Genomic DNA, 71,013 nt, shown 5'->3' with positions numbered 1-71,013 from the left:
AACACAGTCCAGGCCCTATCATGTACAGTCCGATGGATGAAGACATTGGTAAATCTTTTTGGAGTGGATCTTTATCAATTTATTAATTTGATTCAAACCCTTGGTCTCATCCACAAGTAATACTGAAGGCATTGGTTGATGATGTTTTAAAATATCCTCAAATTATACAGGTGTGAGAGCATTTCAGGGAGTTCAGGGAAAATCTGTCCGAACTCATCAGTCAGAGAGAATACTTCATACTGTCTTAGGGACTCTAGATCCAAGGCCAGCGATCTACTGTAGTAGTAGCAATATCATTGGTTAGATTACAATATAATGCATAATGGTATAATTAAGCAATAAAACATGGTGGGTTGTGGTATATGGCCGCTATGCCACGGCTAAGGGCTGTTCTTAAGCACGACCCAACGCAGAGTGCCTGGATACAGCCTTTACCCGTGGTATATTGGCCATATATCACAAACCCCAGAGGTGCCTTATTGCTATTATAAACTGGTTACCAACGTAATTAGAGCAGTAAAAATAAATGGTTTTGTCATACTCATGGTATATGGTCTGATATACCACGGCTGTCAGCCAATCAATATTCAGGGCTCGAACCACCCAGTTTATAATGCATAATGTTAGAAATCATGTTGCACACAATTATAATTATAGTATGGTAGTAACTATAAAATCTTATCAATCTTGTCGTCATCAAACAATCTACGGCCATTATTCTGCAGTAGTCTCTTAACATCTTTTTTTTCTTTACAATGTGATGCAGATGGCAATATAATGCATACTGTAGCTATAATTAGATTTAGTTGATATTATAATGTAATTATATTTTACTGTATCATTTATGATAATTTATGTTTATCCCTTTGTCTGAATATTTTTGTGAAAAATAAATACAGACTTTCATTATTGTAAAATCATCATCATCATTGACTGGGTTTTAATTTTTTTCATTTTTGTATGTACATTTATCTTACATAATACCTTTCCGATAAAATAGCAACATGACAGTATTCTACCTCCATGTGTTCTGGAGCATGTCTATTTTACAGTTAATTGTTTTCATGTTTGAGTTTTGACCTAATCTCTTAAAACATCCTGACTCTTTACTCCACTCTGCTATTCTCTGGTGCGTTCAGCAGGATGCAACATTTTGAGACATTTGTTTTAAAACATTTGGTGTGGATATGTTCAGTCATTATGGTCGGGCTATTGTAACCAACCTGGTCTAAAAACATTTTGTATTATTCTGTATGTAAATCTGGACACTCAATTTAGTATGATATGTAAAGTTTTGTGTGGTATGTGTTAATTTGTGGATGTCCATCACATCAATTCAAATGATATGTTACAACTTTGCAAAACGTACTATATGTTATGAATTCTTAAAACATATGATATACAGTACCAGTCAAAAGTTTGGACACACCTACTCATTCAAGAGTTTTTCTTTATTCTTCACTATTATTATACAATTTAGAAAATAGTTAACAAAAATAATAATAAATTGAATGAGTAGGTGTGTCCAAACTTTTGACAGGTACTATATGTTACGAATTCTAGCTAGGTGGCTAGATTGGTGGGCAGGCTGACCGGACCTGCCTATATACCTGGCCGGCCGGACCGACCTGGCTAACGTTAGCTAGCTGGCTAATGTTAGCTTGGCTAGGTTTTAGGATTAAGGTTAGGTTTAAAGTTAACCCCTTAAGGTTAGCGTTAGAGGAAGGGTTAGCTAAAAGGGTTAGGAGAAGGGTTAACTAACATGCTAAGTAGCTAAAATGTAGTAAGCAGTTGAAAAGTTGCTAATTAGTCAAAATGATACATTTGTCCCTGATGAGATTCAAACTCACAACCTTTTGTGTTATACGTCCACCCATCCACCCCAAACAACCACCCTTTTTTAGTTTTTGACTTAAGCAACCACCTGTCTTATGTAACCATACCAAAAGTATCATATGACACGAATTTGAGTGTACCTGATTTATGTTTACTATGTTATGTCTAGTCTATGAGACCAGACCAGTTGGAACAGCCTTCTGGAGGACCTGAGGGCCTCAGAGACAGTAGACATTTTTAAGAGAGAGCTCAAGACACACCTTTCTATCCGTCATTTACTTAGGGTGATTTTATTGTGCTATTTTAATCAACCTGATATAATTGTATTTGTTTTATTCAATTTATCTTATTTATTTTACTTTCATCAGTCTCTCTGGTTTCACTGTTGTTTTAATGCCCTATTATGATTTTAATATGTTCAGTTTCATTTTACCATTTTAATTTGGTCTAGCTCAGGTATTCCCAAACTGGGGTACGCGCAATGCCGTTGGGGTTACGCCAAATAAAAATGTGATTCACATTTAAAATATATATTTTTTTCTTCACATTTTCAAACAGTCCATTTATATTTTCCAATGGGGCTATACATTTGAGTGAGGTTTATTTCTCGCCTGAGTAGCCTCGATTCACTGCCAAAAATACAATTTAACCATCTAGTGTTCAGCGAAATAACAACACAATGTCAAATACACGTAGCCTAGTCCAATAATTAACATCCAATCACATTAACCGTTACACTCTCGCAGGAATTCCACTAACTGTCCGTATGTAGCCAAACGTAGCTGCTGCTCATGTTGGTATCTGTACTGACGGCACAAAAACCATGACAGGGAGACATAGTGGATTGGTAACGGGTGACATAGTGGATTGGTAATGCGCGTGCAAGCAGTTGCTTCCGACACCACTTGGGTACACTGCAGCATCCACCGAGAGGCTCTTGCTGCCAAGGGAATGCCTGACAGCTTGAAAGACGTTTTGGACACTACAGTGAAAATGATTAACTTTGTTAAAGCAAGGCCCCTGAACTCTTGCGTATTTTCTGCACTATGCAATGATATGGGCACTGACCATGTAACACTTTTACAACATACAGAAGTACACTGGTTATCAAGGGGCAAAGTATTGACACATTTTTTGAATTGAGAGACGAGCTTAATGTTTTCTTTACTGACCATCATTTTCACTTTTCTGACCGCCTGCATGATGACGAGTTTCTCACACGACTGGCCTATCTGGGTGATGTTTATTCTCATCTGAATGATCTGAATCTAGGATTACAGGGACTCTCCACAACTATATTCAATGTGTGGGACAAAATTGAGGCTATGGTTAAGAAGTTGGAGCTCTTCTCTGTCTGCATTGACAAGGACAACACACAGGTCTTTCCATCATTGTATGATTTTTTGTGTGCAAATTAACTCAAGCTTATAGACAATGTCAAATGTGATAACAGCGAAGCACCCAAGTGAGTTGAGTGCGCAAATATGCAGGTACTTTACCGAAACGGATGACACAAACAACTGGATTCATTATCCCTTTCATGCCCTGTCTCCAGTCCACTTACCAATATCTGAACAAGAGAGCCTCATCGAAATTAAAACAGGCGGTTCTGTGAAAATTGAATTTAATCAGAAGCCACTGACAGATTTCTGGATTGGGCTGCACTCAGAGTATCCTGCCTTGGCAAATCGCTCTGTTAAGACACTCATGCCCTTTGCAACCAGTACCTATGTGAGAGGAGATTCTCGGCCCTCACTAGCATGAAAACTAAATAAAGGCACAGACTGTGTGTAGAAAATTATTTAAGACTGAGACTCTCTCCAATACAACCCAACATTGCAGAGTTATATGCATCCTTTCAAGCATATCCTTCTCAATAACCTGTGGTGAGTTATTCACAATTTTCAATGAACAAATAAGGTTTTATATGTAAGATGGTTAAATAAAGAGCAAAATTATTGATTATTATTATATTATTATTTGTGCCCTGGTCCTATAAGAGCTCTTTGTCACTTCCCACAAGCCGGGTTGTGACAAAAACTCACACTCATTCTTATGTTTAATAAATGTATTGTATAGTGTGTGTGGCAGGCTTACAAATTATGGCAAAAAAACAACATTTGAGAGTGCGCTGACCCTGGTGCAGCTGGAGGTTGAATGTTTGAAGGGGTACGGGACTATAAGAAGTTTAGGAACCACTGGTCTAGATCATCTATCTTTGTCATTTTTATTTATTTAGTATTCTACTTTTTGTTCGGTAGGGCCGGCAAGGTAGGTCTGGCCGGGCCTGCCAGGTACGAAAGGTCGGCCGGCCAGGTCCGTAGGTCCGGCAGGCTGACCGGATCTACCATCCAGGTATGTAGGTCCGGCTGGCCAGGTAGGTCCGGATAGGTTCGGCCGGTTGGATCGGCCGGTCAGGTAGGTAGGTAGATAGGTCCGGCCAGCAAAGTAGATAGAACCAGCCGGCTTGGGAGGTATGTCCCGATAGGGTAGGCCAGCCACTAGGAAGGTCCTGATAGGGTCGGCCAGCCGGCCAGATGCGTCCGTCCGGCCAGATGAGTCCAGTCGGCCGGCCAGAAAGGACCAGTCGGTCGGCCAGCCAGATGAGACCAGTCACAATCATCTGTTACTTTTTCAGCGTGCGCGTGAGTTTTTCTGTGATGGAAAGCTGGCTGCTGGTGAGGGGGAGTGGTGTATCCAGGGAGAAATCTAATCTTCTGAAATGTAATTTGTCGTCTTGTGCTTCCATCTGTTGAAATTATTTAGCAATTGCAGTTCCTACATGTTTTTAACAATGTGTTGATCAGATCAAGAAGGTTCTATACCTATGGTCACTAAATAAAGGGTATATCCTTACTGAAATAGTGATTACTCAGAATTGCAAAATATTTGCTCGTTCATTTTACCACTTACAACCATAAAATAACAATTTATATCATAACAATGAACAATGAAACCGACCGGCCATGGCATAAACATTATTTCTTTACTTGGATAACATTATCTGCCAAAATAACACCCCCTTAACATATAAACACATGGACACTGCACACAGACACTGAAAATTAGCTTTTTTAAATAAATATGGTAGCTCTCAAACGAGCCTTTGCTTTGCTGAGCACCTCATTTTCAGGAGTGTGCTGCCTGCCATCAGAGGAGTCTGCCTGTCTGCCATGTCATCGGAGTAGTAGATCTGTGAATAATAAGTATTGCCACGCTTTCACATAGGGGCCTAGTTCAAACTACAATTTTAAACACAGAAAGGCAAATGGTTGCAGATAAATCATAAGTTGGTTAAATAAAAGACTTTCAGACTACCATTGTTTGGGGAAAATAGGAACATGTCTGTCTATTTCGCCAAATATCTCAAAATGTTTTGATGTTCTTGACCATCACAATGTGTATGTATATATATATATATATATTGTAATGACCTGACAAGATCATAAATGAACAATTGTCCAGACAGAGGCTTGAGTTTGCGAATTGACGGTTTATTAAACCAACTTTGCACAGGCTACTGTTTGGGCCGTAGCACACGCCAAACAAATGACAGATAACCCACAAGCCAATCGTGACCTTCTCTTGTGAAGCCCAGACGAAAAAGAGAGAGAACAAAGGCTAAACCTGGTCTTAACTTCCAATGCTCCATCCCCCTGCCCAACCCCCCTCCACGCCACTCCGCCAACCGCCAGGATGCCCGGCATCAGAACATTCCAGGCATTCCCGTGATTGGCAGATAGCAGGTTGATTGGCATGTCGGACCCCGCGAACACTGGGTACTGGTCAGTACAACACAACCACCTACTACCCTAACACATAACACACTGACTGTCTGTGCGGGTCGCTACACAGCCCCCCCACCACAAAGTCCCTCGTCCCCGAGGGAACAAACAAAGTCTCTGAAGCGACCCGGAGGTCTCCTTTGCCTGCGTGGCCGTGATGGTCGCAGAGTGCCCCTCTGGGAACCAGGGGATGAAGGCAGGGATATGGGGGACAAGGAAGCGGGAACGGGTAATACAGTCCGTGGCTCTGGGGAACCACGCGGTGACACAGGGGGGGAGGGCTGTCTGGAGCCTTGTCTGCGGCACCTGGGGGTGGGTGCCTGGAGAATGTCATTGCCAGAGAGGGGAATTGTGGGGGTTCCTGGGGTTTGGGGAGAAGAGGCCCCTCTGTATGGGGCTAACCTGTCCCGGTGCAGTGCCACCTTTCTCCCCCTGGGAGGAAGCTGCACCCGGTAAACAACCTCCCCTAACCTCTCCAGGACACTGCAGGGTCCCACCCAGTGACTGTCCAACTTGGGGCATCTGCCTTTTTTCCTTAGCGGGCTGTAGACCCAGACCAGCTCCCACAGCAACAAAGTGCCTTCCCCGGGAGTGCACGTCATAGTTCCTCTTCTGCCTCACACCTGCATTCACCAGCTGCTCTCTGGCGAAGGTGTGGGCTGTCTCCAGGCGGTCCTGGAGTCTCCGGGCATACTCCGGCCCCGGGGGAACCTGAGGGCTATCCAGGGGCCGACCAAACGCCATCTCCGCAGGGGTGCGGATCTCTCTCCCCAGCATGAGGAGGGCAGGCGTGCAGGAGGTGGAGTCTTGGACAGCGGAGCGGCATGCCATGAGGACCATAGGCAGGTGCTTGTCCCAGTCACGCTGGTGTTTGGAAGAGACGATGGCCAGCTGCTGTCCAAGCGTTTTGTTGAAGCGCTCCACAAGGCCATCACTTTGAGGATGGAGAGGAGTAGTGCGGGTCTTGTGCATACCCAGCCTCTCACACATGGTGGCGAACACACGGGACTCAAAGTTTCTGCCCTGGTCGCTGTGGATGGACTCTGCCGCTCCAAACCTGCTGAACATCCCCGCTGTCAGGGCGTCGACGATGGTCTCTGCCTCCTGGTCAGGCAGAGCATAGGCCTCGGGCCATTTTGTGAAATAGTCCATGGCCGTGAGCACCCAGCGGTTTCCACTGTCTGTGGTGGGGAACGGCCCAACTACATCCACTCCCACCCTCTCCATGGGAGCCCCCACTGGGAACTGTTGGAGCTGAGCGTGAGAGCGGCCTGGGGGGCCCTTTCTCGCTGTGCAGTTGTCACAGCGGCGACAAAAGTCCTCCACATCCCTCTTGTGCTGCCCCCAGTAGAAGCCCTGACGGAGACGGCGCAGTGTTTTTGTGACCCCAAAGTGTCCAGTCCCCACCCCCCCATGAGTACTCTGGAGCACAGCCTCCCGCAATGCTTTTGGGACAACCACCTGCCACCTCTCCTCTCCCGTAGCTGACTCCTTCCATGCCCGCTGTAGCACGCCATCAGCCAGCCGCAGTCTCTCAAACTTTGACCATAACCCTTTGGTCGCGAGTGAGAGCGCTGTCACCTCTTCCAATGGTGGCCTCACCTGTGCCTCTACCCACTGTAGCACTGGCTGTAGGTCTGAGTCCCGTCCCTGCTGCTGCCGCCATTCAGCCACGTCGACAGTCTGCAGCTCACAGCAGACAGGCCCGCTCGCCCGACACACTGTGGCACAGACCCCCTCCTCTGCACACAGCTCTCTCTCCCGTCCCTCTCTCCGTTCACAGTGGCGGCAGCCGTCTGCAGTACAGGGCCGACGGGACATGGCGTCGGCGTTGGAGTGGCGTGCCCCTGCCCTGTGCACCACCGTGAAGTCATACGGCTGAAGCTCCTCCAACCAGCGTGCCACCTGCCCCTCTGGCTCTCTGAAAGACATGAGCCACTGAAGAGCAGAGTGGTCAGTCCTTACAGTAAAGGGCAGACCCCCCAGGTAGTACTTGAAGTGTTTGACGGAAGCCACAACAGCCAAGAGCTCCCGCCGGGTGACACAGTAGCGGCGCTCATGTTTGTCAAATGTTTTGCTGAAGTACGCCACCACTCTCTCCCCCTCTGGCCCCACCTGGGCCAGCACCCCACCCATGCCCACATTGCTCGCGTCTGTGTCCAGGATAAAGGGCAAGGTGAGGTCAGGGGGGGCGAGCACGGGGGCCTCGATCAGTGCACGTTTGAGGGTGTTGAACGCCTCCTCACACTCCACTGTCCAAGTGAAAGCCTTGTCCTTCGGCAGCAGGCGGTTCAGTGGAGCAGCAACGCTTGAGAAGCCCCGTACAAACCTCCTGTAGTACGAGGCCAGGCCCAGGAAGCTCTTCAGCTGACGCTGGTCGGTAGGGGTGGGCCAGTCTCTGACAGCCCCTACCTTGTCCTCCATGGTGCTGATCCCCTCCTTCCCCACTCGGTGGCCTAAGAAGGACACCTCTCTCCTCATGAAGTGGCACTTCTCGGGGTGGAGCTTCAGACCTGCGGCAGCCACCCTCTCCAGCACACGCCGTAGCGCCCCCAGGGCTGACTGGAAGGAGCTGCCATGGGCCAGGATGTCATCGAGGTATACCAGACACTGCTGTCGGGGGATGCCATCCAGCACCCTGTCCATCAAACGCTCAAAAGTAGCTGGAGAGTTGCACAGGCCAAAGCACAGGACCTTGAACTGCCAGTGTCCTCTGTTAGTGGAGAACGCAGTTTTGGCTCTGGCCTCTGGGGAGAGGGGCACCTGCCAGTAGCCACTGCGGAGGTCTAGTGAGGAGAACCAGGAGGACCCCCTAACCAGGTCCAGCGACTCATCCATACGTGGTATGGGGTATGAGTCCTTCCTGGTTACCTCATTCAGCCGCCTGTAGTCCGCACAGAACCTCAGCTTGCCCCCCTTCTTCGGAACCATGACGACTGGCGCCGCCCAGGGACTGTCTGAGGGCTCAATGAAGTCTGCCCGCTGCATCTCCAACACAGCCTTGTCTGCCGCCTCCTGGCGTGCCAGCGGGATACGGCGGGGACGCATCTTGATGGGTCGAGCATCACCTGTGTCGATCTCATGCTGCACCAGATGAGTCTGACCCACCTCTTCCTCACTCAGCGCAAAGCTGTCCCTGAATTCAAAACAGCAACTGCCACAACCGTTCCTGCTGCTCGGGGTCAAGACCAACACAGTTCCTCCCCCATATCTCCCTCACTGCAGACAGTGTCCTCTCCTCTCCCATCTGGGGTAGCTGGGCTGGGGGGGCGCGGCCCGGGCTCACAGAGGGCTGTGTCATGGAGGTAGCTGGGGGAATGTAACACACCGCCGTAGGTGACAGGGGGGCTGGGGAAAAGTCACACACAGCTGTGGGGGAGGGGGGGGCAGCCATGAGTCTCTGATGCTTTAACTGTTGGAGTAAAGGGTTTGTTGGGTTGAGTGAATGTGACATTAGGGGGGGCCATGGTGACTTCCGGCCCTCCCTGGAAGCTCAGTGTGCCCCTATTTAGGTCTAACTGGCAGCCTGTGCTCCTAAGAAAGTCCAACCCCAGGATACAAGGGCCTGCACAGCCGCCACCCACACAGGATGACGCACAGTCCTGCCCCCTACTGTCAGAGTCATTATTCCCTTCCCTCTCATGGGTGCCAGCTCACCTGTGACTGTGCGGAGCTGCACAGTTGTAGGCTCACACTGAGTCCAACCTGGCACAATATCTGGCCTCACCAGGGTTACTGTGGACCCAGTGTCCACCAGGGCGGAGCAGGGCACCCCCTCCACAGTGACAGGGACATGACAAAAGTCCCCAACACAGGTCCGGCCCACCACAACAACAGGCTCCATCCGCTTGCTCTCGTCTGCTTCTGGGGGAAGTGGAGCCTTGCTTCCCCGTCTGTGCCGGTGGGCTCCTCCTGAAGAAGATGGTGGTTGGGATAGAAAGCCAGGGGTCCGCACTACCCGGTCTATGCGGACCCCGAGCCGTTTCCCTGAGCTCTGGGGGACATGGGGAAATTTTGGCGCAGATGGCCTGGCTGGCCACAACCCCAGCAGACCCTGGGACCAGGGCGTGTGTTTCGTGCCGCCTGTAGCGACACAGCACGAATGAGTTCTGTCATTTCAGCCACCCATGCAGGTTTTTCCGGCTCCGGGCTGCTCTGCACCCCAGCTCGCACAGAGGGTCTGTCTCCCTGCACCCCCACCAAAGCCCCAGCCCACACCAGCTCCCTCTCCAAAGCCATCTCCAAGGCTATCTGCAATGACTCAGGATGAGCCAGCTGGGTCTGTATGCGCAGCTCCGTAGGAGAGAGCGCCTGTATGAACTGGTCCCGTGCTAGCTCGCTCTGCACGGAGGGGGGCATGTGAGCATATGCCCGCCGAGAGAGGCTCTCAATGTCATTAGCTAGCACCCGTAGAGGCTCTCCAGGCTGCCTGCGTCTATTACTCAGTTCGGAGCGCAGTAGCCCGGGCTGTACACACTGTCCATAGCGCCTCCTCAGTGCTCCCACTAAAGCACCATAATCATGTCTGTCCTCGGGGCTAATCAATATCAAACAGGCCAGAGCTTCATCCGTGAGGCATAATGCCAACTGCAGTGCCCTTTCTTCATCCGACCACCCCCTAAAATGAGCTAACAGTTCAAACTGAGCATGAAAAGCTTCCCAATCCGCCTTACCGGAATACTTCGGGGTCTTAACAGATACGGACGCAGCCGGGAACTGGGCGTCGCCATGTTTGTTTACATCCTGAGCCCCAGATTCCTCGTCCCGCCGCGTCGACGTCACCACTTCGGTCCGCCCACCAGAATCCGCGCGAAACACAGTCGACGAGGCGCTCATGCCCGCTTCAGCCGCCATCCCTCTAACGTCCTCCCTCAAGCGGCCTCTGCGCTCCGACGCCCTGGCGATCTCCTCAGCCAGAACCTCCGACGTCCATGCACACGCACCTCCTTGGCCATAATCGTCCCCTACCTCCACCTTCACTTTCGGATTCCCTCGAAGGGTTGCTACGGTAACTAGCCACAGAAGTCAGCTAGCTAGCTGGCTAACTTTTATCAACGTTTTTACTTCTGACACCAATGTAATGACCTGACAAGATCATAAATGAACAATTGTCCAGACAGAGGCTTGAGTTTGCGAATTGACGGTTTATTAAACCAACTTTGCACAGGCTACTGTTTGGGCCGTAGCACACGCCAAATAAATGACAGATAACCCACAAGCCAATCGTGACCTTCTCTTGTGAAGCCCAGACGAAAAAGAGAGAGAACAAAGGCTAAACCTGGTCTTAACTTCCAATGCTCCATCCCCCTGCCCAACCCCCCTCCACGCCACTCCGCCAACCGCCAGGATGCCCGGCATCAGAACATTCCAGGCATTCCCGTGATTGGCAGATAGCAGGTTGATTGGCATGTCGGACCCCGCGAACACTGGGTACTGGTCAGTACAACACAACCACCTACTACCCTAACACATAACACACTGACTGTCTGTGCGGGTCGCTACAATATATACACACATTGTGATGTTTAAATAAAGAGCAAAATTATTGTTTATTATTATTATATTATTATTTGTGCCCTCGTCCTATAAGAGCTCTTTGTCACTTCCCACGAGCCTTGTTGTGACAAAAACTCACACTCATTCTTATGTTTAATAAATGTATCGTATATATATATATTTTTTTGTTTCTCCCCCAAATCGGGCACCATTTTAATCTGGATAATCTTAATCTTAATTTTTCTAATGACATAAAATTGGGCAGCGTACTCTGCTGTCATCAATCGGTAGACCCGAAATAGAAATTCCTCATTAGCAGAAATAAGGAGAAGCCCCTGACTGGAGTGTGTAGTTCGAGTGCGGACTCAATGTGGGCCAAACCCTTCCAGTCTCATTCAAGGCCACCCAAATTGAGGTTCATGTCGAAGGTATTAACATCAACGAAAGCAAATCTTAATCGAACCTAACCTACATGGATACAAATGTAAACCATGGAAGTAAGTGAGACTGTCATTATGCATAATGTACTTTGTAATATTAATGTTATACCAGTGCAGTGGTATATTTTTATATAACCAACCGATGTTAGCATAGCACTAATTAGCACGTGAGCTAGCTAATTAGCAATAGCACCCTTTTGCACGTGAGCTAGCTAATTGCTTACAATGAGGGAATCTTATTTGGACAAATTTGCCTACTTGAGCAGTAAGCCTAGGTTTACAGTTATGTAATCGATTTGATCGTTGATTTTCTGTGTTTCTTCAATGTATGCCTTGTTGTGTATGGCTGGCTCTAAATGTGTATCGTTGATGCCGACGGGCATTCCCTAAGTTACACATAGCGAGTCTACACAGCCTACACATAGTGTATATACAATAATGAAATTAAATGCCTATTGCTTATTTTATGTCTATACCTATTTTCTTTGATGTATAGAGACACGTTAGTGTGTTATTGGAGGGCGAGAGTCCCAACATGTAAAAATGTGGCAGCAGTCAACTTCATCACTGCCCCTTCTGCACATGTAAGGCTGAACAATATATGGTCAACAACCACATCAAAGGTCATGCTTCAGTGGGGCACAGAGGTACTAATTCTTTCTTTGTTGATTGAATATATTTGACGTTCACATTTTTTGATTTGCCCTATTTTTTTCAGTTACATCAGTGTATTTAATTACATTTTATAACTTGTTACTTTACTGTTATTCCTCTCTTTCACAAGCTAGGGATATATTCTTTCTAGATCCCCTCCATGGCACTGGCTGGAGATATGAGTCGCACCCAACCATTCAGTTTAAAAAAAAATCTATGGCTCTGTTTTATTTAAAGTAAAATGTAATATGTAAAATATATATGTACTTACATACATGTATGATACGTTACTTCCCATTCGGTGCATTAAACAGATGGAAACAGAACCATAGATATCTGTCCCACTGATAATGTTCTCTTTGAACCCATTATGACCCCCCCAAAAAATTGGAGTTCGAGCCTCTTGGCTAATTCAGTTCCAACTGTGTTCAAAACTGTTATGCATGCTGGAGTATAAAAACCTGTTGAATTGTACTTTTTCTTTACTTTCACATACGCTGTGTTCACAGAAACAGTGCTCAAATCTTGTCCCCTAGACCTTGGAGGACTTTTGGTGTAGATGATGGTTAGATATTTCTTTAAATTATTCCACTGAACTGTACCATTTGATTGTCATTCCTTTACAGAAAATTGTACCTTGTTCACACCACAGGATCTACCAAAGCAAGGTTTCTCAAACAACTGTGGGCTGTTTGTTTTGATGGTAAGATGCTGACTGTTCAGTATATTATATTAGTCCTATTTTCTCTTATAACATATGAAAGGTTATTATTATTTCTGTGCTGGCAGCATGGTAAGCACACTATTGTTATTGCTCATACTTTTCTTGTTTATTATTCTTGACACTTTTTGGGACCTATTTCCTACAGTTTTTACATTAAATACACAATTCATACATCAAACTCCTGCAGTGCTGGATGCTGATGTGACATGCTGTGACTTTTTGGCGGGGGATGTCTTCGACATACTGAAATGTATTCCTGGGGGGATGGTATTATTATTATTTACCATTATCATTATTATTGTTGTTATCATAACTATCAAACTTAACAACCTACTCTTTCTTCTTATGGATGGGGGGCAGTATTGAGTAGCTTGAATGAATAAGGTGCCCAGAGTAAACTGCCTACTACTCAGGCCCAGAAGCTAAGATATGCATATTATTAGTAGATTTGGATAGAAAACACTCTGAAGTTTCTAAAACTGTTTGAATGATGACTGTGAGTATAACAGAACTCATATGGCAGGCAAAAACCTGAGAAAAAATTCAACCAGGAAGTGGGAAATCTGAGGTTTGTAGTTTTTCAACTCTTTGCCTATCCAAGATACAGTGTAAATTTGGTCCGATTGCACTTCCTAAGGCTTCCACTAGATGTCAACAGTCTTTAGAACCTTGTTTGAGGCTTCTACTGTGAAGGGGGAGAGAATGAGAGCTGTTTCAACCAGAGGTCTGGCAGAGTGCCATGCGTGGGCCTGTGAGAGTTAGCTGCATTCCATTGCATTTCTAAAGACAAAGGAATTCTCCGGTTGAAACATTATTGAAGATTTATGTTAAAAACATCCTAAAGATTGATTCTATACATCGTTTGACATGTTTCTACGAACTGTAACGGAACTTTTAGACTTTTCGTCTGGACCTAGTGCTCGCGCCTCATGAATTTGGATTTGTGAACTAAACGCGCGAACAAAAAGGAGGTATTTGGACATAAATGATGGACTTTATCGAACAAAACAAACATTTATTGTTGAACTGTGATTCCTGGGAGTGCATTCTGATGAAGATCATCAAAGGTAAGTGAATATTTATAATGCTATTTCTGACTTCTATTGACTCCACAACATGGCGGGTACCTGTATGGCTTGTTTTTGTGTCTGAGCGCTGTACTCACATTATTGCAAGGTGTGCTTTTTCCGTAAAGTTTTTTTGAAATCTGACACAGCGGTTGCATTAAGGAGAAGTGGATCTATAATTCCATGTATAACACTTGTATTTTCATCAACATTTATTATGAGTATTTCTGTAAATTGATGTGGCTCTCTGCAAAATCACTGGATGTTTTGGAAGCAAAACATTACTGAACGTAACGCGCCAATGTAAACTGAGATTTTTGGATATAAATATGAACTTTATTGAACAAAACATACATGTATTGTGTAACATGAAGTCCTATGAGTGTCATCTGATGAAGATCATCAAAGGTTAGTGATTCATTTTATCTCTTTCTGCTTTTTGTGACTCCACTCTTTGGCTGTAAAAATGGCTGTGTTTTTCTGTGACTAGTTGCTGACCTAACATAATCGTTTGGTGTGCTTTCGTCGTAAAGCCTTTTTGAAATCGGACACTGTGGTGGGATTAACAACAAGTTTATCTTTAAAATGGTGTAAAATACTTGTATGTTTGAGGAATTTTAATTATGAGATTTCTGTTTGAATTTGGCGCCCTGCACTTCCACTGGCTGTTGTCATTTCGAACCCGTAAGAAGTTTTAACTTACAGCACGCTCTGTCCATTGCAATGGAAGCAATGTGATTTCACTGAGGTATGTATAAATTATGAAATTCTCATCACTAGTGGATGTAAGGTTTTTTGGGATACCCATCCGATTGTGTGATTTTCTTTTCAAAGTGAAACATGCAGCAAATTAGGCGATGGTGGTGCTTAGTTCTCCTGCAGAACTTTTCCATGCCGTAAGTCTTTTCATTTGCATCCTTAAAATCATTTGTTTCACTGTAGCCAGACTGACCTGAATATATTTTTATATTGAATGTATGTCATTCACTCACTAAGGTCTGAAGAAGAGAGGTTGAAAGATGGAGAAAGGTGTTGAAAACAAAACACACTACAGGTAGGTGTCATATGATGAGTGGTATGGTCTTAAACCAATGTTTAAAGACTTAACCTCCCCCCTTCTCCAATATATTTCAAGATGATGTAGAAGACGTCCCCCCCAAGAAGTCACAGCATGTCACATCAGCATCCAGCATTATTGTACACACATCCCTAGAGGTTCCCTTACATTACTTAATGACCACAATCAGTTTTCTTTCTAGACGATACTGAAAACAAAATACACAGTGAACTGGGAGCTGTGAATTGGGTATGTAGTTTACTGTGTGTAAAGCTGAAGGCTTGATGCATGGCAAGATATAACAGTTGTGATGACTTGTTGAGTAGTTATAGATATCACTGAAATTAGTAATAGTGGCTTTTGTTTGCATGGTGGTATTGTGAAAATGGGGCGTAATTTGACTTGATCACCTAATGAGGCACTACTCTTAATATGTATTCTTCCTTTTTCTTCAAGGAAGCAGATGTTCTTCTAAGGGACACCCTAGAGGCAGGCAGGTGGTGTGAACTCCAAAAAATGTAAAGGCATTGTTTCCTTCCCCAGTGTAGTTGGGATGGACGGGGAAGACCGCATTACAACCCTTAAAGAACTACGGTTGTATGATGGCCTGGATGAAGAGAAAAATATTCTCCTCAAGTACCATTCACGTTCCAGTTACAGAGAGATAAGATGTTCTATGTGGAGGCAGTTGACAACAAGAAAATGACTCTCTTTGCTTCTTTTTAGGAGCAGGAGTGAAGCCATTTTTGAGGAGTGGTCAAACCTTGTTTTTGTCTGCTGTGTTAATCGTTATTTGTGTTATGTTTAGTAAAGATGACGTAGAAGTCACCGGAGTCTCTGATCTCTTTACTGGAGCTGGTATAACTTAATGTACAAAGCACATTCAGCTTGTTAGTATGTCTATATGGTATAGTCTGTCTCCATTCTCATGAGGAAAGTAAATAGCATTATAAATCAGGATAGGTAGTAACTGTGTGTATATATATATATATATATGCTCAATTAAATGTTATAACTTTGTAATTATATTAACACAATTTTAACAGTATATGACATACATAACAAGTATGTTGTTCACTGCAACAATATCAGTAACTTGTCTCAAATATAGCATGAAGCAAAGTGTTACAACACATCTGCTGGTACTTTATATCATATTTCTTACGATCTTCAAAAATGAAATACGTTTGTATTCAACGTGTGTATTTGTATTCAGTGTGTGACTTGTATGTCGCTCTGGATAAGAGCGTCTGCTAAATGACTTAAATGTAAATGTGACTGTCAAATATCAGATGGACAAAAAAGTGGGCGGGGTCAAACGTTTGACTACGCCCACATTAAACCCTGCCCGAATTGCACACTGCAGTCAGGGGTACTTGGAAATAAGCACACTAGAAACTATTGAAGTGCGGATGTTTGCTTTCTACACGAGTTGCTATTGTTCCGTTTCCTCCGATTGTAGTTGTAAAATAAAAAGGTACACATTTTCAGAGCTGACAACTCTCACGCATTGGCCGTGAAACAAGCATTTGACACTCCTCTTATCTCACGCATTGAAAATTGTTGCTTGAATTTTTCTAATTAGTCCAGTCAGCGCGTTAACTTTTCAACTCCAAATCGTGTTGAATTTGCATCTGCGCCTGCAATTTAACATCACAAGCGGAATCTATCATTGTCCTGTTTTGCCACAGCGCTGTGAACCGCGGCACAATGAAGCATGTGATTTGCCTAGTTAGGTGAGGGATCAAGGAGATTGGATGCATATTTTAAAGAAACGCCCCTCAAGATTAGAGTGGAGCTGAATGGAGAGTGAGACCGTTCTCAGTTGTTTATAAAACGGTAAAAAAAGAGCAGCACGGTAGAGCTGTTTTATGTAAATATAGGTTCCTGTTACTCCCGTCCATTAATCGATTGCAGAATGCAGCAATTTGACAGCATTTACTAATTTCGATTTAATCCACAGTTGCATTAGTACCATTGCTTTGGTGATTGGCATTTACCCTCTGACAATGAAAAGGCAGCAGACAGACCTACAGTATGTTTTAGCAGGGAAGTTTGGAAAGGTGACGTGATTTGTAATTATGAAAATCATTGGTGTAGGGGTAGATTTGTCATCCTGTCTTCAGGAGATTATATTTTCTATTTACTTTATTTAGTCTGATCAGTGGAACAATAATCATTATTAACAATGGGCTAAAATATAGGGTAATCACTGTGCTTGTCAGCAAGAACACTGCTGTTATTCCCCAAACTTATTTTAGTATCCCACTTCCCAATTTTGCCAGAGTAATAACGTATTTGAAATCTGATAAGCCTACTTGTGTCTTTGGAAATGAATGCTATGAGGCTATGCATTTTTGCAGCCATTCATGGACAGTTTTGAATAAGTCATACAAATAAGTCTAGGATACTAAATGCTCCAGGAATCAAATATAATTTTTGAAATGTTTGTACTGTGCACATGCTAGGCAGATATGGTAGAGGGACTCACAACTCATAAAGGCATCATATTTTGTCTATGTAGGCATAAACCACCTGAATATTGATATTCATTTGATTTTTCTTGAAGGTTGGGTCATTTTGAGAAATACATTTTTATTTAAAAAGATAACATCTTCAAATACCCAGTACTTGGGAAACATAGATCAGGGGTGACCAACCCTCCTGGAGAGCAAGCAGGATTTTCTCCAGACCTATTTCAAAGAGATAGTTCATCCAAATTACAAAATGTTTGTGTCCTCACCTTGCAAGCAGTCTATGGACAAGGAGACTGCAATCTATGATTTGCTTACACACTGCCATCAACCATTTAATATAAACATTTCCTGTACAGATCCTTGGTTTAATGGTAAAACTCCCTGCACATGTTGCATATAACTTTCAACCTGAGAACAGGGATCAATCCCTACTTCCTACCTTCCCACTATTTTTAGCATTTGCCACCTCCCTTCTCTTTTCATTACTGTCTGAATGGAGTGTCAAACCACCAATTAAAAAAAAAAATAACATCTCGAAGTAACAAAGTCGTTGAGTTGTGAGTATTCATTTAATGTTCAAAGCATCCTGAATACACCTGACCTGTGGTTGTAATTGTTTTATTCTCTACCCAGGTCATATGCCTAAACCATGTCAAAATACGTAGAATTGCAGGAAATTAGCTTTAAACGGTACAATTTTATTGGGGGTTGTCCCAAGGGGCAATTAAATTCACCAAGCATGTGGCAAATCTCACTCCAAGCCTTCTTCAAAAATGGACAGCTCTGCATTTTTTTGCGCAATTTGGGGAAAATATAATTCTAAACATCACTCAAATCAGAAGAGGCTCAGTGAAGGTTCGTTTCAATTAATTTGCTTTGTCTTCGCTCTAGTGTTCCAGCCCAGCCAGCGTTCTTTGGCCGTTTTTCAGACCTGCGCAGCCAGGAGGAACCCGACGCTGGTGGACGTGTTTCTCTCTTGTAGTGGAACATATATATTTTTTCACTTGTAGTATTACTGGTAACTAATTCGCTTTATTCAATAATGTTGTTGTGATTGCATTTGTATGTAAGGGAAAAACGTTAACTAGAAGTGAGGTGTAAAACGTCTGAGTTAGCTAGCTGACTACAACGAGGCTCGCTAACTGCAGTAACAGCCAGAGAGCTAGCTATCTGACGTTAGCAGCCAGGCCAGAGTTTTGCCAGGATTTGGAAGTGTAACGTTAGTTGCTTGCATCGACGCCCTTTAACCATATTCTAAAGCTAGCTAGCTGTAACATTAAATTACAATCTAACGTTACCTAATAAAGGAAAATGACCACCCAGCTCATCTAACAGTAACTAGCTAATAACCAAACGATGACACAGTAACGGTAACCAGCTAGCGCTAACTAACTATTTGCAATACAAAAGCTATTGTTTTCAAGAACAAATTCTTACCTAGTCAGGTAACTTGGCGTTGGTATATTGTGTCTAACTAACGGCATCTTAGTCAAGTTATTTTGATGTGGGGCTAGATACAGTTCACACAGTAACGTTAGCTAATTACACATGCTAGGCCTGTGTTAGTGACCTGTGGTATCGTCATTTGGAACATTATTTTAATTTAGTTTAAATCATACATGTTGTGGAGTAAAAATGGAAAACTAAATGTCCCAATGAGTTTTGTTTTTTCAGTAACTACCACGCACTGAAGATGAAAATCGTATTCGCACATTAATTCTAGTAGCTAATTCGTCTTGCTACACTGAACAAAAATATAAACACAACATGTAAAGTGTTGGTCCCATGGTTCATGAGCGGAAATAAAATATCACAGAAATGAACCATACGCACAAAAAAGCTTATTTTTCGCAAATGTGTTTACATCCCTGTTAGTGAGCATTGTACCTATGGCAAGATAGTCCATCCACCGGTGTGGCATATCAAGAAGATGATTAAACAGCATGATCATTACACAGGTGCACCTTGTGCTGGGGACAATAAAAGGACACTCTAAAATGTGCAGTTTTAGAGTGGCCTGACATCAACGTGAACAGAGTGCCCCGTGGTGGTGGGGTTATGGTATGGGCAGGCATAAGCTACGGACAACAAACAAAATTACATTTTATTGATGGCAATTTGAATGCTCAGAGATATCTTGACAAGATCCTGAGGCCCATTGTCATGCCATTTATCCACCGCCATCACCTTATGTTTCAGAATGATAATGCACGGCCCCATGTCGCAAGGATATGTACACAATTCCTTGAAGCTGAAAATGACCCAGTTCTTCGATGGCCTGCATACTTACAAGACTTGTCACCCATTGAGCATGTTTGGGATGCTCTGGATCGACGCGTACGACAGCGTGTTCCAGTTCTTGCCAATATCCAGCAACTTCGCACAGCCATTGAAGAGAAGTGGGACAACATTCCACAGGCCACAATCCACAGCCTGACCAACTCCATGCGAAGGTGATGTGTTGCACTGCATGAGGCAAATGGTGGTCACACCAGAAATTGACTGGTTTTCTGATCCATGCCCCCATAGCTGTGGAAAGTAGGGGTGCTGAGGGTGCTGCAGCACCATCTGAAAAATCAGACTTTTTTTCCCCTTTCCTACTAGTCCTGTATTAGTGTACGGATATAACGGTCTTTAAGAAAATAAAAGTTCTGATTTCCTTATATGAACGGTAACTTGTAAAATAGTTGCATTTTATTTTTGTTCAGTGTAATTGTTTTAGTGTTTTATATTTATATGTTTTAATCTGGGATGCTGTATTAAGCTGTTTAGCTGCTTACATGATTTGAAATGCCTGTCCCTGATGTTGTGGGGGCCTCTGGACAGATGTCAAATGACGCACAATATACAGTTTCACATTTATAATTCCAAATGAAATACATTCAATTTGAAGGAATGAGATGATATCCAAATGTATCGAGTAGTATGCGCTGATTTAGCTCCCAATAATGGATTATACAATACTCAGTTGTGTAGTTAGTCCATTATGATATGATTCAGTTTGACCTATGCTCTATCACACGCTATTGTGGATGGTGTTGGCACATCCTTGTTATGTTCTACATTTTCTCTCGTTACACTTGGGTGAGAAACTGTAGTTCTGTTTATTTTCAGTTTTCCAGGGAAGTGTTTGTTTTATTAAAATCTAGGTTAAGAAGCATCTTCTTGTCCATTCCTTTAGCTCTTTGGATGGGGGATAGAGTTTATTATAAAGAAAAGTAGATTTACTGAAGATTTCATGCAACAACAAAAAGCCACTCATTGTCGCCTGCTGGAATCCCTAGAAGCCCCATCCCACCTATATTTTTCGACATCATCCTTTATGAAGTTGACAAAAAAAAGAAATTCTCTCAGACTCTTTTTTTTCTCCTGCCAGTCTTTTTGGATGATTTGCTGGGAGCTCAATCCCTGACTTCTCTCACATTATTCCCCCCATTCTTGCACCATCCATCTGTAATGCTTAGCAGTCTGGCTGGAAAGAGTCAGAAGGAAGGTCGTAGGACGACAAGTGTCTCTGGAACTCCTCTTTCCTTATCTCACGGATCGAGTGTTCCTTCAGGACCATGATAGTCACGGAGACACCATATTAGAAGTGCTTGAGGAAGGGAGGAATCTTCTCAGCCACGCCAGGTGAATTTAGTCAAACAAGCCTGAAGCAGAGTCTAATTTCTCTGCAACTTATACTCCGAGTCACATTCCTTTCGTGGACATATGTCACAATGGACCACAAAGGAATTCTAATTCTTTAGAATTAAACTCTGTAGAGTTATGTTCAGTCCCTCCAGGATTCAGTGATTCTGTTATCACAATCTTTTGCAAAATCACCAATACCCCACATTATGCGAGGGCTTGCAAATATCACTGCACTATTTCTCCATAAGACAGTCCAAATCATAGCAATATTATTGCATAAAACTGACCCATCACTGCAGTACAAAGAAGGTTCGCAATTTCAACCATCACCACACATTTACTGCATAATATGGTTCAATAAAGCCACATGTCAACAAACTTTTTCCCTTGTCAGTGCAGTTGTGACATTTGACAATCATTGCATATTGCCATGCAAAATGTCAGAATTTCCACAGCAAAATCAAGCATTTTTGCCTGCAAATATAACAAGAAATCCCCTCAAATCCACTCTTGCCAGAGAAATGACCATGGCTCCTGTTTCACTGTTGCCAGCCCAGGGAGAGTCCTGTTGGACCTGAAGAGAACACCCCTGACCCGGAAGTGAATCCCGTCCACCAGCCTGAACATGACTAACCATGGAGATGACTGCTATTTCTTCTACTACTCCAACTGTGCTAAAGTAGGAGCCATAACAAAAACAGCATCGGGCACTGTAGCATTTTTTTTTTTTGAGGGGGGGGGGGTAAATGACAGTAAATGCAGCTCAGATGTGTATGTATTGAAATGGTTGTGGTTTGTATTTCCTGGTGCAGGGTGATTGCTGCCCCTTCAGACACTGTGATGCCGCCAAAGGCAGTGAAGTTGTCTGCAGCCTGTGGCAGGAGAGCCGCTGCTTCCGACAGGTCTGCAAGTTCCGCCACATGGAGATTAAGGTAAGGATAGATCTCCTCGATCTGTGTGTGTGTGTGTGTTTAGACTATCTTTGCTCATTATTGCCTGAGTTTTGTCACAAACAAAAAAAGTATTTCAGGAATATCCCCATGGGGCGCTATTTCAAAAAACCTCACAAAACAATTTAGGAAACTGGGATCAAGTTCCAGAAGGGGATTGAATGTTTCTGCTGTAACCAAGAAGCTTGATCTTAACTTGCTAGTTAAGTGGCTAGATGCCAACAAACCAAATTTATAGCAGGAGTCCTGAGCTGGATATCATTTTTCACATCTTAGTTATACTTAACTTAAGTTTTGGGGGGTGGGGGGCTGCTTATAATTTATTTTTAAACAGTATTGAAAATCATACTGTTGGTATTTATAGTACCCCGGTATATGGTATAAAGTAGGGATGTGACAAATTAACATTGTATTATTGTTTCAACTGCCATTTTTAAAGGATTTTTGTTAGAAAACACACAAAAAAAAGAAAATTCCAGGTCAATTCACAATGCAGAATAATGGTCTTATTACGTATGTATGACCTCTAGGGGCCCGGGCAATGAAGTTCTATCTACTGTGACACTTTACAGACGGAACACAGTAACATGTTGATAACTTTTCAGACAATTAAAAAAAATGTGCTGCATCTGTACACCGTGCTGGCCCGAAGATATTGTAACCCGGTGACAAATTGGTCCCATGAGTAGCCTAAGCTAAGATATTCTACATGCAACAGACCGAAGACTGAACACACATTCGTGTCATTAGCGAAGAGAAAGAGCAGGCAGGCCAGTGCGAGAGAGAGGGGCAGGCAGAACCGTGCGCATATGTCTTGGAATTCTGCGTGTCGCAATGTCTTAATTGTCTTGTATGCCTCGCAAATGTAGACATTTTTCTTAAGGTTAAGGATTCCAACTTAGTTTTAACGTTTAATAACCAAAACGAAAATAATAAAATATAGAATAAAAATATTAGTATGTTGCAAGTCATGCTACTACGTCTTCTGACATTCCCCCTCTCTACCTGTTCCTCTCATACAGAAAAACAGGAAGGAGATGGCGTGTTACTGGGAGAACCAGCCTGCTGGCTGCCAGAAGCCTCACTGTGCGTTCCACCATGAGAAACCACGCTTCATAGACGGCCAATACGTACCGCCTAACAAAAGTGAGTAGACTCTGACCCAGCCACTGTTAACTTGCTGATCTTCATCTCCTCAGCATCTTGACAGAATTGTATCTTGACATGATATTGTGTATCAGCAGATATACGTTGAACAAAAATATAAACGCAACATTTCATAAGCTGAAATAAAAGATCACAGAAATTTTCCATACGCCCCAAAAAAAGTATTTCTCTCAATTTGTGAACAAATCTGTTACATCCCTGTTAGTGAGCATTTCTCCTTTGCTAAGATATGCTACACCTGTTAGGTGGATGGATTATCAAGAATCTGATTAAAGAGCATTATCATTACACAGGTGCACCTTGTGTTAGGGACTATAAAAGGCCACACAAATGTGCAGTTTTGTCACACAACACAATGCCACAGATGTCTCAAGTTTTGAGGGAGCGTGCAATTGGCATGCTGACTGCAGGAATGTCCACCAGAGCTGTTGCCAGAATTGAATGTTCATTTCTCTACCATGAGCCACCTCCAACATTGTTTTAGAGAATTTGTCAGTACGTCCAACCGGCTTCACAACCGCAGACCACATGTATGACCACGTGTATTATCTCTGTGATGAGATCCTGAGGCACATTGTGCCAATTGTCCGCCACCATGACCTCATGTTTCAGCATGATAATGCACGGTCCCATGTCACAAGAATTTGTACCCAATTCCTTGAAGCTTAAAATGTCCCAGTTCTTCCATGGCCTGCATACTCACAAGACATGTCACCTATTGAGCATGTTTGGGATGCTGTGTATCAATGTGTAAGACAGCGTGTTCCAGTTCCCGCCAATATCCAGCAACTTCGCACAGCCATTGAATAGGAGTGGGACAACATTCCACAGGCCACATTCAACAGCCTCATGAACTCTATGTGAAGGAGATGTGTCACTTTGCATGAGGCAAATGGTGGTCACACCAGATACTTACTGGTTTTCTAATCCATGCCCCCATAGCTGTGGGAAGTAGTGGTGCTGAGGGTGCTGCAGCACCTGCAGCACCATCTGAATTCTATATTTTTTTTTTAAGGTATCTGTGACCAACAGATGCATATCTATATTCCCAGTGATGAGAAATCCATATATTAGGCCTAATACATTTATTTCAATTGACTGATTTCCTTAAATGAACTGTAACTCAGTAATATCTTTGATATTGTTGCGTTTTATGTTTTTGTTCAGTGTATGTATGTGTGTATATATATATATTTTTTTTTTCAGGACTGAGATGAATAGCCTATTTGGGCTCACTTATTAACAAACCAATTTTTTATCAGAACCAGAGTTTGTCAATAGTTTCTGAACCGGATGGTTTTATCACTTAGGTTTCGCCCTGAAAGAGGAAGAGGAGCCTCATGAGGATCCTTTGCCTCCTGTCTCTGCCGCCATCCCAGTCAACCCCCAGCTCCATGGGGTCATTAAGGCGGAGACACAGGAGAACGTTCCCAGCCCTACCCACCCGCCTGTGGTCATCAATCCGGCAGATGATGATGAGGATGAAGATGGTGAGAAACACACTGTTCTTACATCTTAACTAGGACAATGACATTTTTGTGTAGTGTATTTACGTCAAGTTTATTTCAAGTGCAATCTACAAAGGTCACAACACACTTAACATAACTCAAAAGTTAGACTAAAATGTAGAAAGGCAATATAAACAACAATTAAGGAGCAAATAGTCCATAGGATAAGAAGGAGCAGGGCAGTGGAAAGAAACGCAGTGGAAAGATACACAATGCAGAGACAGAATGGAGCTCTTAAAGGGGCAGTAGTGCAGAGACACATGGAGCAGACCGTCAAGGTGATTAAAGTTTTAGGTGTAAATTATATTTCAAGGTGGAGATGGTATTGATGTTGTTAGGAAACACAGTACTTTTGTTTGCGATTTAATTTGTGAACTACCATTTGACTAAGGGAGGTTCCTGTGTGTGTGTACCTATGCAGATCAGTTCTCAGAGGGGGAGGACAGCAGGTACGGCTCAGACGGATCCAGAGTGGTCTCTCCCAGAAAGATGGCCGTGGCCTCCAACTCCGGTATGAGGAGGACAAAGAAATAGAACAGATGAACATCCAACGCAATGCCTGTTTTTAAAGCGTCAATCAGAAGTTGAATCAATAACAAAGCGTATTTTCCCCCCACTGTTTCATTTAAAAGCTGAGTGATGTGGCTGGAGAAATGTTACCACTCTCAAATTCAGATAGAGCTATGGATATTTTACCCATGGTTTGAGACTATACAGTATTTGTTTACGTTTACTTTTACAAACATTGGCGTAAAACAAGATAATATTTTAGGTTCTGATGGGGTACAACAGTTGAACTAAGGTCATTGACATTTAAGTTATTCTTCAAGAATAACATCTATAATTTAATGCCTCCGTGACAACAGGCATATATTTCAAAGGTCTTGTATTTGAAAGAACAATCCTCTCAAAGCTTTGCCCATTCAAGGCTGTGTGTGTCTCAAGTGGCCATTACAGAGGGGTAGAGAAAGACCCTCTTTTAAAACCTTGGTCAGGGGACGTCATTGTCTTTGAGCGGCCTCTTTGTCTCTCTGTAATTGGCTAACACATTTTTTGGGGGACACAGATGACTCGCTCAACTTTGGTGTCAGAACCTTGGAGGAGATCAGACTGAGGAAAGCCCTGAAAGCCAGTATGAGGATAGCTGGTGAGTTCATCCTTCCTCTCTCCTCCCAAATGCATCGACCATTGCCTTTTGTATCGTCGTCAATATTAGAAAAACTCATTTTAGAAACTATTGACAAACTCTGGTTGTGATAAAAAAATTGGTTTGTTCATAAGTGAGCACTTATCTTTTCTCCTACTGTTAGTGATATGGTGTGAGTTTATCAACTGTCCTTGTCTTTCAGGTTATCCAGTTCCTGGCCAGGGCTCAGACCAGAGAAACAATGGCATGAGCAGCGAGAAGGAGAACATGAAATCTTTTATCCGTCCATCTCTCTTCACAGCTAAGGATGGTAAGAATCATTGAACACTGATCTAGCTGAGCCCCCATTGTGTATGCATTGATTAACAAGATGAGATGTTTTCCCAGTTTGAATATTGTTGAAGTGAATCCCATAAGTACATATGAACACACACTTGCTACATGTCATGTACATGTAATTTGTAACATATGCATGCTGCCCCCTGTGGTGTTTGGTGAAGAGACTGGGAGACAACTTTGTGGACAAGCTCAGGAAGAGAATAGTCAAAGGAGACTTCTGGAAACAATGTCTTGTATTGTCGTAGTTAAAGAATGACTCGGAGGAAAGAGTGCAAACATTACTATCTGAGAATCACTAATCATTACATTTGTCATTTAGCAGATGTTCTTACCCAGAGTGACTTACAGTAGTGAGCATATACATGTACAACGCTGCCAGTCCATGTAGCTACACAACTGTACAATCATGAGCTACAAAATCACACTGGGCATTATTAGTTGTGCTATCACCAACACCTTAAACTTCCATGACCATTAACCTCTGACCTTTTAGAAGTTCCTGCCGGGGGTGACATGCCAATGAACCGCCGTCTGGCCGAGCGCCTCGGGAGGAACATGGAGGAGGATGAAATGGACCTGCCCCCTCGGAAAGGTGAGCGAGGGGAAACTTTAATATATCCACAATGGATTGAAATACCTCAGACTTATAGGAATACTAGTTCTTAAGTGTATGTAATTGAACTGGTATATTTAGTCTTTGTTCTTGATGTTATATGTTGAGTCGATGGTCTTGAACTAAATATTCCTCAAATACCTGGGTCGTGTTCATTAGGGCACGCAACGGAGAACATGTAAAAAAAAAAATGGCAATGGAAAAGAAAAATGTGGGTTTCTTATGGGTAGTCTGTCCTCCGTGCCTAATGAAAATGACCCTGGTTGTACTAATTAGTTCAAGCCCCTGATTAGTGCTTTATCTGAATCAGATGTGTCTGTGATGGAACAAAGGAACGCACACAAGTTTCTTTCTAGGGCCAGGGTTACCCACCTGTGCCACGCAATAGTTGTATTGTTGGATTTGTTGATACTAAGAAGTAAAACTATTGTTGATAGTCATTTTCTTGTAGAATTAGGACTGGTTTTCATGTTATTTTCTTCTCCAAACCCTTAGCTGTGAAACCTGTCAGGGACAGACTGGGATTACCTGTTGAACCCATTGCTGCATCTGAATCAGGTAATAATTAACTCACCTCTCACAATTAACAAGTATCTCTTGATACTTGTTAATTGGTTCCTCTCTAGGTTTCTTCCTAGGTTCTGGCCTTTCTAGGGAGTTTTTCCTAGCCACCGTGCTTCTACACCTGTATTGCTTGCTGTTTGGTGTTTTAGGCTGGGTTTGTTTTAGACTCACCTCTCACAATTAACAAGTATCTCTTGATACTTGTTAATTGGTTCCTCTCTAGGTTTCTTCCTAGGTTCTGGCCTTTCTAGGGAGTTTTTCCTAGCCACCGTGCTTCTACACCTGTATTGCTTGCTGTTTGGTGTTTTAGGCTGGGTTTCTGTACAGCACTTTGTGACATCAGCTGATGTAAGAAGGGCCTTATAAATACATTTGATTGATTCATTGAAATGTCTCAAAATTGCTTAGTCATTTTAATGATTTCATTTTAATATTTTAATTATTTAGTTACTTCGTATATTCTTCTGTAAAGAGCTTTGGGTAGCTAATACAATTTTTAAACGGTTTAACAGTATCAATCTGAACAGTATACAGCTATTCTCCTTTTGTCAATGTTGATAAGTAACCTCTCCCTCAGCTGAGAGCAACAGCGAGACTACAGCGTCTGAAGTAATCCGCATCAAAACCCTGGAGGAGATTAGGCATGAAAAGTTAGCCAAGACTCGGGGTCAAGGGGACGACCATCGTCCTTCAGTCCCTGATACCACCGCTTCCAAGGCCTCAAAGAAAAGTGCCGCTGTCAAATCTGCAGCTGGTCTTCATGTGAAGACCTTCTCTGAGATCCTCCACGCCAAGAGGAAGCTGGAGGAGGACCAGGGGCCCAGCCTCAGGAAGGCCAAGCTGCTGGCTGTGGAAGCAGCTTTGGGTAACTTCCAGAGACCCCCAGAGCCTGCCATGCCCATGCGGGTGGCCCCTCCTGGGGGAAGAGTTAAGGTAAAGACGCTGGAGGAAATCCGCAGGGAGAAGGCAGCCAGGATGCAGGCCTTGGGACAGGAGGCGTCTAACGGGAAAATCCCAGGCTCTGCCCCGGCCTCCAAAGAGGAAGGTGCCAAGAAGTCCTGCATACTGCTTATCAACAAACCAGCTTCTGGTAAATATATATATTTTTAGTGATGCCACTGATATGCCATTTTTGGCTGATACCAATATCCAATATTTTCCTTGCCCCCAAAAAACCTACCGATATTTTAAATGTTTTCGGCCTTTTAAGCGTCCCGCATGGCCAACATCCAGTGAAAATGCAGAGCGGCAAATTCAAATAAATTACTATAAAAATTAAATGAAATCACACATGCAATACACCAAATTAAAGCTACACTTGTTGTAAATCCAGCCAATGTGTCAGATTTCAAAAAGGCTTTATGACGAAAGCACACCAAACGATTATGTTAGGTCAGTACATAGCCACAGAAAAACACAGCCATTTTTCCAGCCAAAGAGAGGAGTCACAAAAAGCAGAAATAGAGATAAAATGAATCACTAACCTTTGATGATCTTCATCAGATGACACTCATAGGACTCAAAGTTCATATTTATATCCAAAAATCTCAGTTTACATTGGCGCGTTACGTTCAGTAATGTTTTGCCTCCAAAACATCCGGTGATTTTGCAGAGAGCCACATCAATTTACAGAAATACTCATCATAAATGTTGATGAAAATACATGTGTTATGCATGGAACTTTAGATAAACTTCTCCTTAATGCAACCGCTGTGTCAGATTTCAAAAAAGCTTTACCGAAAAAGCACACCATGCAATAATCTGAGTACAGCGCTCAGAGCCCAAACAAGCCAAAAAGATATCCGCCATGTTGTGGAGTCAATAAAGTCAGAAATAGCATTATAAATATTCACTTACCATTGATGATCTTCATCAGAATTCACTCTCAGGAATCCCAGTTCTACAATAAATGTTTGATTTGTTCGATAAAGTCCATAATTTATGTCCAAATACCTCCTTTTGTTTGCGCGTTTAGTACACAATCCAAACTGACGACGCGCAGGCAGGTCCAGGCGAAAGTTCAGACGAAAAGTCATGTTACAGTTCGTAGAAGCATGTCAAACTAAGTATAGAATCAATCTTTAGGATGTTTTTATCATAGATCTTCAATAATGTTCCAACCGGAGAATTCCTTTGTCTTCAGAAATGCAATGGAACGCAAGCTACCTCATGTGAATGCGCGTGACCAGCTCGTGGCACTCTGCCAGACCTCTGACTCAATCCCCTCTCATTCCCCCCTCCTTTATAGTAGAAGCATCAAACAAGGTTCTAAAGACTGTTGACATCTAGGTGAAGCCTTAGGAAGTGCAATATGACCCAATTTCCACTGTATCTTGGATAGGCAAAGAGTTGAAAAACTACAAACCTCAGATTTCCCACTTCCTGGCTGGATTTTTTTCTCAGGTTTTTGCCTGCCATATGAGTTCTGTTATACTCACAGACATCATTCAAACAGTTTTAGAAACTTCAGAGTGTTTTCTATCCAAATCTACTAATTATATGCATATTCTAGCTTTTAGGACTGAGTAGCAGGCAGTTTACTCTGGGCATCTTTTTATCCAAGCTACTCAATACTGCCCCCCTGTCCCAAAGAAGTTAAGCATTCTAGTACAGTTAAATAGTTAACACACACGTAGACGCAGCGGTCTAAGGCACTGCATCTCAGTGCAAGAGGTGTCACTACAGTCACTGGTTAGAATCCAGGGTGTTCACATCCGGCCGTGATTGGGAGTCCCATAGGGCGGCGCACAATTTGCCCAGCGTCGTCCGGGCTAGGCCGTCATTGTAAATAAGAATTTGTTCTTAACTGACTTGCCTAGTTAAATAAAGGTTATACACACAGTCACCACACTGACCAAAAAGTTATTTTGTTGCCATTTATGTATGTCCCCATTACCAGTAAAACATAATCAAAACCTGTTTCTTTCACTTACTTGCTGTGCTTTTCTGTTGTTCATTTGTTCAGTCATTTCATTCTTGACCAGGATTTCTATGGAACGCCGTTTGGGTTTTTGCGTGTCAAATAACACTATTTGACGTGTCAAATAAGCTTGTTGACCAATCAGGACCTGAATATGACTGCATGTTACATAATAATTTAACGCGTTCATAAATGTTATGTAGTTATTACACATTGATTACACTATCATTCGTATTTCATATGTCACAACGATTCATCGACACGTATGCTATGATGCGGGTAAGTTGTCTTGCACACCTACAGTGCTGGTCATAAAAAAAGCTAGCTAGCTCATGGACGCAAACCATGTTCTTCCCCAAAAACATAGCAAAACAACATCTGTTTCAGTAGCTATAGTTAGCTAGCTATCTATATAGCTAGGTTTCATCTAAAATGACCCTAATTTATAAGACAGTTCTTATTTGATTAATGGTGGTCGGACCCATCTATGTGAAACTAGCCACAATAAGGATTAGCCACAAGTGGACTTTGCGGTTAGCCTTCAATAAAAGTATGTCTTTGACAGTGAATTATGCCATAATTGAATAGATCATGCTAAATGAGGTTGGAATGTTATATAAATCAACAAAAGACAATTATTTGTTAATTTGACATCTGTTAATCACACTGGATGTATTGATCTTATTTCACTGTACAGCCTTTCCTATGTATTGTGGATCAATGACATGGGGTATCAGTCTACTCAGTGACACCCAGAGAACGTTAGCGTCATAGCTCTTATTGCGGGACTCTGAAACAACTGTGAATTGAGCCACATTTATTGTCAACCTGTGTGTTTTGAACACTATTCCCGGGGGAAAACAATTCTGCGTGGATGTTTTGGAGTCTGATAACTCTGAGGAGGATGTTAGGAAAAAATTGCTTGGGTATTGAGTAGACTGTTAGCCCATTTCATTGATCCTCAAACCTTAGGTAAAGCTGTACAGTGCAATATGAATGTCAATACACACAGTAGGCTGACTGGGGAGGTGATTTAACACAGTCACAGTCCCGCGATAAGAGCTGCAACACTAATATTTGCGTAAACCCTTCACAGTTGTGTTCTGTGGGTGTCACCGAGTAGACTGATACCCCAATTCTTTGTTTCACATTCCAACCTTGTTTAACATTATCTAGTCTAAATATGACATGATTCCACCAATTGTAACCTTCTGCATCACTGTCAAATAGGTACTTTTATTTTGAAGGCAAACCGCAAATTCCACTATTGTGCCTAAACCTTATTGTGGCTAGCTTCACAACACATAACCCAGTCTGGTCCAGCCTCACTAGCCAGATGAAGCTAGCTGGCTGCTTATATCTTTAGCTTTGGGCAACAGGGTTAAGTAGCTGGCTAGCTATTTATTTTCATGAACTGAAGTTCAATTTCAATAGGCGAACAACAAGTGGCTACCTAGCTAATACTTACAAGGATTCCTAAATCATTGCTAATAATGAAAATGACTGCAGTTTCTACTGGTTATTGTTTTCAGGCTGGTTGTATTGGTGCTAGCTAGCTATCCCAGAAGTTGCGGTCGAACAAATAATGCTGTATTACCAACTTGGTATTGTAAACACATCGTTTGTGGCCGGTGTTTGCTTGTTTGCAGACTTTTTTTGTACAGCTTTAACAGTGCTACTGATGGTAGTGGTGGCACTTGGTTTGCACGTGCAAATTCAGAACAAACAACATTCTATAATAGAACTGTGTTATTGTCAAATAATGTTATTTGACAATCAAAGACTCAAACGGCGTTCCATAGTATGTATTGAAGCTAATAGCAGTGACGCTATTACTGTGTAACTCCGGTAGGGCAACATCTGAAAAATAGCTCACTTGGTAGTGTGTACTGGTGCCGACCAGTCGCGAGAGCCAACATCACCCATAACAGAACAGTTCAAGGGCAATGAATTCCATTATCTTGGCGTTAATGGATATCGCCTTTGAGTTGTCTTGCTGAAATGCTCTTAGTCTTTTAAATGGCTGCTCGACTTGTTGACTGCTCGATCCACACAGCACCCATTGTGGGCTAGGTTAGGAATGCTGCGTAGCGCCAAATTTTACGTGGCGTCATGTACCTACGTTATTTTGGTATGCACGTCAGCTTTGACATTGGTTTTGCACATCGCTGTTAACTAGACATCGGGCCGATACCGGCATCTTTAGCTAATATCAGCTGATTCCGATATGTTCACCGACCTATCGTGCATCCCAAATATTTTTAATTTGTGAATTATTTGTAGATTGATTCGGGAACCCTTTTCCAATTGCTCATAACAACCACTAGCTGTAGTGTTATGTATTATTCTAAGACATTATTTTGTTGTCCTTACAGCTGCCAGCACTACCACCCAGAAGACATCCGAGGTGACCGAGAAAGAGAAGCCAGCTGAGCCTGCTTCTGTTGCTACTGAGGTAAGACTTCCATACCTTCTATCATGTGTGTCCTGTCTGAATACCTTAGATCCAAATATGTAGTCCTACTCTGAATCAGAGCGGTTAATCACTGAGTATCTCTGTTCCTTTAGGCCACCCCTGCTAACGGTAGCAAGGTGAATGTGAAGACCTTTGAGGAGATCATGCATGAGAAGAGGCTCCGCAGGCAACAGCTGCAGGAGGAGCAGGCCTCGTCCACCAGCCACTCAGATCAGGCCTCGTCCACCAGCCACTCAGATCAGGCCTCGTCCACCAGCCACTCAGAGCAGGCCTCGTCCACCAGCCACTCAGAGCAGGCCTCGTCCACCAGCCACTCAGAGCATGCCTCGTCCACCAGCCAATCAGAGGGCTTCGCCAAGGCTGAATCTACCCAGAAACAGGCCGGAGGCCCTGCCCCCCAGAGGGAGAAGAGGGTGTGGGTGAGCCCCTCTGCCGCCTCCTCGCCCCCCACCATCACCCTGGAGGCACCTGCCCATGCTCCCAAGGCCCCATCCCCTCTGCTCTGTGCCACCCTACCCCCCCAACAGGGGACTCCACTAAGGCAGGCTGAGCCAGACTCCCCCTCCCTCAGCCCCAGGAGCTTCAGCACTGCCCCGGGCAAGAGGGAGAGAGGCTCCCCAGGAGGTTCCAGTCCCTCCAAGCAGGCTGCCTTAGCATCAGCTACATCCCCTAGGCCCTCTGTGGAAGAGGCTCCAGTTGAGAAGGCTGGGCAAGCTACTGAAGCTAAAGGTACGTGCCTGCAGAGAAAAAAAAAATCCCCTTAGTTTATGCAAAGATCAACTCCAAAATATTAGTCTTACCTCCTGTGTGCTGTTTCAGTAAGGCCCAAGCTGAACGTGAGGCCTTCTGTGATGAAGCCGGCTGCCCAGGTAAAGCCAGGCCAGAAAAGGAGAGCAGCAGAAAGATCTGCTATTGCTGCAGTCAAACCCCTCAACTGCACCTCCACAGCACAGGAAGAGCCACCACAGGAGCTGCCCTGCAAATTGAGAGAGGTAGGTCTCAAACCTCAAGCTCTCTGTGACAGGATTTCTTTGATGTTATAGAGATGTACTATATAAAACCACTGTTATTATATACTGTGTTGATAACCTTGTGTGTTTTCTCCAGGTGTCCTTTCCCTTCTCCAGAATACAGGCCCAAATAAGTCCGATGGTTCCTAGGAGTCCTCCCACTATCACGGGCCTGGGCCGCAGCTCCAGTCCCCTGAGAGAGGAGTTCCAGGCGGTCCCTGTCAAACAGCACAGCCCAGCCATCCCCACAGCAGCCCCAGATACCTACATAGTCCCACAAAGGTAACACTGGCAAACCGCGCTATGGTTACAACTCACCTTTATACTGTCATATGGTTAAATATAAAATAAACCCAAACTTCCATGGCTGAATGAGGTTAAATGAACTATGCTCCTCTTGCTCTCCTCACCAGTCCTTTGGTGAAGACGCCCACCCAGCCCAAGGCTCGGCGGCCCACCGTTAGCTCCTCCGCCATGGACGAATTTGACGAACTGATGATCGAGTTCACAGATGACCGTCTGGAAGACGACTTGGAGCTGGACCCCGGCAAGGGAGAGGACGACTATCTGCTGGAGCTGTCTGAGATGATTGACAGCTAGACTGGCCTACCTGCTAACCCAATCACGACCCCTGGCCGACCCTTGACCTTGAGTAACGCTTATGTTCATGTCACCTGATACCTTATACCCCGTTCACAACCCCTGACCGACCCTTGACCTTGAGTAATGCAAATGTTCATGTAACCTGATACCCCATTCATGACCCCTGACTGACCCTTGACCTAGAGTAACTCCTAAATTCATCACCACCAATAGAATTTCACCACCGGAACTAATCAAAAACCCTCAGTCAACCACCTGAACTAACACCAGTTGAACTTTAACCTACTACCAGACAAACTTGCAGGGCATCAATGTTACTGAAGATCTCCAACCACCTTCACCATCTCTCAGCCCATTTCATGGTAGTAGACTGGTTGCTCGCTCTAACATGTCAGAGGGGACTTATGTTAATTAAATAAAAAATAAAATGCATGGAAGTTTACATTTTTAGATGGTATTGCTTTTACTCTTTACTATTTCATTCATAGTTGTTACCTTTTGTCCTGGGAAAACGATTCTTTATGTATTTTAATTTCTGTACCTTTTTGATTATTTGACACTAGTAGTGATATACTTGTCTAAGTTTTCATTTTTCTGGCTTTCTTTTTTTTGTCCTGAAAGATAACATGGAAAAAGCAAACAATTTGTTGAATGATATACAAATATATTTTTCAAACATCCTCAGGAATTACCATCTTGCATTGTAAAGACGAGCTTGTGATCTTACCTGCCAGGCCTGTCACCCATGGTTGTTCAATCATGTATCATTGTTTGTTGCAGAAAGACTGACTCTGTGTATGCTTAGAAGACTGCTTTAAATGGAAGAGCTACAATAACTAACTGGTCTAGCAGGGTGTCAGACTGCTGCTGCAATTACAATCGTTAGCCTGCTCCTGCGTTTGCCTTGAGCTCATGTCTACTGTCAGACTGACGCTCCAAAAATCATGTACAAAGTTTTGTTCACCTCAAGTTCTGAACTGATACAACGGTAAATGTAAAGTGGTGGTGGGAACTTTGAGTTAGCTATATTTGAAATATGAAGTGAATGTTTACCCTCAAGTATTTGGACCTAAAAGTAAGATTTGTTTTTCAGGTTTGTATTATAGAAGTTAACTCTGAAATTAGTCCCTTTTTAAATACAACTACCATGTTCCTCTAGTTTCGCCTACCTATTTTCCCCCCCTTTTTTATTTGTATTGTATGTTGGTCAACACGTGTGTTTGGATGAAATACCATTTTGGACAATGTTTTAAACCTACCCAATTATTTGACTGAACAATTCAACACAGTTGATTGTTTGACATCCAACCTGCTCTCTGTTCAACCTTTTGTTACAAATAGTGTTTTCTAGTCTTAAAATGTGAAAAAGCAGCTTCTCAGGGACTATGAATCTGCTGTCTGACTTTGAACCTATTTGTAATGTTCATACACCATGTCTGAATTCAACTGACACTTTCCACTTTCCTCTGCTAGCATGTGACAACTGGCCTTAGTGGTTGGAGTACCAGTTGGTCCTGTCCCATGTCAACTGTGATCAGAGTTGTATGATCTTGGATGATGAGCCTGTTGGTTGTGTATCTGTACCTGCTTGAGCCTGTTCTGATGTAAATGTCTAAAGGGTGTTGTACATAATAAAAAGGCTTTCATGAATAGTTGCTATTCACCAGTCTCGAATACTTTTTTATTTCACCTTTATTTAACCAGGTAGGCTAGTTGAGAACAAGTTCTCATTTACAACTGTGACCTGGCCAAGATAAAGCAAAGCAGTGCAACACAACCACAACACAGAGTTACACATGGAATAAACAAGCGTACAGTGAATAACACAATAGGAAAAAAATTAAGTCTATATACAGTATGCAAGTAGCGTGAGGATGACTGAAAACATTCAAAAGACATGTCAACCTAAGAAAGTGGTTGTTACAGCTACTTTGGAAAAATCTGATTGTCAGGGTCATTTCAGTTCATTATGTGCCCTAAACGTACCTGAAGCAATCAACTACTGTTGATTTTATAATTCTTGAAATGTGTTTTTCAATACAAATTGGCTTCCCCTCCGATACAGCAGACGGCGCTCTTAAGTTTGGTCAGTGCTATCTGAGCAGAAATATCAGACGCATCGTAGCCGAAGATTTTTTATAAATCAAGATAGACCATGGCCTGCGTTTCCAATGGGAGCAAATGAATCAAAGTAGGCAGAACAAGCAAGGATATAGGCAGAGCTAGCATGTACTTGCATATTTCCGTAAGCGAACGCCTACTCTGAAGTGCGCGTGTGCATTAACTCAATACGACCTTGCGCTCCTAAAAAACGCAATTTTTTAAAAACTATTGCAAAGGGTAAAGTCTACAAAGATTATTCCACTCTGTTCGCAACAGATTCTAGTTTTGGAAAAATAAAACTATGTAGATCAAATGTTTCATCGATGAGAACATTTGCAGAATGTCGTCCAAAATCCATCTCCCGCCATCTTCTCCCACTGCCGGTCACTGGGCTTCCTCTCATTATCAGATTTGGTAGTAAGTGGTAACGCCAACTGGATGCTTCACATTTATACATCCGGTGAAATATCTGGCTCATTGTTTTATCTGTGTCGTCACATTCGTGAAACTAGATAGCTATAAACAAAGATGGTGGATTGTTAAAAATAATAATACTACCTGAAAGATAAGTAACATCTTTCATTTGTGGTACTACTCGCACAGCAAACAAAATGTCAAAATTGGAATTGTTGAATATATTTCTTACGAAGAGATTAACCGCGGCTGCCGAGGAGATATTTGGGGCTGTGAAGGGTACGATAGTTGAGTACCAGACAGAAATCGTTCGCTCCAAGGAGGAGAACAATCGTCTCCGAAAGCTGCTGGATATCGCTGTTCAGCGCGTTCTACTTCAAACAGGTAACTAGCTAAGTAACGCTAGGATATGAACCTACTTTTATTTCTCAAAACGAGGGAATTGTTTTGGTTGTTGCCAGACTCCACAAAATAATCTATACAAAATACCAGAATTGTTCTTTTGGACTAACGTTAGACTAGACTGAGAATATGAAAAGCCGACCACAGGGCTGCCAACTTTGAAGAAAGCTTGGAGTGAGATTTTGCCAAGACGGCCTGTGAAATGTTACTGTTTTTCAGCTAATTTCCTGTAATTCTATGTATTTCGACATGGTTTAGGCCTATGACCAAGGTAAAAAAAACAACAGGTCAGCTGTATTCAGAATTCTTTAAACAATAAATGAACACTCAAAATTCTACAGACTTTGTTACTTTTAGGTTTTTTGGGGATGGAATTAAAATTATACAATTTTTTAATTTATTTTTTAGGTGGTTTGACACTTTTTTTTTTCAGTAATGAAATTAGATGAGGAAACAGGCCAATGGGAGAAACAGTGGGAAGGTCAGTGAGAATGCTCTGCACAGGAAATACTAATATTAATGGTTGATGGCAGTGGGTAACCAAATCATAGATTGCAGTTTTGTCGTAGACTGCTTTCAAGGTAAGGACACAAACATTTAGTGTATTGTAATTTTGGTGAACTCTTTTAAATAGTGCTGGATGAAAATCCTGTTTGCTCTCCTTGATCTATGTTTCCCAAGTGCTGGATGTTCTTCATTTGTCAATCATCCAACCTTTAAAAAAAAAGAAGTCAAATGAATATCAATATTCAGGTGGTTTATGTCTACTAGTTGAAGATCATTGTCATTATCTTACTCTACATAGACAAAATATTTGTTAATGAGTTGTCAGTCTCCCTCTATCGCTGCCTTGCATGTGCACAATACTAAAATGTCAAATTATATTTGAGGCCTGGAGCATTTTAATATCCAATGCTTATTTGTAGGACTTATTCAAAACTGTCCATGAATGGCTGCAAAAATATATAGCCTTAAATTCATTTTCAAAGACACAAGTAGGCATATCAGATTTAAAATCTGTGATTACACTGGCAATATTGGGAAGAAGTAGAACAATAAAATACTGTAAATGTGGGGAATAACAGTAGTGTTCTTTCTGACATGCACACTATTTCCACTTTTATTTCAGGCCATTGTTAAGAATGAGAATTGTTCAACTGATCAGACTAAATAAAGTAAATTGATAATTAAATCTGCTCTAGGCAAGACATAAATCTGCCCCTACACCCTAACCAAAATGTTTTTATATTTATTGTCCCCCCTCTAGAATCAAACGTACGCTTTTGAGTTCACAATCTGTTTGACCAAATGATTTTCATAGTGACAAATCAGGTCACCTTACCTAAACATACTGTAGGTCTGTCTGCTACCTTTTCATTGTCAGAGCCTAAATGCCAATCACCAAAACAATGGTACTAATGCAAGTGTGGATTAAATCGACATTAGTACATGCTGTCAAATTGCTGCATTCTGCAATAGGGATGGGAGTAACAGCAACCTACATTTGTTGACAACATTGTATCTAAAAATGCACAACCGTGCTGCTCATTTTACAATTTTATAAACTCAGCAGAGAACGTTCTCTCTCTTCATTCAACTCCACTATAATCTTGAGGGGCGTTTGGTAAAAAAATAAAACATTTCAAGAATCCCGTCTGATCTATTCATATACGATAAAAAAAAAACGTTTAACCCCTTTTCTCCCAAATTTCAATCTTGTCTCATCACTGTAACTCTCCAATGTGGAGCCCTCCCGGCCAAACCCTCCCCTAATCCGGACGACGCTAGGCCAATTGTATGCTGCCCTATGTGATTCCCGATCACGGCCAGTTGTGATACAGCCCGGGATCGAACCCGGGTCTGTAGTGACGTCTCTAGCGCTGCGTTGCAGTGCCTTAGATGCTCATCCAAAAACTCTCCCCCGCCCTCCATTTGGCAAATCTGATCATAATTCTATCCTCCTGATTCCTTCTTACAAGCAAAAACTAAAGTAGGAAGTACCTGTGACTCGATCAATATGGAAGTGGTCAGATGACGGCAGACTGTTTTGCTAGCACAGACTGGAATATGTTCCGGGATTCATCCAATGGAATTGATGAGTATAGCACCTCCGTCATCGGCTTCATCAATAAGTGCATCGATGACGTCGTCCCCACAGTGACCATACGTAAATATCCCAACCAGAAGCCATGGATTACAGGCAACCTCCACATCGAGCAAAAGGCTAGAGCTGCCGCGTTAAAGGAGCGGGACAATAATCCGAAATCCCGCTATGCCCTCAGACGAATCATCAAATAAACAAAGCGTCAATAAAGGATTAAGATTAAATCCTACTACACCGGCTCTGACACTGTTCGGATGTGGCCGGGCTTGAAAACTATTACGGACAACAAAGGGAAACCCAGACGCGAGCTGCTCAGTGACGCAAGCTTACCAGATGAGCTAAATGCCTTTTTTGCTCGCTTCGAGGCAAGCAACACTGAAGCATGCACGAGAGCCCCAGCTGTTCTAAATGACTGTGTGATAACGCTCTCGGTAGCCGATGTGAGCAAGACCTTTTTAAACAGATCAACATTCACAAAGCCGTGGGGCCAGATGGATTACCAGGATGTGTACTCAAAGCATGTACGGACCAACTGGCAAGTGTCTTCACTGAAATGTTCAACCTTTCCCTGACTGATTCTGTAATACCTACATGTTTCAAGCAGACCCCCATATAGTCCCTGTGCCCAAGGAAGCGAAGGTAACCTGCCTAAATAATTACCGCCCTTTAGCACTCACGTTGGTAGCCATGAAGTGCTTTGAAAGGCTGGTCATGGCTCACATAAACAGCATCCTCCCGGATACCCTAGTCCCACTCCAATTCGCATTATGCCCCAACAGATCCACAGATGACACAATCGCACTCCACACTGCCTTTTCCCACCTGGACAAAAGGAACACCTATGTGAGAATGCTGTTCATTGACTACAGCTCAGCGTTCAACACCATAGTGCCCATGAAGCTCATCACTAAGCTAAGGACCCTGGGACTAAACACCTCCCTCTTCAACTGGATCCTGGACTTCCTGACAGGCTGTGGTAAGGGTAGGCAACAACACATCTGCCGCGCTGATCCCCAACACTGGGGCCCCTCAGGGGTGTGTACTTAGGCCCCTTCTGTACTCCCTGTTCACCCACAACTGCGTGGCCAAATACGACTCCCAACACTATCATTAAGTTTGCTGACGACACTACAGTGGTAGGCCTGATCACCAACAACGATGAGACAGCCTATAGGGAGGAGGTCAGAGAACTGGCAGTGTGGTGCCAAGACAACAACCTCTCCCTCAATGTGAGTAAGACAAAGGAGCTGATCGTGGACTACAGGAAAAGGTGGGCTGAACGGGCCCCAATTAACATCGACGGGTCTAGAGTTTTAAGTTCTTTCAAGTTCCAACAAACTATCATGTTCCAAACACACCAAGACAGTCATGAAGAGTGCACGACAAAACCTTTTCCCCCTCAGGAGACTGAAAAGATTTGGCATGGGTCCCCCGATCCTCAAAAAGTTCTACAACTGCACCATTGAGAGCATCATAGAGAGCACCCCTATTACTAATCTGTTCAACCTCTCTTTCGTATCGTCTGAGATTCCTAAAGATTGGAATGCGGCCGCGGTCATGATCCAAACTGTTACAGACCTATATCCACCCTGCCCTGCCTTTCTAAAGTCTTTGGAAGCCAAGTTAACAAACAGATCACCAACCATTTAGTATCCCACCGTACCTTCTCCGCTATGCAATCTGGTTTCCGAGCTGGTCACGGGTGCACCTCTGCCACGCTCAAGGTCCTAAACGATATCCTAACCGCCATCAATAAAAGACAGTACTGTGCAGCCGTCTTCATCAACCTGGCCAAGGCTTTCGACTCTGTCAATCACCGCATTCTTATCAGCAGACTCAACAGCCTTGGTTTCTCTAATGACTGCCTCACCTGGTTCACCAACTACTTCTCAGACAGAGTTCAGTGTGTCAAATCGGAGGGCCTGTTGTCCAGACCTCTGGCAGTCTCTATGGGGCTGCCACAGGGTTAAATTCTCGGGCCGACTCTTTTCTCTGTATATATCAATGATGTTGCTCTTGCTGCGGGTGATTCTTTGATCCACCTCTACGCAGACAACACCATTCTGTATACATCTGGCCCTTCTTTGGACACTGTGTTAACAAACCTACAAACGAGCTTCAACGCCGTACAACACTCCTTCCGTGGCCTCCAACTGCTCTTAAATACTAGTAAAACTAAATGCATGCTCTTCAACCGATCGCTGCCTGCACCATTCCGCCCGTCTAGCATCACTACTCTGGACGGTTCTGACTTAGAATATGTGAACAACTATAAATACCTAGGTGTCTGGTTAGACTGTAAACTCTCCTTCTAGATTCACATTAAGCATCTTCAATCCAAAGTTAAATCTAGAATTAGCTTCCTATTCCGCAACTCAGCCTCCTTCACTCATGCTGCCAAACATACCCTCGTAAAACTGACCATCCTACCGATCCTTGACTTCGGCGATGTAATTTACAAAATAGCCTCCAACACTCTACTCAGCAAATTGGATGCAGTCTATCACAGTGCCATCAGTTTTGTCACCAAAGCCACATATACTACCCACCACTGCAACCTGTATGCTCTTGTTGGCTGGTCCTCACTACATATTCGTCGCCAAACCCACTGGCTCCAGGTCATCTATAAGTCTTTGCTAGGTAAAATCAAAGGTAAAGCTCCACCTTATCTCAGCTCACTGGTCACTATAGCAACACCCACCCGTAGCACTCACTCCAGCAGGTATATTTCACTGGTCATCCCAAAGCCAACACAAAAATCACTGAAGTTGGAGACTTTTCTCCCTCACTAACTTTAAGCGTCAGCTGTCAGAGCAGCTTACCGATCGCTGCAGCTGTAAACAGCCCACCTGTAAATAGCCCATCCAACCAACTACCTACCTAATTTTCAGGGAAAATGTGTACATTTGACCTCCATCATCTAGGATGTGACAATGGTAAATAAAATCTCTCAATTTTTGCCAATTTTTTGCGTGGTCTTGCAGGCCTTCTCATGCAGCTGCAACTGCAAGTGCATTTGTAAATTAAGACCTATCTTGAGTTGGGCTCTGGGTTGGTGTAATTGTTGAGTAAGTGAGCTTATGGTTGTGTGGGGGTATGGGTTGAGTGTGTGTGGGTGTATGTGTGTATCCCACAACTGTTGCGAAGGAGCAAAATATGTTAGGGACAATAGAGGATGATTCACAGCTATATATAATACAAATCGAGGTGAGGGCGATGGAAATGCATTTGGCAGTTGATCTACTTCAATTCGGTAAATGGCACTGTGTGCTCTTTTCAAAGGATGGATCCCAGTCGGTTCAGGGCCATGGGATACAGGGGGTCGAGGGTGGTCTGCCGGGCATTGGGATGACAACCCAACTCGGGAGGAGGAGGGCTTTTAGCGGGTGGAATAGTAGGGACCGATTGGAGGTTTACTTAGTAGAAATGCAAATATCATGGTACAGCTATATAGACACTCAATCATCATGTTACTTTTTAATGGTACGTTTACAAACATATATTTTGATAAAAATAATTGAAAGTTGTGTCTCATTATGATAGGTGGTGAAATAAGTATAGCCAGTTACAACTGTAATGGCTTAGCAGATAATAAGAAAAGACAATCAGTATTTACCTGGCTAAAAGAGAAGGAATATAATATCTATTGTTTACAGGAAACTCATTCAACAGTTTTAGATTAAGTTTTGTGGAAAAATAACTGGGGGGGCGAAATATACTTCTCCCATGGGCAAAGAAATTCAAAAGGGGTGATGGTTTTAATTAACAATAATTTTGATCCAAATGTGCAAATTGTCCAAACAGATCCTCAAGGTAGATGGATTATTTTAAATAATATATAATATATTTAAATAAATAAATAAATATATATAAGAATTTATCAACTCTACAAGCAATACTAGACTCTATTATTATGGTGGGAGATTTTAATACGGTCTTAAATACCTCTATGGACCGGAAAGGAAATCACACTACAAACTATCACCCTCAGGCATTTAAGGAAATCATGAATGTCATGGATATATTGGAATTAGTGGATATATGGAGACTTAAATACCCTGACCTAGTGAGATACACATGGCGGAGGCTTAATCAAGCTAGTCGTCTTGACTACTTTCTTATACCATTCTCTCTGGCACCAAAAGTTAAAAAAGTGTTGATAGGGGACAGAATACAGTCGGATCATCACATTATTGGCATATATATTACTCTTACAGAACTTCCACTTGGGCGAGGATATTGGAAATTTAATCAAAGTCTACTAGATGATAAATTGTTTAGAACTAGGACAGAAGAATTTATAACTGACTTTTTCAGACATAACATAGGTACAGCAGATCCCCTTATTGTATGGAGCACTTTTAAATGTGCCTTTAGAGGCAATGCAATTCAGTACTCATCTAGAAAACAAAAGCAATTTAAATCAAACTAGTCCTTATTAACAAAGGAAATTGAAGGACTAACAGTACAGTTAGATAGCAATAAAAACGGTACTATAGAGGCACAGAATAAGTTAGAGGAAAAACAAAAAGAAATGGAGGAACTTATTCAAGAAAGATCCAGTGTAATATACACTGCTCAAAAAAATAAAGGGAACACTTAAACAACACAATGTAACTCCAAGTCAATCACACTTCTGTGAAATCAAACTGTCCACTTAGGAAGCAACACTGATTGACAATAAATTTCACATGCTGTTGTGCAAATGGAATAGACAAAAGGCGGAAATTATAGGAAATTAGCAAGACACCCCCAATAAAGGAGTGATTCTGCAGGTGGTGACCACAGACCACTTCTCAGTTCCTATGCTTCCTGGCTGATGTTTTGGTCACTTTTGAATGCTGGCGGTGCTCTCACTCTAGTGGTAGCATGAGACGGAGTCTACAACTGAATGACCTGCTGGAGGTCATTTGCAGGGCTCTGGCAGTGCTCCTCCTTGCACAAAGGCGGAGGTAGCGGTCCTGCCGCTGGGTTGTTGCCCTCCTACGGCCTCCTCCACATCTCCTGATGTACTGGCCTGTCTCCTGGTAGCGCCTCCATGCTCTGGACACTACGCTGACAGACACAGCAAACCTTCTTGCCACAGCTCGCATTGATGTGCCATCCTGGATGAGCTGCACTACCTGAGCCACTTGTGTGGCCCTGTATTAAAGAACATAAATGGTTAAAGAAAAGTGTGATAAATAAAAACATATACCAATTTCATTTAAGGACCAAAAAACTGTCATCTGTGCCATATAAATTGCTAAATAGTTGGGAAGAGATGTTCGATGTACCCATTCCATGGGACATGGTTTAGGAATTGATACGCAAAACAACGCCGGATTCAAAACTTCTAACTTTTCTATTTAAATTACTATACAAAATTCTTCCAACTAATAGAATGTTATATATATGGGGGATACAATCTTCCCAGCTCTGCAGATTCTGCTGTGAGGAGGCAGAGTCATTAGATCATTTATTTTGGTATTGTCCATATGTAGCTTGTTTTTGGTCACAGGTCCAGGAATGGCTGAAGAATTGCAACATTTGCCTAGAACTAACGCTACAGATAGCAATACTGGGTGATTTGAAAAGCCATAGTCAATCAATCAATAATATAATAATTATTTTAGCAAAAATGTTTATTTTTAATTTACAATCTGTAGAAGCTATGAGAATAGGAAGGTTCAATTATTTTGTGAAGCATCACAGCACACTTGAAAAATATATGGCAAATAGAAATCCGAAATGGATGATGTTGAGAGACAGATGGGAGGGGTTGAATGGAGCTGAAGGGTGGGACTAATAGCAAGATAAACAATGTAAAACATACGGGATCTGTAAAATGTATATAGGTTCGGAACTTTTGTGAAATAGCACAGTTACAAATAGAAATCAAACTGGATGGACATCAGAAATAGAGGAAGGACTAAGAACAAACAAGAGAGAACTATTGTAAAGTAGACTGTGTCTGTAAAATGTGTATAAGATTTATAAATTGAAGGTAAAAGCAGAAGTGTTTATTAGTTTACTCCAATTGGGGGATCGGTGGTAGGGTTTGCGGGGAATAATAATAAAGGTATATTCTTTTAAAAAAGTATGTATGTCTATATAGGTATGTGTATGTATATATGTGTATATGTATGCATGCGTGTATGGATATATATATTTACCCAAAAAATATGGGGGATTGGAAATGAAGCAACATTCTTTCCGCAATATTAAGCTGATCCACCCCTTAAAAAAAAAAACTACCTACCTCATCCCAATATTTGTTTTTGTTTTTCTGCTCTTTTTCACACCAGTATTTCTACTTGCACATATATCACTCCAGTGTAAATTTTAATTACTTTGCCACAATTGGCCTATTTATTGCCTTACCTCCTTACTTAATTTGCACACACTGTATACAGGTTTTTCTATTGTGTTATTGACTGTACGTTTGTTTATCCTATGTGTTGTTTTTGTCGCACTGCTTTGCTTTATCTTGGCCAGATCGCAGTTGTAAATGAGAACTTGTTCTCAACTGGCCTACCTGGTTAAATAAAGGTGAAATAAAAAATAACATACAATCCTGACCGGTTGCATCACCGCCTTGTATGGCAACTGCTCGGCATCTGACCATAAGGCGCTGCAGAGGGTAGTGCGTACGGCCAAGCTTCTTTTCATCCAGGACCTATATAATAGGCAGTGTCAGAGACTCCTGTAAAATTGTCAGAGACTCCAGTCACCCAAGTCTGTATAGACTGTTCTCTCTGCTACCGCACGGCAAGCGGTACTGGAGCGCCAAATCTAGGACCAAAAGGCTCCTTAACAGATTCTACCCCCAAGCCATAAGACTGCTGAACAATTAATCAGATGGCCACCGGACTATTACATTGATAGTAATAGTTCCCCCCCCCCCCCCCCCCCCTTCCATTTGTTTTGCACACTGCTGCTACTTGCTGGTTATTATCGATGCATAGTCACTTCACCCCTACCTACATGTACAAATTACCTCAACTAACCTGTACCCCCACACACTGACTCGGTACCGGTACCCCCTGTACAGTGAGGGAAAAAAGTATTTGATCCCCTGCTGATTTTGTACGTTTGCCCACTGACAAAGAAATTATCAGTCTATAATTTTAATGGTAGGTTTATTTGAACAGTGAGAGACAGAATAACAACAAAAATATCCAGAAAAATGCATGTCAAAAATTTTATAAATTGATTTGCATTTTAATGAGGGAAATAAGTATTTGACCCCCTCTCAATCAGAAAGATTTCTGGCTCCCAGGTGTCTTTCATACAGGTAACGAACGGAGATTAGGAGCACACTCTTAAAGGGAGTGCTCCTAATCTCAGTTTCTTACCTGTATAAAAGATACCTGTCCACAGAAGCAATCAATCAATCAGATTCCAAACTCTCCACCATGGCCGAGACCAAAGAGCTCTCCAAGGATGTCAGGGACAAGATTGTACATTTACATTTACATTTAAGTCATTTAGCAGACGCTCTTATCCAGAGCGACTTACAAATTGGTGCATTCACCTTATGATATCCAGTGGAACAACCACTTTACAATAGTGCATCTAACTCTTTTAAGGGGGGGGGGGGGTTAGAAGGATTACTTTATCCTATCCTAGGTATTCCTTAAAGAGGTGGGGTTTCAGGTGTCTCCGGAAGGTGGTGATTGACTCCGCTGACCTGGCGTCGTGAGGGATTGTAGACCTACACAAGGCTGGAATGGGCTACAAGACCATCGCCAAGCAGCTTGGTGAGAAGGTGACAACAGTTTCTGTGATTATTCGCAAATGGAAGAAACACAAAAGAACTGTCAATCTCCCTCAGCCTGGGGCTCCATGCAAGATCTCACCTCGTGGAGTTGCAATGATCATGAGAACGGTGAGGAATCAGCCCAGAACTACACAGGAGGATCTTGTCAATGATCTCAAGGCAGCTGAGACCATAGTCATCAAGAAAACAATTGGTAACACACTATGCCGTGAAGGACTGAAATCCTGCAGCGCCCGCAAGGTCCCCCTGCTCAAGAAAGCACATATACATGCCCGTCTGAAGTTTGCCAATGAACATCTGAATGATTCAGAGGACAACTGGGTGAACGTGTTGTGGTCAGATGAGACCAAAATGGAGTTCTTTGGCATCAACCCAACTTGCCGTGTTTGGAGGAGGAGGAATGCTGCCTATGACCCCAAGAAACCATCCCCACCGTCAAACATGGAGGTGGAAACATTATGCTTTGGGGGTGTTTTTCTGCTAAAGGGACAACTTCACCGCATCAAAGGGACGATGGACGGGGCCATGTACCGTCAAATCTTGGGTGAAAACCTCCTTCCCTCAGCCAGGGTATTGAAAATGGGTCGTGGATGGGTATTCCAGCATGACAATGACCCAAAACACACGGCCAAGGCAACAAAGGAGTGGCTCAAGAAGAAGCACATTAAGGTCCTGGAGTGGCCTAGCCAGTCTCCAGACCTTAATCCCATAGAAAATCTGTGTAGGGAGCTGAAGGTTCGAGTTGCCAAACGTCAGCCTCGAAACCTTAATGACTTGAAGAAGATCTGCAAAGAGGTGTGGGACAAAATCCCTCCTGAGATGTGTGCAAACCTGGTGGCCAACTACAAGAAATGTCTGACCTCTGTGATTGCCAACAAGGGTTTTGCCACCAAGTACTAAGTCATGTTTTGCAGAGGGGTCAAATACTTATTTCCCTCATTAAAATGCAAATCAATTCATAACATTTTTGACATGCGTTTTTCTGGATTTTTTTGTTGATATTCTGTCTCTCACTGTTCAAATAAACCTACCATTAAAATTATAGACTGATCATTTCTTTGTCAGTGGGCAAACGTACAAAATCAGCAGGGGATCAAATACTTTTTTCCCTCACTGTATATAGCCTCGTTATTGTTATGTTATTGTGTTACTTTTTCATATATTTTTTTACTTTAGTTGGTAATATTTTCTTAACTCTTCTTGAACTGCACTGTTGGTTAAGGGTTTGAAAGTAAGCATTTCACAGTAAGGTCTACACTTGTTGTATTTGACGCATGTGACAAATAGTTTGATAAAACATTTTTAGAATGCTGCGCCACTCGGGAGGCCATATCATATCTTTTTCAGAGCCAATCTGATTGGTCAAAGACCAATTAGTGAAAAAAGACCAGTATTGGGCTGACTGTCTAAATGCAGCATAATAGGCTGACCACACCGCTCGCGTCGCAAAATAAATGTAGAAATCCATGTTATTCAATTGTTGCGCGTGCCAACGAGTGTCTGCGTTGCCAAGGGCTAAAATAGAAGTCATTCCTATTTCTGACGCAGATCGCGCTGAAAGTCCTGCCTCTCCCATCTCCTCATTGGTTTATAGAAGCAGGTACCCACGTGCCATCTCCTCATTGGTTATGTTTTGCCGGTTGTCGTGGTAATACTATGAAAGTGTAGATGCCAATCACCATATAAGTTCAAAGATGGAAAAAGCCTGGAAGGAGGAGAGATGACTAGAAACAATTCGGTTGGCTGATTTATGTGTGGATTAATTGTCGGAGTAGAGGACCTTGTGCATTTCAGGTAAAATAACAACTCAATGTTTATATCCCAGGACAAATTAGCTAGCAACAGCAAGCTAGCTAAATAGGACAAATTAGCTAGCAAGTGCAAGCTAACTAGCTAAATTGCCATACATGTTTAATGCTTTTCGACCTGTCCCCAAATTAATGTCATTGGTTCAGAATTTGTTTTGATATTTTAACCTGTGTGTCATGTGATCATGTTTGGTGTAGGGGGACAAAATACATTTGTGCACGATGGCGCACGCGCTCAGCCGGTTTGGGTTCCGTGTAAGTGTATTGTTTTTGGCCAAATCATCCACTCTTCTATACCTCCAATAAAATCACTCATTACTGCCACACGCAGGTCGGCTGATCCAGCAGCAGGAAAGTAATTGATTTTATCACCTACAACAGTTTGAACGCCATATCAATCTGTTTCACCCATATATTGCACGGAATGCAATAATATTTTATGTAAGTAGACAACGGTACGTTTTTACAGGGATTCTATATTTCTAGATAGACTGAGTGATTTTACTGGCGGTGCAGAAGATGTAGATCTGGCACATGGTTTAAAACAATTCTTAGATTCTTTCCAGACAAGCCATTTTTTCAGTTGCATTTAACTTTTAATTTAGAACTTTTTTGGAAGTACATACTGGATGTAAAGGCAGTAATAACAATGGTTGCTCTGCCACACTTGTCTTTGGTAAGTACCGAACGTATTTTGACATTTAGGCTAGTGAATGGCAAGTTGAATGGCTGCTTCCTGGGTTTAAAGAGAATCTCCATATTCAACGTCTCCTGTAAACCCAGATTCTGGTTTACATGCAGGCTACACGTGTCATACATGTACTGTGGTGCTAAGATAGAATTGCCTTCAGCTGACTTTCTTCCTTTCTGTTCCCTCTAGACCACCATGCTATCCATCTCACTGAAGATGCATCTTCCCCTGAGCAGCAGTACTGTGAGCAGGAGTGGAGCCCCAGTCTGGGCCAGGACCCAAAGCCCACACAGGTTAAAGAGGAACAGGAGCTCAGAATCAGCCAGGAGGAAGACCAGCTTCAGGGTTTGGAGTCTGATACCAAAGGAGAGTCCATATTAACTCCTCCCTTTGTTAAAAGTAACTGTGATCAGGACCCAGCTCAGCCTTCACATCTTCCACATACCCAAACTGTGGACATCAGAGAAGGAGACTCTTTAGCCAGAACCATATCTTCTAAGCAGATCAAAATAGAAAATGAAGAAGGCTACAGCACATCAGAACCAACCAGTGACTTACAGACTGTCTTCAATGTGAATTCCGATTGTCTTGCAGCTTCGAGTGAAAACGGTGCCCAACCCAATATCAACAATAGAATTCTGAGAGAAGGACTCTCGGGATATAAGGGCCCACAGGGAACAAGCAGTGCATATGAAAGAGAAAGTATAGGTCTACACATAGATGTTAGAGGCCAGAACACCTCCAAGCTGCCTCAACAGAGATCCCCCTATCAACCCCAGGGCATACAGAGAGTGTATCGTTGCAGAGAGTGTGGGAAATGCTTCAGTTTCTCCTGTCAGTTAGAGGTCCACATGCGATGGCACACCAAGGAAAGACCATTCAGCTGCTCTGTGTGCAGAAAAGGCTTCACAACCATCAGCATGTTGAGGAGGCACCACCGCATTCACACTGGAGAGAAGCCCTTCCGCTGTCACATCTGTGGGAAATGTTTCAACCAGTCGGCTCACCTGAACACTCACTTTAAAATTCACCCAGGGGAGAGACCACATGGCTGGAAAATGGCTCGGTCAAAACGTTAACAGCAGAGACATTTACGCTCTCTCTTGAAATTAAGTTCTGAGCACAGAAGGAGAGTGACATGTAAATCTGGGCAGTTTAATTATTGGCCAGGATTTAAAACACTAGAAGAATCAGTGATTGATGTTTGAACAATGCATTACAATACAGTGGGGAATGGGAATAACTTTGAGTAATGAAAATGTTAATGTTTTTCACTGATCCATGTGATTGTGTTGCTGCATGCATCATCATCTGAAGCCATGCTTGGTTCAGTGCCAGCATGAGGATATGAATACTGCTAGTAGCTATATATATGTTGACTGATGTTGTTCTTTTGTAATTACACTACATATTTTACAGGAAGCAGAGGATATCGCCTGTTTTAGTAGATGCAGATCAATGAATTTGATCATCCTCATCTATTTCCCCTTAGGACTTGGACATGACTGCTGGGCTGTATGACTATCCTATTAGGGTCTTGACAGTTATCCCTGATGAAATTACTGTGTAAAAATGTACTGTTCTGTACTGAATGTTAACTGTTTTTTAATAAATAATTGGTCAAATGTTCTTTAAGGTCAGGATGACTTTATCTTCTACCATTCAGGCTGCAGTACTGTGTGTGGGGGGGCACCGTGTGTGTAGGGGGAACACCGTGGGTGGGGTGGGTAGCACTGTGTGTGTGGGGGGGTAACACAGTGGGTGGGTAGCTGTGTGTGTAGTGTGGGTGAGTAGTGCTGTGTGTGGGGTGTTTAGCACTGTGTGTGTGTGGGGTGGGTGGGATGGGATGGGAAGCACTGTGTGTGTGACTACCAATTTCAACCTAAAGCAGTGCCTCTGAGATACTAACTGATATCTAAACATACATACTGTATCTTTCAATCTAGTTTAAACTGACACATTTTCCCCACGCAAATCATGATTCCTCCAGTTTGTGAAACAAGCTCATATACCTTCTAAGTGATCCCATCTGATTGAAGTCTGCTGCATTCATGGCACGGATGCGGTTTCTCCTCTAGGTGAGTCTTCATATGTACGGTCAGGGCTTCACTCAGCGGAGACCTTGTGACATTCTTCACAGCGAGGCAGTTTCAACCCTCTGACTCATCATACGTGTGGTCAGGGAAGCTCTCCACAAATATGGCAACGATGCAGCGTCTCCTTTGTGTGTCCTCATGCATCTGCAAGCTTCCTTTTCGACTGAAATGTTTACCACAATCTTGACACTGAAATGGTTTCTTCCCAGTATGAATGACTTGGTGTTTTTATATTAATGATGTTTTAATCGTTTTCCACACAGGACACTGGCATGAGCCCTCACAATTTGCACTTTCAGGTTAGCCTTATAACAGGTACAAGTGTTAGTCACACATTCAGTTATATAAAATGGGCACAAACTGCCTGCCTGTACAACATGGAGAGCTCACCCATTCATTGAATGCTGCATGGAGTTCTGTGAGGTTAAACAAGACCTCTTCTCTGAACTTTGACATCGTTTTTGGTTACAGTATCTTAAACAGCAGGTGACTGTTTTCACCCCACCGTTTTCATAACTCCACTTTTTTCTCCAAATAGTTTTTTCCCTCTATTGTATGCTTACTTACTTTCTGGTTTTGTTTGACCTCTATAAATATTTTGGAAATTTCTCCCCTTTTGCTTTGTTGCAATTTCTTTTCAACCCTCCGTAGCTGTTTAACTTGAGTTTTCTTTGGCATTGTTTCTGCAATCTGTACTTTTCTTTGCTTTATCCAGTGTTGAGACTGAGGACTACTCTGGTTGAAGGTTTCGCTTTGGTCCATAAGAGCATTTGTTGCCCTCCACTGTTCCCTTTTTTGTGCCCTGGCCGTTTCGGACATCAATTCCATTGGAGGTTGATCCTTCTTTCCTTGAGCCCTTCTTTGATAGCTAAAAGCAAAACAATAACTGATACCAGATGTAAATCACTCTACACTGACCATACAATTAACTAAATAAGTTGAAATGTACAATGAAATTCAGAAAATGCTACCATACTCTTCTCTTGGCAAGGTATTCCCCCTTTGCTAGAGGATCAGAATGTATCCGTGACCTGTATCGTGCAGCCCTCTCCTTTTTTTTCTTTATTTTAAAGGCTGAAAACATTTTTTCTTATTAACTGTATGGACAAGTGTCAATACTTGCAGTTTTCTTATGAACGACACCAATATCCCATTTTAGTTCAAATTCAACCGTGGACAGTTGCCCAATATATTTTCACACTTTGATATGCAAAAACTGTACAAATGTATCATTCTTTGTGATACATTTATACAGTGACAAACAGAAGAGAACATGTAGAAATGTGTTGTAATAAGATTGTATTTATTGTTTTTTATATAAATATTATCCTTGGACACAAAAATAGCAAATCATGTCAATTACCCTAATTCATCAATCAATACATTAGATTAAATCAACTAACAGTAGTGACATGAGCAGAATGTCCTACATTGTTAAACTGTTCCTTCAGATATTCTGACTGAATCCTTTTTCCCACAGAGCACCTCCACCCTTGGGTCTCGTCTTCATATGCTCTGTTTGACGGAAGCCTTTATGCCAAACACGGCAACAAAGTTTTATTACCATGTGTGTATCCTCATATGTATGTCAATATCCCTTCCTAGGGAAAGATTTGCCACACACATTGCAGCTAAAAAACTTCTCCCCTGTGTGAACTAGCTGGTGGATGTTTAGTCTACTCTGAGATATAAAGCTGCGGTCACACAGTGAGCATGTACACTTCCCTCCGTATTTGGACAGCGAAGCTAACATTTTAATATCGGCTCCATACGCCAGCATTTTGTATTTGGGATCAAATGTTCCATATGAGGCGACAGTACAGAATGTCACCTTAATATTTGAGGGCATTTTCATATATTTTGTCATTTAAAAATGAAAGCACTAAATGTATCAAGTTCCCCAATTTGAATAAGTATTACACTTCTATTAGTCAAAAGTTATTTTGTCCCATATTCCTTGCACTCAATGACTACATCAAACGTGAATACAAACTTGTTGGATGCATTTGCAGTTAGTTTTGGTTGTGTTTCAGATTACATTTTGCCCAATAGGAACTAAATGGTGAATAATGTATTGTCATGTTGGAGTCCCTTTTATTGTAGGTAGGAAGAGAAGATGGTAATGGTGAGAGGTTAGCATGTTTTGTTGTAGCCTCTTCATGATTCATTCAGGATCAGAAACATTTCTGCACACTTCTAGAAAATGACTCCAGTTATAATTAACCATTCACTTCCCATTGGGCAAAACATAACCCAAAAGACAACAAATGCATCCAACAAGCAACATGTTTGTGTGCTCGGAATATGCACCCAAACTTTTTACTACTTCAAACACATTAAGTGAATTTGTCCAAATACTTATGACTTCTTCAAATGGGGGCACTAGATACATAAAAATGCTTGTAATTCTAAACGGTAAAACCAATCTGTATGACAATACCCTCAAATAAAAGGTGACATTACGTACCGTAGCCTCATATGAAACCTTTGATCTCAAATCCCAAATGTGGGAGCCAATTTTAAAATGCTAGCTTCACTGTCCAAATACATATGGAGGGAAGTGTATATGTATCCCCTGTGTGTAATTTCATATGATCCTTCAAAAGATGAGGACGTTTGATACAAACTTGGGAGTGGAATGGCTTCTCTTCTGGGTATAACTATCTTAAATGCTCTGCCAAGTGTCCCTTCCTGGTAAAGCACGTGCCACAACCATGGTAATGAAAATATTTATCTCCTGTATGTATTTGCATGTATTTGACAGTATTTCTCTGTAAGGAAACATTTACTGCACACATGGCAGTTAAACGGTTTCTCCCCAGAGATTTTTTGTCAGACTGCTTTCTCATAGTTGATGTACTACTATCGACACATTCACTGTTTTCATTCTGAGCTGGAGAAGTCTGAATTTACTGGAGAGGGGCTGTAATTCACTGTTTGGTTCTGATACTCCATAGCCCTCTCCATGTTCTGTTTGGATCTCTTCTGTTGTTTTAGTGGGTAGAAAGTCATTCTCCACAGTTTGGGTTTGGTGAATACGTGAGGGCTGGGTCCTGATCCCAATCACTTTTCACAAAGGGAGAAGTTAATATGAATCTTTGGTATCAGATTCCAGCCTCTGAATCTGCTCTTCCTCATGACCAATCCCAAACTACTCCTGTTTCTCTAATCTGTGTGAGCTCTGGGTCATCCTGCCCCAGACCTGGGATCCACTCCTGCTCACAGTGCTGCTGCTCAGGGGGAACTTCTGCTTCTGGAACAGTGAGTTACTAGCTGCTGGGGATCTGTAGAGATGAAAAAATAAATATCTCGAACGATATTATGATATAGCTATAGTTATTTTCCTCTGACACTGAAGATCCGACTGCGCACATGCACGTGTGGGCACAATATTGTATGGTTTATCAAAATCTGAAACGTCTTTATGATACGTGAAGGTAAAAAGTTATGGAAACATCATTATACGCTACAGACCTGCTTTATATCACTATCTCAGGCTGTGCGATGACATCTAACGTTAGTAACGTTAGCCTTTGTAGACGTTCGATCTCTTTCTTTGATCGGGAGATGTCTTACTCGTACTCCGATATCGTTCTAACCACGGCCCTAAATATTTCAAAAGCTGCTGCTGTTAATTGCTCGGTAAGAAACACATTCAGCAGATGTAGTTTAGACATTATGATAGTGTACAAAAAAATGTCCAGAGAAATGCTGTCCTACGGTATATGGAAGTAAACAGTGTATGCTTCCTTACCGCTCTTTGTTCATTGGTCGCTATTTGTATACCGCCACCTGTTGGACTGGAGTGAGATAAAGCCATAAACAAACCAACCATATATTTTGGATGGATGCAGCGCTGAGTAATCCTAAATGTAATGTGACTTAACCTTACTCTTTAATATTTACATATTTTTGACAGCCCTTACGTTTGTAGACATCCATTAATTGACAGCACAATTATCGTAATCAACCCACACAAAAGGGGGCGGTATTGCAATCTCTGCTACTCTTGTGACGTTCATACGTTTTCTTTTCACAGTCTATGGTTCACACACACAACATACTACTAATCCACGTGAGTTAAACAATAGGAACTGATACACGTTCATTCTACAAAATGTCCAAACTACATCTGCTGAATGTGTTTCTTACCGAGCGATTAACAGCGGCGGCTGTTGAGATATTTGTGGTCGTGGAAAAAACGGTATCAGAGTACCAGGAAGAAATCTCCCGTTCAAAGGAGGAGATCGATCGTCTACGGATGCTGCTGGATGTCGTTACTCAACCAAAGATACATTTGCATAAAGCAGGTTGGTAGCGACTATCACAACAATCAATCAAGCAGATTATGTAAACAGGCAAGCCACATTGCCAATAAACAACCAATACACAATTGGTTCTTTAAAATAATGTCAGGATCGATTGTAATATAATGATTGATTGATTGATTGACTTTCCTTTTAGATCCCCAGCAGCTAATACTCCCTATCCCTGGAGAGGGGCAGCAGCAGCACTGTGAGCAGGAGTGGTGGTGCACCAGTCTGGGGCAGGAGGACCCAGAGCCCAAACAGATTAAAGAGGAACAGGAGGAGTTTGGGACAGGTCAGGAGGAAGAGCAGCTTCAGGGTCTGGAGTCTGATATCAAAGAGTTCATAAACAATCCTTCCTTTGTGAAACGTGACTGTGATCAGGACCCACCTCAGCCCTCACATCTTTACCAAATCCAAATGGTGGAGAATAGAGAGAGGGATCATATGAGGACACACACTGGAGAGAAACAATATCAGTGTAGTGAATGTGGAAAATGCTTCAGCCAGAAGATATGCCTGGAAGAACATATGGTGACTCACAAAAGAGAGAAACCACATCAATGTGAAAACTGTGGTAAATTTTTTAGCCTCAAGCATAACTTAACAGTCCATATGAGGATACACACGGGAGAGAAACCATATCAGTGCAAAGAATGTGGCAAATGCTTTGGTTACACCAAATCCCTGGCAAAGCATATGAGGAGTCATACAGGAGAGAGACCATATCAGTGTTGTTATTGTGGCAAATGCTTCACTCAGAAGTTTAGCCTGAAAGAACATATTAGTATTCACACAGGTGAGAAACCATATAAGTGCCCCATGTGTGTAAAATGCTTCAGGGCAGCACGATTTCTAAAACAGCACCAACAGATTCACAGAGAACAACCATATTGCTGACTTTTTTGTGGTTAATGCTTCACTTGTAAGAACTGAGGATGAGGATGAACACAGAGTGAGAAACATGACATTGCTGCTTAGGGCAAAATCTTTCTCTCACTTGTGCAGTAAGACCTTTCGATAGTAAAAGCTGATGTTTCATAACCCATCTGAGCATGGCACAAAAGTGGATAGTATGTTTTGTAGAACTAGTATTTTTAGTTTACACAGTAAGCTTTTTAAGTTTGTCCCAACATATGAGTCTCCCATTTGGATTACACCTTAAAGTCACAGCAAACTAGTACATTGGTGTTATCTAAATACATAAAGGATGTCTACATTTTGATGGGAAAGTGCTTCACATTTGAAGACATGCTACCTTATACCTGTAGTGGCAGGACAAACAAACCCATCAGGTCAATGATCTTGGTTAAATATACAGTGCCTTTGCTATGAGACTCAAAATTGAGATCAGTTACATCTTGTATACATTGATCATCCTTTAGATGTTTCTACAACTTGATTGGAGTCCACCTGTGGTAAATTCAATTGATTGGACATGATTTGGAAAGGCACACACCTGTCTATATAAGGTCCCACAGTTGACAGTGCATGTCAGAGCAAACACCAAGCCATGAGGTCAAAGGAATTGTCTGTAGAGCTCCAAAACAGGATTGTGTCGAGGCACCGTTCTGAGGAAGGGTACCAAAATATGTCTGCACCAATGAAGGTCCCCAAGAACACAGTGGCCTCCATAATTCTTAAATGGAAGAAGTTTGGAACCACCAAGACTTCCTAGAGCTGGCCGCCCGGCCAAACTGAGCAATCAGGGGACAAGGGTCTTGTTCAGGGAGGTGACCAAGAACCCGATGGTCACTCTGACAGAGATCCAGAGTTCCTCTGTGGAGATAGGAGAACCTTCCAGAAGGACAACCAACTCTGCAGCATTCTATCAATCAGGCCTTTATGGTAGAGTGACCAGACGGAAGCCCCTCCTCAGTGAAAGGCACATGACAGCCTGCTTGGAGTTTGACAAAAGGCACTTAAATACTCTCAGACCAAGCTTGTTTTTGCTTTGTCATTAATGGGTATTGTGTGTAGATTGATGAGGATTTTTAATTTTTTTAAACACATTTTTAGAATAAGGCTGTAGCCTAACAAAATGTTGGAAAAGTAAACGGGTCTGAATACTTTCCAAAGGCATTTTATATTGTGACTGTATTGAGGAATAAACATGCACAACATTGTAGAAGGCCAAAATAGTGTGCATAACAGAACCATACTTTTTTAAGCATATGCAGTTGCCATCTCATTTTGTTTTGAATTATACACAACGCGTATCAGTGACTGTCTTCTAGCTGTACTGAAAGCAGCACATATTTGGTTTCAACAAGGCTCCTTGTTCAAATGTTGGAGTGCCACCTCACCAGCTCTAGTTTCATTACCTCCTATGTTTTCTTGTGTAGTGGGTTTGACACCACTGCATGGTGTTCTTTCTCATAAACCTGACATAGCCCCAGTCCATGTAATGCCATTCTATATTGTTGTGAGCATCTTAGAGTGGATTGGTATATTATGCTTCTTGTAAATAAAGCTTTTTATTTTTAATCATTTAATTTAATTTCAAGCTGTTATAGAAGGCAATTTTTTTCTCTCAAATAAATATAGGTTCTCAACCTTTATTTATTATTATAAATACTATCAGGTAGAGATGTATTATATTTCACATTACTGCATAACTTTTACTGTGTGTTGGATTGGCATATCCCAAAAACATTCCTTATCCCAGGTACTTCAACTGGTGACTATCGCGGAGAATAAATATGTTTCTGCATAAATCTGATTTATTGACAGTACAAACAATCGGGTTAGAGTGCTCCTTATTCTTTATTCTCCCGGATAGTCACCAGTTGAAGTATCCTGAGGTATGGAATGTTTTGGGGATTTTCAAGTCCCTCAGTCGAGCACCGGATCCCCCCTTTTTCGTTTCAATTGGGCTGAAGAGTGTTTGAGTATACCTTTTTTCTTTAGAGCGGCATCTGTTTGGGACCAACACTATCCAGGTGATTGCGTGTACTTCTCGCATTAATTCATGTCACAATATTATATCATATCAGTTAGAAAACAATGTAAACAAAATCATTGATTGAGTTAAAAAAGCAGCATACTCGACACCTCTGGTATTATTGTTTTGGTAAAGTTTTTGAGTAAGGCAGCTTCAGAATGCAGGTTTTCAGCCTCGCTCTCTATGTTTACTGCGTTCTGTGGCGAAGGGACAGCCAGAGTTTGTAAATTCACTCTGGCTATCTACTCCAATATCAGAGCACTCTCCTCTGAATAACTGATTCATTTACGAAGGTTCAACACCCGTTGAATATGGCCGGTGTCAGTAAACGTCGGCAAAAAAAGAGTAATTAAATTGTTGCCAGCAGCACAGTTACAGTCACCAACGCTCTGGATAACATAAAAACAGCCTAACCAGCTCTGCTAGGGCGAGTAAAATGGTCTGTGAGGTGTTCTCTCATTTGTCTGGAAGTAGCTAGCTAGTTAGCCAACATTTAGCCAGTAAGCTTGGGTGCTTGACTGCCATTGTAAGGTCAGAACGCTCAGAACAACCCTACTCCTTTGCCAGAGCGTCCAGTGTGTGCTCCGAGAGCTTAATGAGGGCAAGGTGCCTTTCAAATTATAATCAACTACGTTTAAGGACGACAGCCCAGGTACCAGCAATTGCACACTTACAGTGTCTTCGGAAAGTATTCAGACCCCTTGACTTTTTCCACATTTTGTTACGTTACAGCCGTATTATAAAATTGATCAAATATGAAAAAATCCTCAGCAGTCGGACATGAGGTGACCGGAGGTGACCGAGATCCCGATGGTCACTCTGACAGAGCTCTAGAGTTTCTCTGGACAACCATCTCCGCAGCACTCCACCAATCAGGCCTTTATGGTAGAGGGGCAAGACGGAAGCCACTCCTCAGTAAAAGGCACATGACAGCCCGCTTGGAGTTTGCCAAAAGGCACCCAAAGACTCTGACCATGAGAAACAAGATTCTCTGGTCTGATAAAATCAAGATTGAACTCTTTGGCCTGAATGCCAAGCGTCACATCTGGAGGAAACCTGGCACCATCCCTACGGTGAAGCATGGTGGTGGCAGCATCATGCTGTGGGGATGTTTTTCAGTGGCAGGGACTGGGAGACTAGTCAGGATCGAGGAAAAGATGAACGGAGCAAAGTACAGAGAGATTCTTGATGAAAACCTGTTCCAGAGCACACAGGACCTCAGACTGGGGCGAAGGTTCACTTTCCAACAGAACTATGACCATAAGTACACAGCCAAGACAACGCAGGAATGGCTTCGGAACAAGTCTCTGAATGTCGTTGAGTGTCCTAGTCAGAGCCCGGACTTGAACCCGATCAAACATCTCTGAAGAGACCTGAAAATAGCTGTGCAGCGACGCTCCAAATCCAACCTGACAGCGCTTGAGAGGATCTGCAGAGAAGAATGGGAGAAACTCCCCAAATACAGGTGTGCCAAGCTTGTAGCGTCATACCCAAGAAGACTCGAGGCTGTAATTGCTGCCAGCTGTGCTTCAACAAAGTACTGAGTAAAGGGTATGAATATTTATGTAAATGTGATATTTCAGTTTTTTTTTAATATATAAATTAGCAAAAATGTCTAAAAAACTGTTTTTGCTTCATCATTATGGGGTATTGTGTGGGGATTGATGAAAAAAAAAGTATTAAATACATTTTAGAATGAGGTTGAACCTAACAAAATGTGTAAAAAGTCAAGGCGTCTGAATACTTTCCGAAGGCACTGTACATGTCATTTGTAGTGAAATTCGACAGTTTGGTCAAATTCACACTGGTTAATAACACTATCATAGAACCATTATTTATGGAACTTAGACAACCATCTGAGACTGACATATGTCTCTTTTAATACATACATTAGCATCAATACACACCTTAATAAATATTCCTTTCAGGTAAACTTATCTCATCAAATAAATTATATGTGGTAACAAAAATGTAACATATCATCTGTACTGCAACATTTACAAATGTTCATATAAACATATATGAGTGTGTTATCTGTCTGTGTGAGTTGTGTGTGAGTTGTGCTTGAGTTCTTCCAGCCAGTCCAGTAGAGAGTCCAGCTCTCCTATAGCCTTTACTGCTGCCTGGGAGATCTCCAGCTACAGGGTGGAGAGATGAGGATGGAGAGATAAGGAAGAGAGGATGGAGAGATGAAGGGTGGTAGAAAGGAGAGGTGAGGGGGAGAGGAGGGATACATGAGGGGAGAGGATGGATAGATGAGGGTGAGAAAGGAGGGAGAGATTAGGGTGAGGATGGAGAAGAGGCGGAGAGAGGTTAATATTGGCATGGATCTTATGGATTCATCTCCTCTCTTGGACTGTCTAAGCCTCTTTCACCATACACTCCCCAAACAGTATTTTCTCTATTTCGCTCTATCTCTCTATATATGTATATTTATATGTCAGTGTGTGTAGTTACCTTGTCAAACTGGGCCTGTAGGGAGTCCATTTTTCTCCTGGTGTTTTCTCCACAGTGGCAGTGCTGGAGGACATAAAGAGATGTCATTAGATAACGATAGTAGTAGCTTTTGTTTATGTGTGAGTTTTTAGGTGTAAAATGTGTGCTGTTGTGTGTGTGTGTGTGTGCATGCCTGCCTGTGTGTGTGTGTCTTCTTACACATTGCCTCAGGTCCTTGTTGATTGTGAGGAAACTATTAGCGAGAGCGCTGGTTGAGCGCCGGTGCAGTGGCTGAGACAAGCCGTGGCTAACAAACACTCTCTCCACATAAAAACGTAGCAATAGACGCAGGAAACAGCAGTACTCCCCCTCCTGAAAGGGAGGACACACTACATGTTACATTTACTGCAGCACGTTGTTAAAGAAATGTTCCAAATTATATCATGCTGCCAGGTTATGAGGGTTTACTGTATTTTTTGTACAGATACATAGATGTGCTTTTTTGCACCAGGAAAAGGTCTCCCGTAATGGACAACACTAGACTGAGTGCCTTTTAAAGAACATTGATATGCAGGTTAAGGTAGTGAGAACAATTTACCTGTATGTTCCTCATCACGTCTCCCCTCAGCAGTCTCACTCCCATCTGACTGTCTGCTGCTATCTGCACACATTTAACCGACAACAACACAGTCAATACAAAATTCTATTCACTCTAATAAAATACGAATATGTAAAACAGACAGTGTGACAGAGAGAGAGAAGAGAGAGAGAGAGTAAAAGAGAGGTAAAGACTGAGAGCCTCAGGGTAGGTTTCTTGTTCTAATACAATGACATGGAAATGACTGTGTTTGTGTGTGTATTTGTGTGCTCACCACAGAGCTCCGTATCTCTGTGTAGTGCTTGCGTAGTTCGTGAGTGTGTACGGTGACAGAGCAGGTTCCCAGGTGTATGCCACGTCCCAAGCCACACCCACTGAGACACGCTAACAGGAAGAGCAACCTGGGGAGGGTGGCGCTTAACAGCAGCTTCATCTCTGTCAACCTGGAGACAGACAGAGCATCACTTAGAAAGTAAACTCACACACCTTACGTACTGGTAACACATAGCCTAGAGGTTAGAGCGTAGGGCCAGTAACCAAGATGGTTGATGGTTTGATTACCTGAGCCGACAAGGTAAAAAATCTGTTGTTGTACTCTTGAGCAAGGCACTTAACCCTAATTTGCTCCAGGGGTGCCGTACTACTATGGCTGAGACTGTACAAAACAACACTTTTCAGGTGTATGTGACAATAAAAACATTTTTTACTGACAGGTGTATGGAGAAAAAAAGTATACTTGATAAAAGGAAAAGTCCAACTTCTAGATAGAGCATCACTGACATCACAACATACACATTCATGTTAAGTCTTCTCAGTCTAAGTTAGCTAGAGTTATTAAGTTATTGCTTAGAGTTATTGCTACAGTAACGCTGCTTCAAGCCTACAGAAATAACTTGGTGGTTACATTTTTATAGTTTGTGACATATCCATGTTTATAGCGTTTTCTCAGTTCAGTGCAGCATCCAGTAATCAATTTAAAAGTCTTCCCCGCGTCCAAGTCAAAATCTCCCCCCCCCCCCCCCCCCCCCCCCCCCCCCCACCCACCCCGACCACATGCCCCCAACAAATCCTTAGGTGTGTGGCAGGTGTTCCAACTCACCTGTCTGTGTGTGTGTCCTCTATCTCTCTGATGAGCAGTCCTCTGTGTGTGTGTCCTCTATCTCTCTGATGAGCAGTCCTCTGTGTGTGTCCTCTATCTCTCTGATGAGCAGTCCTCTGTGTGTGTGTCCTCTATCTCTCTGATGAGCAGTCCTCTGTGTGTGTGTCCTCTATCTCTCTGATGAGCAGTCCTCTGTGTCCATGTTGACTCTCATGTCTGGCTCTTATAGGGCAGAGAGGGGAATTTCGCCAGATACTCCACAAGGTGTTCATATGCACAGTCACACAGAAACAGGTAAGAGGAAATACAGCAGCATAGGAAGGAATAACAGCTCATCTCTACATGAGTAATTTTAATGAAGAGGAAGGAACTGATGACAGTTCTGGGATTTAAAATCACGGCTTGCGTAATATATCCTCGACAGTTAACGATATATATGGACAGCCTGTATATGGACAGCCTGTCTATGGACAGCCTGTAGCCTAGCGGTTAGAGCATTGGGCCAGTAACCAAACGTCTCTAGTTTGAATCCCTGAGCCAACAAGGTGAACAATCTCTCGATGTGCCCTTGAGCAAGGCACTTAACCCTAATTGCTCCAGGTTCGCCGTTGATAATGGCTGACCCTGGATGTGACTCCACTCTCCAAGGCTGTCTCATGGTGAGTTGGGATATGCAAAAATTACAGACTTGTACATGTGTGAACTAGGACAAATATAAGCACACACATTATTACTATATTACAGGCCTTAACCACTAACCACTGTACGTTTCTGTCAAAATCAAAATCATTTCACTTTGAGAATTCCGTTCCCTGCTATTCCACCCCAATTTCACCTCTGCTTACAGTAACTTTCCATGAAGCACACAACAATACACCACCACAGTGAGGTTCTTCCCTAACTTTCTTTGACCTTCCAAGAAGGCCAAGGGTCTGGGTGTGAGGCTGGAACTCAGGCTGAGGCTTGAGCTGGTGCTGGGGCTAGAAAGCTCTGGCTCCATCTCTGCTGTATTTTCAGAACATTTCCCAGCAGCATCTCTTTCCTCCATGAACGGAAAATGGCATTGTTGAATGATTGTCATCTCGTCATCTTGTGACATAAATATGTACGGAATCCCCATCGACTCCCAGCAGAGCTCTCTGTTTGATGTCACACCCTTCTGCCTATAGCTCTCGACGTCTTCTCCCACCAGACAGGTGCTTATGGGAAGCCATCACCTGCTCAGCTATGAGAAGAAGTGTATAGGAAGCAGGCTGCAGGTCCAGGAAATCAAAGCACACAGTGGAACCAGAACATACTGCTTTAACAGAAAAAAGTACTTCCTCTCTAACTATAAAGAAGTGACTCAGCGCTCCTCTAGGAAATGTAGGGCAGACCATTTGATGCATGTTTGGTGTAATACATGAGCAAAGAAAAAAGAAAGTTGAGGACTCATCTCTCCTTGCCGGTTTGGCTCATTAGCTATCATCCCCTCGTAAATCCACATTCAAGGAAAACTTAGGGTGACACTTTACTTGATACCAAGTGTCATAACACATTTATGACACAGTCATAACCATGTCATAATATGTCATACCAGCTGACATAACTTGTCATGAACTGTCATAATATGGTCATAACATTGTCATGACACATATATTCAGACCTGTTGTGACATATATTGCGTTATGTTATGGCTGGTTATGACACCTACACTACCATTCCAAAGTTTGGGGTCACTTAGAAATGTCCTTGTTTTGAAAGAAAAGCATAGTTTTGTCCATTAAAATAACATCAAATTGATCAGAAATACAGTGTAGACATTGTTAATGTTGTAAATGACTATTGTAGCTGGAAACGGCTGATTTTTTAAATGGAATATCTACATAGACGTACAGAGGCCCATTATTAGCAACCATCACTCCTGTGTTCCAATGGCTTTTTCTTTGAAACTCTGCCTAGAAGGCCAGCATCCTGGAATTGCCTCTTCACTGTTGACGTTGAGACTGGTGTTTGCGGGTACTATTTAATGAAGCTGCCAGTTGAGGACTTGTGAGGTGTCTGTTTCTCAAATTAGACACTCTAATGTACTTGTCCTCTTGCTCAGTTGTGCACCGGGGCCTCCTACTCCCACTCTTTTCATTCTGGTTAGGGACAGTTTGCGCTGTTCTGTGAAGGGAGTAGTACACAGCACTGTACAAGATCTTCAGTTTCTTGGAAATTTCTCGCAAGGAATAGCCTTAATTTCTCAGAACAAGAATAGACTGACAAGTTTCAGAATGAAGTACTTTGTTTCTGGCCATTTTGAGCCTGTAATCAAACCTACAAATGTTGATGCTCCAGATCCTCAACTAGTCTTAAGAAGGCCAGTTTTATTGGTTCTTTAATCAGGACAACAGCTTTCAGCTGTGATAACATAATTGCAAAAGGGTTTTCTAATGATCAATTAGCCTTTTAAAATTATAAACTTCGATTAACTAACACAACGTGCCATTGGAACATAAGAGGGATGGTTGCTGATAATGGGCCTCTGTACGCCTATGTAGATATTCCATAAAAAATCTGCAGTTTCCAGCTACAATAGTCATTTATAACATTAACAATGTTTACACTGTATTTCTGATCAAGTTGATGTTATTTTAATGGCCCAGAAATGTGCTTTTCCTTCAAAAACAAGGACATTTCTAAGTGACCCCAAACTTTTGAACGGTAGAGTACATAAGCTTGTCAAAACTCACAACACGTACCACACAAGGCAAAACATTCCATGACACCATAAACTACTTATCAACAGTATGTTTATGTTATATAACATTTTGAAATAGACCATATTAAATTGTAATTGTAATTGTGCATGCATTGATGTCAGACATGCATCTACCCCAATGCTTTGTTGCTGATAACTGGGATGAATGCAGGAGCAGATTTCAGGAGCAGGACAAGACACCCTCATTTTGACTGATTACTGACATAAGGGCATGTTTTGTCACTCTTATGTAGGTGTCATAACCAGCCATAAAATAATGCAATATATATCACAACAGGTGTAAATATATGTGTCATGACAATGTTATGACCATATTATGACAGGTTATGACAAGTTATATCAGCTGTTACGTCATCTTATGACATGGTTGTGATTGTGTCATAACGTGTTATGATGCTGGGTGTCAAGTAAAGTGTTACCAAAATGAGTGTGAAACTTTCTTTTTTCATTGCATAGTTCGTCTTCAATTAGTCAGCACCTCACTTTAAAGGGTGTGCTGTTTTTCTGTCCTTTTTCATTGATGTAATACATATCCTAACCATAAGAGGTCAGCATTACTGTGTTTATGTGAGTGAGTTTCGGTTCCCTTGAAAAAAAGCTGTTAGACCCCTCAGGGTATTGTAGCCCATTGCAGCTGGGTGAGATTGAAAACTTCTGATTCGAACTCTCTAGGCCAGTTTTGCGGAACCCAGATTAATTAAGACCACTCCTGGAATCTGAAGCACTTTGGTTATACTTTATTTGACAGTGTCACTGTGACATGAACATGAAGGTTTACAACGCTTTCATTCATTTACTCCATTGAAAGTGCTTTTTAGTCCAGGAATAGGTTTACCGTAATGTGTCCCTAAAAGAGTCTTCCTCACTAAACCACTTCCTGGCAGCAGACTCTGATCTCATAGTTCGAGACACAAATAAGGTTGGGCTGTTGGGCTGACGGTATTTAAGCCCTAAGGCCAAGCTTTACAGGATTCCTGGAGTGAACGAGACACTTACAGTTACTGTTGTAAAACGTGTTATTTCCAGGACTCATGCTGGATTAGCTGGTATGTTTTGGCATTTAATAGAAGTATATAGAACTTGGCAAAAGATCATAGCTATGGCACAACAAGAGAGAAGAAAGCATCTACGTCAAATGTCGAGAAACAAAGGGTGATCAGTTTATTTTCGCTGGCGTGTCATGAGGAGAGAGGTTAGACCTAAGTCTTGAGGGACGTCATCTAATTCACTCAGTATGTGGATAGGTGTGAGTTTATGCTTATGTGAATAGGTGTGGGTGGAGGTTTACATTTGAAAACTTATGGAAATGATCTGTTTCTCCTTTCCTTGTGCTGTAGTTTCACCTTTTAGACTACTCATCACAAGGATCCAGGTAAGCAGGGATGGCCAAGACAGCTTGTGGAGAAGCTGTCATTTTCTGCAGTCATTTTGACCTGTGAAACTACACCCTTTTTAGGACAATGAATGGTGCGGTATGAATGTGAAATATTTCTACATATGAGACACATATGCATCCTCAGCAAGGACTCATTCTTCCTTCCTTTGTTTTTCAGATGTAGACTGAACCTCTCATGACTGCATACATGTGTTCTTCTCTTTTTGGGACCAATTATTTTAGTTTTTGTTGTAATTTTAGGAGGGAGGGGAGTAATAGTTCATATTCACCTGTGAGCTTCCACTCAAAAATAAAAAACATAGAAACATGTTTTACATACATACAAAGTATTGATCATTATGATAAAAAATAATAATAGATGTAGTATGTAATGGGAAAGAAACAAAAAGAAGTGAGACTCCACCCCCAACTCCCATCTCATTCCCACAATCCCACATGTCTCCATCCATTTTGCCTGTGCTTAGCTCCATTCCTTTCATTTTTAGCCTGAAAAACTCAGTCCTTTACGATTACAGTGCCTTCGGAAAGTATTCAGACCTCTTGATTTTTTACACATTTTGTTAGGTTACAGACTTATTCTAAAATCTTTTAAATACAAAAATTCAACCTACACATAATGTGTAATGAGAAAGCAAAATTGGTTTTTAGAAATGTTTGCTAATTTATAAACAAAAAACAATGGAAATATCACATTTACATATGTATTCAGACCCTTTACTCAGCACATTATTGAAGCACCTTTGGCAGAGATTACAGCCTCGAGTCTTCTTGGGTATGACGCTAAAGCTTGGCACACCTATATTTGGGGAGTTTCTCCCATTCTTCTCTGCTGATCCTCCCAAGCTCTGTCAGGTTGGATGGGGAGCGTCACTGCACAGCTATTTTCAGGTCTCTCTAGAGATGTTAAATTGGGTTAAAGTCCGGGATCTGGCTGGGCCACTGTAGGACATTCAGAGACTTGTCCCGAAGCCACTCCTGCGTTGTCTTGACTGTGTGCTTATGGTTGTTGTCCTGTTGGAAGGTGAACCTTCACCCCAGTCTGAGTTCCTGACCTCTCTGGTGCAGGTTTTCATCAACGATCTCTCTGTGCTTTGCTCCGTTCATCTTTCCCTCGATCCTGACTAGTCTCCCAGTCCCTGCCACTGAAAAACATTCAGAAGCATGATGCTGCCACCACCATGGTTCACAGTAGGGATGGTGCCAGGTTTCCTCCAGACGTGACACTTGGCATTCAGGCCAAAGAGTTCAATCTTGGTTTCATCATACCAGAGTATCTATATAACTGAGACTCCTTTAGGTGCCTTTTGGCAAACTCTAAGCGGGATGTCATGTGCCTTTTACTGAGGAGTGGCTTCCGTCTGGCCCCTCTACCATAAAGGCCTGATTTGTGGAGTGCTTCAGAGATGATTGTCCTTCTGGAAGGTTCTCCCATCTCCACAAAGAATATCTGGAGCTCTGTCAGAGTGACCATCGGGTTCTTGGTCACCTCCCTGACCAAGGCCCTTCTTCCCGATTGATCAGTTTGGCCGGGCAGCCAGCTCTATGAACAGCCTTGGTGGTTCCAAACTTCTTCCATTTAAGAATGCGTTTGAATATATTTACATTCATGCACTTCTAAAAAATGTTTTTTACTTTGTCCCAGAAGCATTTAACTGCAGGGCACTATCACATTTTAGGGGACACTGAACAGCCAAGAGATGGGTCCAACTGTCACGCCCTGACCTTAGATATCCTTATTTATTCTCTATGTTTGGTTAGGTCAGGGTGTGACTCGGGTGGGATAATCTATCTTTTATATTTCTTTGTGTTTTTGGCTGAGTATGGTTCCCAATCAGAGGCAGCTGTCTATCGTTGTCTCTGATTGGGGATCATATATAGGTTGTCATTTTCCGTTTGGGTTTTGTGGGGAGTTATTTTCTGTTTAGCTGTTTTGTTGCCTGACAGAACTGTGCGCTTTCGTTTTTTCTACTTTGGTATTTTGTTGCGGTGTTCAGTTTATTAAAAATGATGAAGGCCTACCACGCTGCACCTTGGTCTCCTTCTTCATCCGATGACACACGTTACACCAATTTCATTGTAAAATGTTTCCTCCGTGTTAAATAGTCTGTGAACAAACTTAAAATGTATATCTTGATGGCTCGGATTACAGGATGCCAAGGTCCTTATGGAGCAGGGTTGTTTCTTGGAGCATTGCTACAGTATATCAATACAGTTGTAACATTTGATAGGACAATTTAGGCCTTTCAAATTCCAAGACAGAATACCTAGTGTTCTCATTGTTTCTCAGAAATCAATGTTATATTAATGATATAATTGTTATCTTTAGTGTTGATAAGCCCATGGATGAGTAACAAAAAGCAGCACCCACAGGGACACTCACCAATTGGTCGTTCCTCACCCAGAAAACCCTTCCAAAATATCTCTTTCTAAAAGACAACAAACTGACTCATTCTCCTGTGTGTGTGTGTGTGTGTGTATGCACATACATGTGTGTGTATGTTTATATATTCTGTACATACAGTATGGTTCGACAAACAGACAGGCGGATAAGGAGATAATTAACTTCACATCGCAAATTGTCTGTCTCTAACATGCAGCACAATATGCTCTCTCGCCGCCGGCTCTCTCCTCGCCGGCTCTCTCCTCGCCGGCTCTCTCCTCGCCGGCTCTCTCCTCGCCGGCTCTCTCCTCGCCGGCTCTCTCGCTGGCTCTCTCGCTGCCTCCCTATAACAGCAGCAGTCAGATTCTGGGTTTTCCAGACGATATAGCAAGAATGGGTTGCCAGGAACAGGGATGACAGTGAAAACAGGTTCATGTTCGTAAGGAGGTAGTGGAGACTGTGCTTTCAGAGGGGGACAGTGAACACACTCAGAAGGATAGGAATGATGTGGCTAGGAAAGGATACATGATTAGCCCAAGAGCACATTTTATCTATTTTATTTGTACAGAACTGCTTCATACAAAACAAAGGGATACAATTACTTTTATTGAAAGTACCTCAAAAACACAGATACACCAAGGACATTTTAAACTACATGGTAGTCACGTTTTTAACCTGTTTTTCATTCACCAAATGCCGTACCTGTGTATTGGCCCTTGTAAACCATTATTATGCTTCTTTCCTACCCCAGATGTAGTGTTACAGTACATTCATAATGTGCAAAGAGTAATCATACCCTAATTGTAACTACACTATATTTGTAGCATGTCAGTCAATGTACCTTTATTTTTCATCTGCCACTTGTTCCATTATTCTATGGTACTTATTTACCTTAATATTAGAAATACAACTTACAGACAAAACAACTCCTATCTTACTGGAACTGCAGATACATCCATGCACCAAAGACCTAGTTTTATAAATATTTGTTTTAACGCTTTAAAATCTTTCAGCTGTGAAATATTACTGAAGTTGTCAAAGCCGTACAGTTAGCATTTTATTCAGGTTATCTGGCACCATTTCACCCATCTAAAATACTAATGTGTATGTGTGTGGTTGTGTGTGTGTTGTGTGGTTGTGTGTGTGTGTGCGTGTGATGTTGTGATGTCCAGGCCTGACTCTAGATGACAATGGACTTGAGGTGTCTGAAACACATGATGACATCCAGAGGGACAGGAGGGCTCAGGTGGTTCCCATCCAG

At 42.5% G+C, this 71,013-nt stretch overlaps 5 protein-coding genes and 2 long non-coding RNA genes across 11 annotated transcripts in view; 4 read left to right on the top strand and 3 right to left on the bottom strand.

Annotated features, from left to right (window-relative positions):
* The first annotated feature begins 11,364 nt into the window (after positions 1–11,364).
* LOC139536064 (uncharacterized) lies at positions 11,365–14,813 on the top strand. Its single transcript, XR_011667253.1, has 4 exons — positions 11,365–11,614; positions 12,054–12,204; positions 12,838–12,914; positions 14,692–14,813. It is a non-coding gene; the product is annotated as an uncharacterized lncRNA (long non-coding RNA).
* A 3,422-nt stretch (positions 14,814–18,235) lies between these two features.
* Positions 18,236–36,129, top strand: LOC139536063 (zinc finger CCCH domain-containing protein 11A-like). Of its 5 annotated transcripts, XM_071336189.1 has the most exons (17): positions 18,402–18,554; positions 19,736–19,989; positions 21,722–21,848; positions 21,982–22,101; positions 23,142–23,265; positions 24,597–24,776; positions 25,216–25,305; positions 25,861–25,941; positions 26,144–26,251; positions 26,774–26,872; positions 27,389–27,451; positions 28,035–28,547; positions 32,753–32,832; positions 32,946–33,582; positions 33,673–33,845; positions 33,961–34,145; positions 34,277–36,129. In XM_071336189.1, exons 3-17 carry the CDS (start codon positions 21,795–21,797, stop codon positions 34,461–34,463), a joined length of 2,694 nt encoding a protein of 897 aa, XP_071192290.1. In that variant the 5' UTR covers positions 18,402–18,554; positions 19,736–19,989; positions 21,722–21,794; the 3' UTR covers positions 34,464–36,129. The 5 variants fall into 5 exon arrangements, with proteins under 5 accessions (XP_071192288.1, XP_071192290.1, XP_071192292.1 ...); XM_071336187.1 differs by lacking the exons at positions 18,402–18,554; positions 19,736–19,989 and adding an exon at positions 18,236–18,391; XM_071336191.1 differs by lacking the exon at positions 21,722–21,848.
* Positions 36,130–37,006: 877 nt separating this feature from the next.
* Positions 37,007–51,379, top strand: LOC139536058 (uncharacterized). The gene is made up of 2 exons (XM_071336184.1): positions 37,007–37,367; positions 49,940–51,379. The coding sequence occupies exons 1-2, from the start codon at positions 37,181–37,183 to the stop codon at positions 50,827–50,829; spliced, it is 1,077 nt and encodes a 358-aa protein (XP_071192285.1). The 5' UTR covers positions 37,007–37,180; the 3' UTR covers positions 50,830–51,379.
* Positions 51,380–53,132: 1,753 nt separating this feature from the next.
* LOC139536062 (uncharacterized) lies at positions 53,133–55,598 on the bottom strand. Its single transcript, XR_011667252.1, has 2 exons — positions 55,321–55,598; positions 53,133–55,130 (listed from the first exon to the last, which is right to left on the bottom strand). It is a non-coding gene; the product is annotated as an uncharacterized lncRNA (long non-coding RNA).
* A 59-nt stretch (positions 55,599–55,657) lies between these two features.
* Positions 55,658–58,640, top strand: LOC139536060 (zinc finger and SCAN domain-containing protein 31-like). The gene is made up of 2 exons (XM_071336185.1): positions 55,658–56,156; positions 56,311–58,640. Exons 1-2 carry the CDS (start codon positions 55,964–55,966, stop codon positions 57,051–57,053), a joined length of 936 nt encoding a protein of 311 aa, XP_071192286.1. The 5' UTR covers positions 55,658–55,963; the 3' UTR covers positions 57,054–58,640.
* Positions 58,641–60,954: 2,314 nt separating this feature from the next.
* Positions 60,955–62,567, bottom strand: il19l (interleukin 19 like). The gene is made up of 5 exons (XM_071336186.1): positions 62,406–62,567; positions 62,132–62,194; positions 61,753–61,905; positions 61,555–61,617; positions 60,955–61,235 (listed from the first exon to the last, which is right to left on the bottom strand). The coding sequence occupies exons 1-5, from the start codon at positions 62,562–62,564 to the stop codon at positions 61,128–61,130; spliced, it is 546 nt and encodes a 181-aa protein (XP_071192287.1). The 5' UTR covers positions 62,565–62,567; the 3' UTR covers positions 60,955–61,127.
* Positions 62,568–70,276: 7,709 nt separating this feature from the next.
* prelp (proline/arginine-rich end leucine-rich repeat protein) overlaps positions 70,277–71,013 on the bottom strand; it is a 20,187-nt gene continuing 19,450 nt past the window's right edge. The window contains exon 7 of the mRNA XM_071336183.1: positions 70,277–71,013. This exon is cut by the window's right edge and continues 10 nt beyond it. Within this exon, the coding sequence (XP_071192284.1) occupies positions 70,933–71,013 (81 nt within the window). The 3' untranslated portion in view covers positions 70,277–70,932.

The sequence above is a fragment of the Salvelinus alpinus genome, chromosome 12 (genome assembly GCF_045679555.1).
Source record: "Salvelinus alpinus chromosome 12, SLU_Salpinus.1, whole genome shotgun sequence".
NCBI classification, from domain to species: Eukaryota; Metazoa; Chordata; class Actinopteri; order Salmoniformes; family Salmonidae; genus Salvelinus; species Salvelinus alpinus.
This window is presented reverse-complemented; position numbering and strand designations above follow the sequence as displayed.

Excerpts from the sequence above, each read along its gene's own strand:
- il19l (XM_071336186.1), bottom strand. The coding sequence starts at position 62,564 with ATGAAGCTGCTGTTAAGCGCCACCCTCCCCAGGTTGCTCTTCCTGTTA. Across the intron at positions 61,906-62,131 it reads ACGTGATGAGGAACATACAG|GAGGGGGAGTACTGCTGTTT; the intron begins GTAAATTGTTCT and ends CCTCCCTTTCAG. Across the intron at positions 61,236-61,554 it reads TACAGGCCCAGTTTGACAAG|CTGGAGATCTCCCAGGCAGC; the intron begins GTAACTACACAC and ends TCCACCCTGTAG.
- LOC139536060 (XM_071336185.1), top strand. The coding sequence starts at position 55,964 with ATGTCCAAACTACATCTGCTGAATGTGTTTCTTACCGAGCGATTAACA. Across the intron at positions 56,157-56,310 it reads GATACATTTGCATAAAGCAG|ATCCCCAGCAGCTAATACTC; the intron begins GTTGGTAGCGAC and ends CTTTCCTTTTAG.
- LOC139536063 (XM_071336187.1), top strand. The coding sequence starts at position 21,795 with ATGACTAACCATGGAGATGACTGCTATTTCTTCTACTACTCCAACTGT. Across the intron at positions 26,873-27,388 it reads GGACCTGCCCCCTCGGAAAG|CTGTGAAACCTGTCAGGGAC; the intron begins GTGAGCGAGGGG and ends CCAAACCCTTAG. Across the intron at positions 32,833-32,945 it reads CTGCTTCTGTTGCTACTGAG|GCCACCCCTGCTAACGGTAG; the intron begins GTAAGACTTCCA and ends CTGTTCCTTTAG.
- LOC139536058 (XM_071336184.1), top strand. The coding sequence starts at position 37,181 with ATGTCAAAATTGGAATTGTTGAATATATTTCTTACGAAGAGATTAACC. Across the intron at positions 37,368-49,939 it reads GCGCGTTCTACTTCAAACAG|ACCACCATGCTATCCATCTC; the intron begins GTAACTAGCTAA and ends TGTTCCCTCTAG.